Source organism: Arvicanthis niloticus, chromosome 2, assembly GCF_011762505.2.
Source record: "Arvicanthis niloticus isolate mArvNil1 chromosome 2, mArvNil1.pat.X, whole genome shotgun sequence".
In the NCBI taxonomy this organism is placed as follows: domain Eukaryota; kingdom Metazoa; phylum Chordata; class Mammalia; order Rodentia; family Muridae; genus Arvicanthis; species Arvicanthis niloticus.
Window position 1 is genome coordinate 84,733,255 of NC_047659.1, and position 72,089 is coordinate 84,805,343.

At 40.8% G+C, this 72,089-nt stretch overlaps 1 pseudogene; it reads left to right on the top strand.

Moving 5' to 3' along the window:
• The first annotated feature begins 19,325 nt into the window (after positions 1-19,325).
• Positions 19,326-19,461, top strand: LOC117704754 (small nucleolar RNA SNORA48; annotated as a pseudogene).
• The last annotated feature ends 52,628 nt before the right edge of the window (positions 19,462-72,089 follow it).

Consider the following 72,089-nt stretch of genomic DNA (forward strand, 5'->3'; position numbering starts at 1 on the left):
AAGTGAGGTTAGGAGATCCTGTCAAACTTTTCTTAGATTCAGGGAAGCCTGCATTTTAATGATTAATGTGTTCATTGGAAACCTTTCCAATGAGAGAAGCCAATGTCTTTCCACTTCTTGAACTATTTTTGAGGACTAAGGGAGAAATTAAGTCTCTCCCAGCAGTCAGGAACTTTCTTTCACATAGCTGTCATCAGATGGGATATTATTCTTACAAAGGATGATTTTCTCTGAAAGGTCTGCCACAGCTCTACCAGAAAACATGCCAAAATCACCACCATGTCTCCTGTGAGTTGAAGTGAGAACGCTCTTTCATAGGGTCTCCACAATCCTCCCAGTAAAGGAGGAATCTATATGCTTTGTGGCTTCAGGAGTTGATTTTCAAGAAGGTATATTCCCTCAACAGTGTGATCATCCGGCCCTAGGCTAAATTTTTAGAATGTGGGATTTTTGGCCCATTAACTGGGAATGTCTTACGTCAACTGTGATGGTAATTTTGTACAATTTTTTACTTAGGTTTAACCAATAATCAAGTGTAATTAGCTCTATCTCCCCAGATACTTAACACATGTGGCCTTCTCTCCAGCTCCAGTATACCTAGCTGTCTCAATCCAACTAGAATTTTCCCCTCTCTACCATTTCCAAGTATGTTTCCCTGATTCAGCTCTGATTCAATCTTTTTTCCCCCTAAATCCTTTTCTGTATATAATAAAAGATAGTTGCTTCAACAAATAGATCAAATCACATTAATTTCTCCTTAAAACTCTCCAATTATTTTCCTTAGCAAACAAAATACCAAGGTAAAAACAAAAATCAGACCTGACTACATATTACTATTGTCCACACAACAACTGTTCTCATTGAAATTCAAGTTAAGTATTTTTCAAAGGATTTGTATACCTTAGAGAAAAGGAATGATGTTGAGACACTGGGTTTGCTGCTCTAAGCTGTTTTACCTGAGCTAATATATGTCAAAAGACTTTATGGATGTGGTTCCTCATTTGGGAAAGCTCCTTCAAAAGGAAGGTTTGTATTTGGCCCCAATGCAACATCCAGCCCTAACATAAATATAACATATAACACATAGGTCCACAAAATCTAGTGTCAAATGAAGCCTTTGGATTTGTTTAACTCTATTTTCTAGACATGGTCCAGGTGCAATTTTAACATTCAGCATTCATGCTCCTAGTATTTATCCAACTAAGTTTGAACCATAGGTCTACATAAAAATCTGTACATCTCTCTACTGAACTACCAACCAGGCAGCATGCATGAGCTGGTCCGAGGCCCCCAACACATATATAGCAGAGGATTGCTGGGTCTGGCCTCAATTCGAGGAGATTCACCTAATGTCATATAAATAATAAGTCAAAATAATGGCCAAAACTTTTAGGAACAAAATGTCTTTTGATAGGCAAATGGATACATAAAGCATGGTCTGTCAATCTACTCGAGCCTTGTCCAGGAAAAAAGTATTAAAAGATGTAGAAGAACTTTGAACACACATTGCTAAGAAAAATAATTCATCATGAAAAGGCCAGTGGCTAGCCAATTCCAATTGTCTGACTTTTTGAAAAGGTCAAAAACAAAAGCAGTGGACACATCAGTGGTTTCAAAGGGTTCTGGAAGAAGAAGACAAAAGATAATATTTGGGTGGGAGTGATAAAAATATTCAATATATTGTAATGGCAGTTATTTGACATTATACATCTGTCAAAACATGCTGAACAGCACAAACAACAAGCCTCAATATATGCAAATCTGACAAATCTCTCATGTGGTCAGAGATCTTCGAAGAGAATGAAGATAATGACAAGAGAATGCAATTGTACTACAAATGTATGAAATCACCCCCGCTGGTGGAAGAAGGAAAAGATGCTTGTCTAAGTAATGTGAGCACCAAAGTCTGCGAGATTAAAGGCACACAGAATTGCAGGAAGGCTCTGCACTCTAGTTGATTAAATTGCTCCCCATAGGAACATGAGTTAGCAACTCTGATACTGCTTTCTATGGACACTGGAATTAAACAATTAAGTAAATGGATAGTGGATGGTGGGAAGTTTTCTCACTATGTGAGTGGAATTTTCAGATAAGCAAGAGAAGGCTAGAATGAGCCATGTAATGATGTATTACAGTTGAAGATATAGAGACTTACATTTCACTGAATATAAATAAGGCTTTTTACAGATATATATGCTTATAGATATATGTAGATATTAGGGATAACACAAACCCATATCTTTCCTCTTTGACAGTTTAAGAAGGTTTAAAAAAACCAAAATGCCTATAACAACAATCACCTAATGTCTTGGGCTTGGTTTCTAACACCCTTCTCCAATAAAGATATCTAGAAATACCTAGATAAATGGCTGTTTCTGGAGTTGAGGTACTACATAAGTACCTCATGTACACCATGTGACTGGCCAGGAATCCAGGAACCAGAGGCTATGGGTAGAACCAAACACAACTGGCAAAAAAAAAAAAAAAAAAAAAAAAAAAAAAAAAATCGATGCAACGATTCCTAATGATATTCTGCTATACTCATAGATCAGTGCTTTGCCCAGTTGTCATCAGAGAGGCTTCCTCCAGCAGCAAATGGGAGCAGGTGCAGAGACTCCCAGCCAGACATTAAGCACAGATAGAGTGTAAATTGGAGGCCTCCATGGGTTCGCTCCCTGGAGAGCTCAGGGAACCCTTCAGAAGCAGAGGTGCAGGTTGTAAGGGGTTGTGGTGGTGGTGGTGGTGGGGGAGATTGTAGGAGTCAGAGGGTATGGGGCCCACCAGAAGAACATGACCCACTGAATTAAGTAGCAGGACTAATGTGGGCTTATAGAGACTGAAGAGGCAAGAAAAGTCTACATTAGGTCTTCTGCATATATGTTGTGGCTGTTAGCTTGTATGTTTGTGCGATTCCTAACAGTGGGAGTGGTTGTATCTCTGACTTTTATGCCTGTTCTTGGAACTTTCTTCCTCCTATTGGGTTGCTTTGTCCAGCCTGGATATGAGGGCTTTTGTCTTGTTTTATTCTCTTATTTTGTCATGTTTGGTTGTTGTCTCTTGTCCTTTCTTAAAGAAATGTTGGGAGGTGGGTGTCTGGATCTGGGGAAGAGGGGAAATGAGGGAGCTGGGAATAGTGGAGGGAGGGGATACTGTGGTGGTCAGGATGTATTGTATGAGAAAAAAATCTATTTTCAATATAATTAATTAATTAATTAAACTAAATATGATGTGATACCTTAGATGCATCATAGGACAGAAAATGGACTTTCATTTAAAATCTAAGCAAATCTGGATAACTTTGATCAGTAGTTAATAATGGTGTTTGGATATTGATTATTGGAACGAATTCATAATACTAATGTAAGGTATTAATAATTGGGAACTGTGGGGTGGGGGAATTAACACAGGAACTCTGTATTATCCACTCATTCTCCTTTTGTAAATATTATATTGTTCTACAGAGTAAAGCCTATCAACAGAAAAAAAATCAGCATTTATTTGTGTTATCCTGTGTTTTTAGCAACATCACAGATCAAACAGAAGGATGCTGGCTACCCCTTTTCTCATGCTCTTACAAGAAAAGGGGGGGTGCAACCCTGCCTGCCATTTTTCTAATACCAGCAAAATTTCTAATTGCAATATGTGCCCCCAAATGGAAAGTGGATGTGAAGCATTAGTAAAAGCATACTGCTCCCCTGCCCCTCTGCTCAAATGGTTCATCTCACAGTATCATGGGTTACTGCCATACTTGTAGAAACCTGAGGAGTCAAGGAAATCATTGGAGAACAAAGATTCCCCCATCAATTTCAGTGGTGTTCCTTTAAAGCACTGAAGTCAGCATGTGGGAGCCAGCTGTCACAATGTACTCTGTGGAGAAATCACAGTCTCCTTTTGTGAGATAGTTTCTCATTACAAACTCCCTCTCAGCTAGATTCTTCTCACCCCAAAACACACACACATTCAGAGGACACAGGCACACACACGCAGAGGTACACAGGCGCACGCGCGCGCGCACACACACACACACAGAGGCACACAGGCACACACACACACAGGCACAGAGAGAGAAAGAGGAAGAGAGAGAGAGAGAGAGAGAGAGAGAGAGAGAGAGAGAGAGAGAGAGGCACACACACACACATAGACACAAACATGTCAAACATCTAGCTTTGCTTTGTGTGTCTCTCATATCTAAACATCATGTCATCTCCAACTTATAAACACAAAGGCTGAAATCCTTTAAAAGTTGGTTTGGTGTTGTTTTAAAAATAGGACAAAATATAAATGTTTGTTTAAAATTAAATACATGCACTTAACAGAATGCTACATATCATTTTAAAATAACTATCAGCTCAGATGAGACTGTAGCAACCTTCTGTTTGATCTGTGATGGTAGAGCTCCAGCCTAACGTGAAGCCCTGGGTTCAATCCCTAGTAAGGAAAAACAGATGCATACAGTTGTGTGAAAATAAAGCTGGGTCTTACCACAAAATTAGCCATGCTAGTGTCATAGAATAAATAAAAACTATACATATACCTTTTGATTTCTACCCCTAGTATAAGTAATTACCAACTGCTGTTGGCCAGAGGCCTTATTAATAGTATAAACAACTGATTAACATATATTCTGTGTTATGTATTCCATATGGTGAGAACCAGAGGAAAACCATGACAGATCACCTCTTACTGTCATTTGACCCTTACTGCAGTGAGGAAATGCAGACTTGATGCTCAGCATCGCAACATTTTAAAGACGCTAACAGTCCCAGCAAGGACCTCTATGGCGACAGGAGGTGGCCAGGACAGGTCACAGCAACACGGTGTCACTGCAATGAATTCACACTGCACTGTTATAGTTCTTCACATTTGTTTCAGCTGTAAGTGGATGCCACATGAATATAATATCTTCAATGTTTTTAACTTGGCAGGCATTTATCTATAAATATTCTATGGATTCATGACACACCTAAATTGTTTATTTCTCTCCAATATTTCTAGGCTACATATTTCTTCTTTATATTTTTTTTCAAATTTTTGAAATTTCTAAAATAAGGATACACAAATAGTTAGATCCACATATTTCAAACCTTTGTTATCTAAGAGTATGTTTATGGTAATTATATTTAAAAAACAAAAACAGAATTGCTAAGTATAACCTAATTATACTTTTATTAAAAAATGCCATATGCTGATACAATCAGGGGGAAATGTCAGTAGAATGCTCACCACACTGCTTCATAGGAAGGCCGAAAGAATAGACTTTCACATAGGAATGTCTATAATATTTGAACTTTTATAAATGGAAATAAATGTTTATACTTTAATCCAGATTCAAAATTTAAAACTGTGTCTTCTTGCATTTTGATTGGCCTGGGATAATGAGCAGCAAGTCATAGGTAGCAAGGTCCCTTCCCCGAACAAAAACTTCGAAACCCAGCAGGCCTCATGCATGATACACCCCAATATCCCAGAACCTCTCTGAGGCCCTGTGGTTGATTCTGGATACATGCAACCTCTGGAAACTGTCATACAAATATTCAAAAGGGCTTTTCCAGGGGATGAAAGAGGCCAATGCACACAATCCTCCATCCATTATAGCTCTATATTGAAGTCCATCCTGATCATTGCAAAGTAGCTGCCAAGACTTAGAAACTAACTACACTACCTCAGAAGACAGGCCTCACCTTCTCAGGAAAGTTTACGTATATTAAAAGAAAAGGAAAAACTTAGTTGTGATTCCAGAACTTGTATGGCTGAGGTAGGACATAGTTCCAGTTTGAAGCTAGTCTGGGCTATACAGGAAGACTCTTTCTCAACCAACTTCCCCTCAAACTCAGTGGTTGCTTAAAAATCATAAAATAATAGTCTAATGGCATCCTATAGAGACATTTTAATGCTGTGTCATACTCTGTGCTTGGCACATAGACTGGCCAGTCTACGTTTATTGAATGCATAAGTTGATTGCTTACACTTGGCTCTGTTTTTCTTTTACCTTAGTTTGCAATATAAAATTTGGCAACTACATCACCAGCTATTTCATATTAAACGCATAGGGAAAAGAAAAGAGCAGAGTGGCTATCAGGTAGCCTGACTTCTTGTTCTAAATTTGCTACCCAAGCAGCTGTGTGAACTTGCCAAATCTAGTTCACATCCTCTTTTCCACCTTTACAATGCAGCCGTACTAAGAGATCAGGCTTTAATAATGAACATCTGAAGCCAAGCTATAGTATCAGACTCTGCCACCCTACATCAGCAATGACGCTTAAGCCCAGGTCTTCTCAGTTATACCTATTAGACATGAGTTTGCTGGTCTTCGATCTCCCAGTTATCTATGCTAAATCACCTCCCTTGGCCCAGTTTAAGTGAAATGGTTAGAAAAGCAATAACCCAAGCTTTTATAAATAAAAGCAGATCTTACTTAACTAGATAAATCACCTTCAAATCGTTCAAATCATTCGTATCTCTGTGATCAAGTCTTAAACACAAATAAGTCTTTGACATTACAGTCAAGAGGAAACATTTGGGAAAACGTGTGAGCCCCGTAGTCAGAAATCAAACATTCTGCTCAAAAAAGTAAACACATTTTTTCTATAAGAACTAAGATTGCTTTATAACTTCTTCTGGAAAAAAATCTTTTTTTGTTAATAATTAGTATATCAAATAAGTAGAGAGAACACCGAAAGCTGACGGGAAATGTTCACTCATGTGGCTACAATCAAGTTGGACTCAATTTCCCTAATTTTAGTCTTGAATTGGAAAGTGATCAAAATTGGGAAAATTTAAAGAAGAAATTATTTTTTATTTCTTCAATCTCTATTATCAAAATACCACAGTTCAACTTTTCAACAGAATCTCATGTGGGCGTGGACTCCTTAATGACATTAGCAGACCAGTCTCCATTTTCAGTGTAGCCTCATGCTGATGAGTGGAATCCTCACCTTCACTAAGGACACTGAGCTTTCGTGCCTTTTGGGTGTACAGATAGGACATCACTTATCACTCTGCAATTCTGTCTGCTTTGTAAAATACAACAATAAAAACTCCAGCAACTGTATGTATGTTTTTTTTTATTTATTTAAGCCCATGATACACCAGACTTCTCTGGCAGAGAATTTTCCCAATCTTAAAAGAAGATTGCTTGAAGCTGCCATCTTTCAAAATCTTCCTAACCTCTCTCCATTCCACTAATCGCTTCCCTAAAGCCAGAGACACCAAGAATTATCACTGTAAAGGCAAAATGCAAATACATGAGGTCTTTCTGAATTGCTAAAGCAGCAGAGTTGTTTGTAATGGGCCAAGCAATCAGACACAGTAGTGAATCTGCTTCTGTTCTAGCCATGGGATATCCCCCACTCTATTTTATGCTGTTTTTTAAAAAAAATATTATTCTTTGACAATATCATTTATGTATATAGTGTATTTTCCTCATTTCACCCTCTCCCCAAACCTTCTCATACCCTCACTCCCTCTGAACCCCTAACCTAAAGTCTCCCTGACTTTCCTGCCCATTTTTAGAGTTTGGTTCTTTCTGAGATCCACTGAATCTAATTAGGGCTTTTATGTGCATACAGGTATGGGTTGTTTACTAGACTTTTGGTACACCACTGAGAAGAACATCATTCTCACTCTGCTCTTAATACTTCTGAAAAAAACAAATCAAAACAATGTGAGCTAAGTAGAATGATAAATGGCCAGCAATGTTAAAAATTCCAAGACATGAGGCAAGAAATGACTCTGAAAGAGAAGACGTGTTTCCCCCCGACATACACACTGATAACGAAAGTCTGCTGTTCTGAGATGGTGAAAAATAAGGGAGGAGCTTCACAAGTCACACTGAAGATGGAAAGGGTAGAAAAATTTAAAAGGTAGGGAGGTGAGAGAATTAGAACATTCAAACTGTGGATGGAGGAGGCATAAAATAGTGACAAAATGGCCCAAAATAAAGCCTCCTGTGTGATTCAGCAGGAGGTGTGGCAAAGAGATGGTCCAGATAGAAACACAAAGGGAGGAGCTGTTAGACTGGGGAGGAAAGAGAAGATGAGGTGGGTTAGGCTTTTTTTTTAACTTTGCATCTGATAATAAAGGGCAAGTTGGGGGGGTGGGGGGAGTGAGGAGCTTGTGGAGGAAGCTTATGCCTTAACAGAGACTCAGATCTCTGAGAAAACCATTCTTCAGAGAAGACAGATTGTCTATACACATGCACAACCATACAGTAATTTTATATATGTATATTCAGAGTTCTGTGCATCAGCCTAATGGTGAGCTATTTTTAATTATGGGGAGGTACAAAAATAGAGATCCAGGATTCAAATTCTCGTTTTCATGATCAAAAAATAGTATGGGTGTGGATGTTTGTTCTGAACTGAGATAAGATAGACCATTATAAGTAATCAACTCTGTAATTTTGTTTTAAAGCCTAATATTTCTACCCAGAGAGAATCCATTGGCCCCTCAGTACATGATGTAGTTTTCCCTTCAACACCAAGACAGATCAAAGAGACCAAGTGTAGACAAAGCTGAGTGGTGGATTTATACAAATAAGGAATGGTATTGACCTTCGGGGGTGGTTCAGAGGCTGCCTCTCAACAATCTGAGCTAGAAATCTGAAGCACCCATTCATGTAGCTGGAACACATTTTTTTTTTTTTAATTAAAATCGTGACATTTTAAACAGAAGCATCTTTCTTCTGTGTTTGAATTTGAAGAAGAAATTCCAAAAGAGGAAATTGACAGGAACAAACAACACTTTTTAATCACTTCATAATGCTAAGTAAGATCCCCAGGTATCACCATGCACACAAAAAACTGGAAGTCTACTTTCTCTGAGAATAATATTTTTAAAGTACGGTGAGTTATAGAAATTACCTAGTAATATAATCCTGATATTCAGTAAATGGATACTCATCTATCAAGCAATATGTAACAGGAAATGACATCAAGCAATGTCACCCCGTACAAGACACTAACAAACCTTTATTCATTTGGAAGCAAATACATCTCACCTTCCTCAGGTGTAAGGTTATTTTCTTTTTTAATGAGTATATTTTATATAATCTAATATTCTCTTCTTGATTTATAAACACTGATTTTTAAACCAATGCGATAAATTGCAGTTTCTCTAAACACTCTATAGCAACTTGCAGATGGTGGGGAACAGAAGTCAGTGCAGACTCCCAGCAGGCACTCTTAACGTGGCATATGTTGCCATCCTAAATGCTGAAGTGTGCACCCCACCACAGCTGCTGGCCATGGCCTGCTGCTTCTGCTTGAATGTGGGGCTCCTGACCACCTCTTCACACATGGCTCTCTTACTCCCTTGCTGAACTATTCATTTATCACACTAAGTGGGCATGCAGCACCTGCACTGGTCAGGTGAACACTGAGCTTAAATCAGCTTGCCATTAACTTACCGTGTGGCTTCTGAGTAGGTCATACTTGAAGCTAAGTTGCCTTTGCTGAAAAATAATACCTGGTTTAGAAATGACTTACAGCTGCTTTGTGGTCTAACCTTTTCCACAGTTTTAGACAGAAGGCAATGAACTAGGATAGGATTTCTGCTCTGCTACAGACTTTGAAAACTGAAGGGCAATAAACGTCATGCCGGAGCCCTGTCAGCACAAATGGGACTTTGACATCAATCCTTTGCAATAGTGGCCCCAAAAGAGCTATCAGGCTTCCGTGTCTATTGTGTCCTTGGTGCATCCAGATAGTATTCTTGGAAGAATTAAGAAGACAGATTCTTGAATCATCTTTGAATTCATGGTTCAGATGAGAAACCCTACATGAGAAAATGTACGTTGATAACATACATTATTCGGCATAGAATAATATGCTGAAGAACCTCCATTTTATCCCAAAAGTTCTTAAAAGTGTGCCACCACCATCTAGAACAGTGGCTCTCAACCTGTGGGGTGTGGCCCCTTTGAGGTTGAAATGACCTTTCCACAGAGGTGGCTTAAGACCATCTTAAGGCCTAGACACTTCTCAAGGGCAGTCTAGCCGAGCCCAGTCCACTGGAGCAGACCCTCTGGAAGCAAGCTCAGGAATGCACAGTGTATAAACACAGTGGGTGGTCCTGAGAGACACTGAGATTAGATGGCCATCACTCTAATTCTTTGACCTTCGCATTCAGATAAAAGAATACAAAATAACAGAATGAGTCAGTTGCCTGGGATCATTCTCCTGGTGTGTAGTGGAGCCATGTTTAGTATTTCTATGTTATGGACTGAATTCTCTAACTCCCCATCACCGCTAAGATTGATGAAACATTAAATGACAACACAATTAATTTGGAAACGGCCTGTAAAAATGTAATAAGGTTAAATATAGTCCTAAGGGTATAGGTCTAATCCAATGAGATAGGATTAAGGAGAGAAGGAGAGAGAGAGAGAGAGAGAGAGAGAGAGAGAGAGAGAGAGAGAGAGAGAGAGAGAGAGAGAGAGAGAGAGCGCCAAGGGGTTGAGTGAATAGGAGACAGGCTGCATGAAGTCACAATGACAAGATGGTCACACAAACATAGGGATACATTCTGTTTCAAAATGTTCTTCAAATCTTCTCCTCAGATCTTGTCTGCCACTGTCTCTGAAGACACTGTGATCTAGAACCTGGACTGTTCCTGAGGTTATACTTGGTCCCCTGTCACTGCCTCTGTTCTTTCAATGTCCCTCCAAAATAGAGGCAGAAAGTTTCCCTCTAAACTATACATGAGACAAAGCTAATTAATTTCATTGTTCTCTCCATAAATATATTTAAACTAATTTGTAATATGTACACTTTCTCTGTTGTGTCATTAACAGGCATGCGGGCTATTCCCAGGTAACACTGAGAACATGCCCAAATGCATACCTAATGCTCTGCCTAGACTGAGGAATTGGGGGCCATTAGAATATAAAAATATTCAGTTTTATCATCTTACCAAATACTGTGATTTTTAGCCACATTGTCCATCATAATTAAGATTCATGATGTAGTCACTCCTCAGCTAAAATTTATAATTTTTGCTCATGTGTTCAAAAGTGAACCTGAGCTCTACCTTCTCTTTTGTAAATAAATTGATTAATATTAGTTTTGATGCTCTACTGGCTTAGGGATGTTTCTTATTTTTATGTTCCATTAAAGAGCTATGTGTGGAGTTTTGGTTTTATTTTTCAGGAGTGAAATTATCAATCACTTGATTTGTTGTTAATGGCGAAGAATTTGTTTATAAGGTTACTTAATTTTTCTGGGCATTTTTGCTGTTGCTATTGATTTGAGGAAAACTTTTTCCTCAAGAAGATTACAATATACTTTTATTTTGTTTAATAATTTACATGAACCTTCTAATTTTGTTTTCAAATTGATAATTTATATTTTAATAGAAATTTGACCTGACAGCTTAGTTCTCAAAATTATTGGCATAATGTGTTTATAATATTTGCTTGCCTTTTAATCTCTGTTATATCAAGTATTCATGTTTAATTCCCCATATCATTTAATCATACTTCTTGCTGTTTTTGAATCCATTTTTAGAGTTCTAGAAGCTTAATTATTCTTTTGGATTGGAACACAGGTCTTATGGGTATTCTTATGTTTCACTGAACTCTACTGCAAGTGCTTACTCAAATGCTCTCCCTCCCTCCCCCTCCTTCTTTCCCACTCTCTTCTGTGTGTGTGTGTGTGTGTGTGTGTGTGTGTGTGTCTACAACACATCCTCAGATACACAACTGAAATGAATCACCTTTTGCTTTCAGATTTGAACAAAAGCTCACAATGTTTTGAACCTGCCTGTTCTCTGTGCCCTTGGCAGTTCTCAGTGCAGTTAGCTGCCCACTTTTAGCCCATTGTAATGAACTTAATATTTGGTAACTCTCAAATAAAGGTATCTGACACTTTAATCTTCGCCTAAACTTACGGATTTAAGAGGTTCAGGCAAAACTATCTTCAAATTATACAATTTTAGCTTTATTTGTAGAATTTTTCTTTTGTATTGTTGATCTTAACTCTTTATTTCTTTATGTTCTCTTATTTATATGGATTCCACATTTCCTTTTGTTACTGTTTTTGGATTTTGTGATGGTTTGTATATGCTTGGCCCAGGGATTGGCATAATTAGAAGGTGTGGCCCTGTTGGAGTAGGTGTGGCCCTGTTGGAGTAGGTGTGGCCTTGTTGGAGTATGTGTGTCACTGTGAGTGTGGGCTTTAAGACCCTTATCCTAGCGGCCTTGAAGTGAGTATTCTGCTAGCAGCCTTCAGATGAAGATGTAGAACTCTCAGCTCCACACTGAACCACACCTGCCTGGATGCCACCATGTTCCTTCCTTGATGATTATAACTAAACCTCTGAACCTGTAAGCCAGCCCCAAATTAAATGTTGTCCTTATAAGAGTTGCCTTGATCACGGTGTCTGTTCACAGCAGTAAAACCCTAACTAAGACAGGGTTTTTGGTTTTTGAGTTTTGTTTTCTTAGTTGGGGGCAAGTACTCAAATTTCATAAATGTAAATGTTGACAGTTATTCACTTAATGAAATTGTCGTCTCCGAAGCTTACTGCTTCAGTCTGCTAACCTGAGTTTATATCTGAAAGCTTCCTAGCCTCTATACAATCTAATCTAGGCCTAGAATGTTTTTAGCCTGTGAGACTTACTGCTGATTAAGCTCACCATTTTTAGCTCTTTCTAAACTTTGGATGGCTGGTCAGCTCAGCTGTGCTGGTCAGAACTCCTCTCTACACTAACTGATTCAATCTGGCTTCTCTTAGCTTCTGAATTGTTCAGCTTGGCCTCATACTAACTTTGGCAATATGTTCTATTCTTCTGGCTCCTTCTAATCCTCTGGCTCCTGCCATCTTCACCTGTGTCTCTGTCTCTGTCTCTGTCTCTGTCTCTGTCTCTGTCTCTCTCTCTCTCTCTCTCTCTCTCTCTCTCTCTCTCACCTGTCTCTTTATAACTGTCTCAGTAAAACTGTCTTTTTTTTCCTTCTCTCTCTGTGCTGCTCTCTTTTTCCTTTCTGTTCTCATGAGAGCTGGGCATATCTGATTCCATCAAATCTTTCTCTGATTCATCACTTTGTCTGTCAGTCAATTAGACTTCACTTTCAAACATGAATGCTTCCTCTACAAACTAATTTTACCTTCATTGCTTAGGATTAAAGGTGTATGATAAGTGTGTGTCTGTATTACAGCCAGAGGGATTAAAGATGTGTGCAAAGGGCTGAGCCATGCTGCAACTAGAAACAGTTTTTGTTTTTTGTCAGTGGTCAGTATGATCTCAGGGTTCACAGTGTGATCAACACATGAGTAGCCTGTTCTACTGTTCTCATTTGTATCTGTTCTAACTCTTCTCATTTGTATCATAATGTCAATCTTTAGGACAGTGGTTGGCAAAGCAAGAGTAGAAACTAAATTGGTTAACTGACTCTTTTTTTGTCAACAAAACATTATGGGAACATGGTTGCACTCATTCATTTTTCAAAGCTTACAGTTGGGACAGAGTTGTGATAATGGTGGTGTTTACCTCCTCTCCTTTGTAAAGCGTTCTACCCCTTGTAGCAGGAATTGTTTTGGTCCTCTGTCCTCCAGTACATGGTGATTATACCTTTCAGAACTTTTTGGTGAACTCAACCACTTGGGCAAATAAGCAGCATTCCCATTCAGCATGCTTTAAAGATTTATCTCATTTGTTTACAAATCCATTTTAAGAATCTTGGCTTTAACTGAGAAATAAGTCCATTAAGCTTGTTATTAGTAGTCTGGGTATTTTACAGTTTTGATTCTCTCTTCTTTTTTTTTTTTTTTTTTTAAAAATAATGATTAAAATTCACATTGCTGGGGTGTTTTTTTTCTCCTTTATTTGCTTTGAAGCTCTACAATGTGTTTCTTCTGGCTCTTCCTTTTCTTGCCTCCCTTCTTCCCCTCCCTCTCATCTTTCTTTCTGGAATACTCCAGATGTTTAAATTTCCATGTTTAATTTAAACTCTCAGTGTAACACCTTTGCCTTCCTTCAATAATATACAGGCTTATGAATTCTTTATCTTCAAATGCCTCCTGCTCCTACTATTTATATGTGGCTATTATCTACAACTGTGCACATTAATTTTGTGTCTTCAATCTGTACTTCTTTATGTTGTTTCATATGCTCTTGACTTACCATTGTGTTATAATTTAATTTACTGGCTCCTCTTGTTTCTTTTTGTTTATCTGTAGATTCTTGGTTTTGTTTATTAATTTGCTTTTTTTGCTTTTTTTTTTTTTTTTGACAGGGTCTCACTGTGTAGCTATGTGTGACTAGCCTGAAACTTGCTTTATAGACTAAACTGGCCTCAAACTCACAAATATCTACCTACTGATCCCATGTGCTAGAATGGGGTGTGCCACCACACACAGCTCTGTTTTGCTCTTCTCAACTCTTTCTTTCTGAGATAACTTTTGTTCCTTCTGAAAGATATTCTGTAGTTGAGAACTATGGCTTGCAACTTGCTTGGGGTTTTTTGACTTTTTTTTTTTTTTTAATCTGAAAATTTCCTTGTGGAAGCTTCATACTTAAAAAACAGTTTCACAATTTTCTCTTGTGCATTTTGTGTTCTTTTGTTTTCTTCTACATATATACATAAACACCCATACATATATATCCACAGCAAATGACTCTGGGTTTTGTCATTACCAAATGAAACACAGAACTTAAGAATCTATATCTAGTTAAACAACTAATTTGCTGCCCAAAATTACTTAATTAAAGGAAACTACGCTTCAGTACATCTCCCTAAAAAAGCAGAATTAGCTAGTGATCTACCTTGTAGGAACATCAGCAAATTAAGTAGCTATAAGATAATAGGTGGAAGCACAGGCTATTTTGCTTTCTTGACTGTGTGAGTACATTCTAAAGTGCTGAGGCATCAAGAATATTTTTAAGTTGGTATATGAAAGAGAATTGGTCAGTTTCAAAAGAATTCTCTCCCCAAAGCTCCAGAGCATATTAGTCTAAAAAGACTAATTAACTCTAATTATTGAAAAAATACACAAGAGGACAGAGAGCTTCATTCTGAAAGCTAGCCTTTAAATAGATTCTCTCAAAAGATACACTCATAAAAATCACATGAAAAAAATGGGACGGTCACTTGAGGACTACACTCCCTGAAAACAAAGCCCACGTCACTACAATAGAAGAGCATTCACTGTGCATTGAAACTAACTATTGGCCAAATTTGCAGGACTAATGGCAGAGCAAGACTACAGTCCACAAGCAAAGTCAGTGCTTTTAAATAGAATGTTCTTTGAAAAACAATATTTCAGTGTTTTTAAATTTGAAATGTAATACTGTACAACTATACCCACAACACTGATGAAAAGGTCTGATAACATTAGGACTAAGGTGGTCCCCAGTATGTAATCTTACTGCTGCTACAATCTACATTGCTCATGGAACGCTCTGCTCTGCCTATACGTCTAGTTAAAATGGGGTCACATGAGTAAATGCACTGGAGACTGATTTTTAAGACGAAGTCCACTCAGCACATTGTATCTGCTAGTCTCCATTGTCCTGTTCAAATTCAGTCTTAAAACTACTGATGAAACCCAAACAGAATCTCAATGAATGCACGGCTGCATGAGTTACCGTTATAAGAGAGAAAGGGCACAGCACAGGGAGTGTTCTGCTGATGAAGTCCATCGTGCGCATATCAGTGTGCACACTTAAGAAGGTGCAGATGGAAGGGGGGAAAGGGGAATGTAAAAATAGGCATTGTAGTGACTACCATGAAGAGACTTCTTCAAAAAAGGGGACACAGGAAAGAAACAAACAGAAAGAAGTGCTTCTTTAGTCATCTTATTTAGTTCTGGGAATAAACAGAGGCTTTAAAGAAACACACGGGAGCTTTAGTTGATAAATGGAAGACAATGAAACCACAAATGGTATACTCTAGTTATCGTAGGACAACGGAAATGTACCCTCACAAGCATGGTGGGGCTATTTATTATGATAGTTAATTTTAAATTTTATTTAATTCTTATTTCTGTGTATAGGTACATGCCTACAGACTTTTGTAGAACACCAAAGAGGCCCATAGTAGGGATCAAATGCCCTGAAGCTAGAGTTACTGGTGATTGTTAGCAACCTGGTATTAGAGCAGGGAACTGAATTCTATTCCTATGCAAGAGCAACAAGCACTCTTAACCAGTGAGCTATCTCCTCAGCTACAGTAATTGTCATCTTTAGAAGAGAATGTGCCCTGAGAGTGAAGCCAACAAGAATCACTGCGGAGCTAAGTGACTTGCGAGCCATTTCCTTCGGGCATGGACATGGTGGGACATGTGTAGACTCTAATGGAAGGACACAATGGCCAGCTTTACTTGAAACTGCTCCAGGCCTAGAGGACACAGGCTTTCATAATAAGACTGTCTTGTGGGACATTAGAGTTGATCTTTTTATCCTAGATCACCCCCTTGTGCTTACTTACTGCCCTGTGATTCACCAGCTATTCCCTTCCTACTCCCAGCTTTTGTCTCCATTTCCATGAAGACATGGATTCTGATGTACCTCTTTCTGCCACTCCCTGACCAAAGACAGATACAGTGAAGCCATCTCTTTATGCACAGTCTGGCATCTCCTACAATCTGGCACTATATTATGGGCTGTTTATATCTATCATAAGCCAGTCCTGTGAGATCACCATGACATTTTATATAGTATCATTTGTCAGAGTGTGAGAAGAGGTATGATATGTATATATGATATACATATAAGGTATATATGATAGCAAAAGAGTTTGATGTTAAGGGGCTATGAAGATGCTGAATGTTCTTGCAGAGGACCTGGGTTCAGTTCTCAGTGTGAACATGACGACTCACAATCATCTATACTTCTAATTTCAGAGGATCCATTGCCCTCTTTTGGCCTACACAGGTACTACACACACACAGTACACAGGCAGACAGGCAGACAAGACGCCCATACACATATATTTAAAAAGGAATAAATCTCTTTAAAATTTGTTTTATCTTGTCTTGATGTTAAGAAATAGCCCAGATACCTAGAACAGAATTCAAACACAACTGGCAAAAAAGTAAAAGTCAATGAAACGATTCCTAATTTTATAGACTAGCACTCAGAGATCGAGGCCTAGCTCAATCATCAGCAGAGAGGCTTCATCAGCAACTGATGGGGACAGATGAGGGACCCAGAACCAATCATTAGGCAAAGCTCAGGGAGCCCCACAGAAGAGGGGAAGGAAGAATTGTAGGAAACAGAGGGGTCAAGAACACCACAAGAATACAGCCCACAGAATCAACTAAGCAGGGCTCATTGGAGCTCACAGAGACTGAAGTGACAATCAAGAAGCCTGCATGGATCAACACTAGATCCTCTGCACATGTGTTATGGTTGTGTAGCTTGGTGTTCTTGGAGTACTCCTAGCAGTGGAAGTCTCTGACTCTCTTGCCTGCTATCTGGACCCTTATCCTCCTACCTGGTTGTTCCATCCAGCCTTGATGTGAGGGTTTGTGCCTAATCTTGTTGTATCTTGTTATGTCATGTTCAGTTGATTAACCCTGGGAGGCCTTTTCTTTTCTGAAGGGAAACAGAAGAGGGGTGAATCTTGGGGAGGAGAAGTTGGGGAGACTGGGAGGAATGGAGGGAGGGGAAACCATGGTTGGAGTATAAGTATAAAAGAATAATAAATTTTAGAAAAGAAATATTGAGAATTGAAGAGAAGGATTTACTTGTATAGCTCAGACTCCTAACATGTATTATTATATGCTTGTCTTTCTTATGAATATGCATCAAAATATCTCACGCCAAAATTAGTGAATGTGACATGAATATCCTTAAAGGAACACTAATTTCCTTTGTCCCCATCAACTCTTCACCTACTGAAAGCATAGTAAACTTTAAAAGATGAAATTATCAGTTAAGACAAACCTAAATTATCAGTTAAGACAAACCTAAATTATCAGTTAAGACAAGGTTGGTCACCTAGTAATCTGTAGCCTAGCTTTCTGGTCTTTATATGCATCTTTCATAAATGTTTTCAGTAACACACAAGTTTGCTGGGGATATAAAAAGTTTTGGGTTTTAGGAGAAAACCATAAATATTTGATACCTACTGATTTATTAAAACTCAGCTTACAACTGCACACTAATTCTTGATATATATATATATATATATATGATAGAAAAGTGTGACAGATCGTGTGTCTGGGCTTCCTGAAGAAGTCTGCTCTTAACCAGGATCTTGAAAAGAGAAAGAAAGGGAGGCACACATGGTCTCAATCACTGCAGGCCAGACTTGATACACAGCTATAGACATTCCATAAGTAGCAGCAACTACTTCTTGACCTCCCGTTTCCTGAAGTTGGAGCCCTCCTGGTGCATGCCCATACCCCACAACTAAACATACTGGCACTTCCAGAAGTAAACTGGAAAGAGAAATACATAATAAGTAAAGGAAGAAAAGCTGAAAGTGGGGTGTTAAAAGGAGGGAAGAGATAGAAACAAGGCAGAAGAAGGGGGACAAGGAACAAAAGGAAAGAAAATGAATAAACCTCAGAAGGGCTTCAACTAGAGAAGCAATGTGGGACCTTAAATCTGGGGAAACTGAGAAAGACAACTGGGATTTACATGACAGCAAGAAGCCATGATAGCTGGCCCTTTCAGTTAAGCACATCTGTAAGGTGACAGTAGCAAGCTTGAGAAAGAATAAGCAGTCACTCCTTAAGGACAAGAGTGCCTTGGGCAAGGCTGCAGCATCTGCTTATACACAGAACTCCATGAATAAAATCAGAATCCAAATCAATTTCTGTTCCTCTCATTTTCTCCACTTATTTTTATTAGGTTGTTCAAAACATGGTTAGATAGGACATGCTAGGGAAAAATCATCAAATAGTTAACAGTAAAAATACAAAGTCCTTGACTTAATTCTAGACACATATGTGTGTGTGCGCCTACAAACATGAACACACATACTTACAAATTTTTAGATGAAATTATAAAGTGTGTTGTCTCATTCAGAGTGAAGCCTATAATTTCTGAAGTGGGATCCAATATATATATATATAATTAGACAGAAATGTACCACTGCAGGAGGCACTCTGAAGTGGTATTTGCTGAGTGCCTCACAAAAACAAGAGACTCTAACAAAAGGGGTGAATAAAAACTAATTTAAGTGAGGCTAGAGAGACAGCTCAGAGGACCCAGGTTTGGTTCCCAGCACCCATAGACAGCTCACCATTTCCAGTGCATCTATGGATCTAATGCCCTCTTCTGGCCTTCATGGGCATTGTACAGATATGGTACACAGAAATACATGCAGGCAAAACACTCATACATGCAAAATAAACATAAATATATCTTTAAAAAGCACACCCCCTGGCAATGGGCAAAGACACCTTGTTGGTGGTGGTGTTTTTATGTCAGTCAGGGGCCAATGGAAGTCCTTTTTCATCCCAGCTTGATGCCTGACATGGTGGCCATAGTTGTCTTATGCCTAGGACTCATAAAAATCAAAACAAATCAAATCCAAGCAGTGCAGTACAGGAGAAGGAAGACAGAGACCTACAGACTGCCATGCCACCAAAAGACCTCTTCTCCAGCACACTGCACAGACAGGCTATTACCACCTGCTTATCACCATGCCACACAGCATAGATGGATAATGTCACCTGGGAGCCTGCCAGCCACATGGTCAGCCTGCAGTGAAACCCACCATAATGTGCAATTATGAGATTTGAGTCAGATGGGCGAGAAAGAGAAGTGGAGCAGCTTGAGTATTATGAAGAGAGATGGAACGGGAGACTCCATGATGGAGAAGGGGAGTCTGCTGGGAGTGGCCAGCCCTGCCACCTGGGACTATGGCAAGGTCCCAATCCAAGCTGACACTGAGGGCCATGTCTGAGTCCAGCAGTAGGGGTTGGTATCAATGTCCCTGGCTGTAAATATTCCTAGAAAACATGGGGATGCCCCTGGTCAAGGAAGCTGCTGGGAACCATGGTAGATGACCAGGGAGTGTGCATAATCGGCCCTATCCCTCATTGGGTGGAGCACTCTAGAGATCTGGCTCCATCTCTCATGGATGGCAACACTCAGGAGAGCTGGCCCTGCACCTTGCCCAGGCAGCACAGTGGAGCTGGCTCTGAAAGCATAGGTGTGACTGTGCCAGCCCCAAGGGAATGAAAACAGGAGAGCTGAACCTGCCTCCTGCTGATGGCAGCTTTAGGTGGCCTAGCCAGAGCAGGGCTGGAGAGCTGACCCTGGTGGTGTAGATAGAGAGCCAGAGGGCTGACCAGCTCAGCTACCACGTAGGCCCAGTTCAGGACTCCTGAATTGATCCATCCCAGATACTATATAATCTGTGAGTCGTTGAGACAACTGAAAGAGCCAGTCCTGCTATTCCAAAGTTGCAGGATCTCCATGACACAGAACAACAACAGGATAATCTGGAAGGGTCCTGATGAGGATCCAATACTGAGGGTGTCACAGAAGCCAGAGATCTTGAACCAGACAATGACTCACTGCAATGAACATCTGTAAGTAAAGATGTGCAGTCAGAGGAATATTACTGTGGGACACACTGTGACCTGCTACAGTTTCCACAGTGAGATGTCTTCTATGCTTTTTTCTGTTGTTGTTTGTTTGTTTCTGTGTATGTGTGTTTTATTTTTGAGGGGGGGGGCAGAGATTGCAAGGGCAAAGGGTAAATATGAGGGGATGGGAAGATGAGCAGGACTGGGGTGGATGATGTGAACCTCACAAAGAATCAATAAAAAAGTTTTTTGAAAAGTACAACACTTCAAGTAATTAAAGTTTCTGTATGTAAATATGACCACTGACAGAGAGTGGAGTTAAAGTGAAGAACGAAGGGCTAGTCTGTAGAGACTATTCTCTACAGTCGGGTAGAAGAAAGTTTTAAGCACTGAACCAAAAACTACAAGATTACTTAGATCAGAAAAAAAAATGATTAACAATCTTTTCCAGTCATAATCTTTAGTAAATTTTGAGAAAATTTTAAAACAAACTTAATGTGATTTAAATTTCTAATCCAGTTTACCTAGTATGAGATCTGAGGAGTGGTGGGTAGATTCAGCCAGGATAGTAGGTTTATAATGCTTTTGAAAAAGCAATTATGCCACACTATGCCTGACTACTATATGAGTCGATGTGGCCCATTGACTTCTGTCCATTTAGCAGGAACATAGTAGCAAAACATATTTAACATACAAGTGTAAGACAAGTAGCTGATACTCGGCTTTCTTGTCAGGATACTTATTCAGGATATCCTTTTCAGGATACTTATTTCCTGTCACCTTGAGCATTTTGGTGTGACTGTTAATGTTGTCAATTTGACAGGCTCTCGAATCACCTTAAAGAAAAATATCTGTGCCAGGTGGTCTAGTTATCTGTTACTAGTTAATAATTATTTGGTGTGGAAAGACTCCTACTAAATGTCCATGGGTCTGCATCCCAGATTGAAAAAAAAAAAGGGGGGGGAGAAAATAGCTGAAAACCAGCCTGTATTCCACTCTGCTCCCTGACTGTGACCTGTACCTCAAGCTCCTGCCACCATGATTTCCCCACCATTGTGGACTGTATCCTTGAACTGTTTATCAAGTTCCTTAAACTACTTTTGGTTAGGGATTTTATCGTAGCAAGGAGAAAAGGAGCTAACCACAGGGATAATCGTCATTCAGTTTAAGCAAACTCTATGCCATGCAGAAAATGTTAGGTGCAACTGAGACTTCTTTTATTTTTATCCACAAAGTCAGGCATGATCGATAAGATTCAGTTTTAGTTGTTCATATAATTTTGCCTTAAAGAACCACCTAGATTCTTAAGGCGTCAGATATATGATTATGAGTTGGTGGAATCAATACAAAAAAGCAATCTTATGTACTTGATATCTATACAATTTGCTTTATTAAAACTATGCAATAAAATACATTAGCATAAACATGTTTAGAGTTTCAGGACAGAACTGGATTTATGCTAGCTGCTTCTTCATTGTTTAAAGAAACGAGATCAGATGTTTCCAAAACAGTTTTCCAGCCCATCTTTTCTCTCACTGAAGTCTCTGTGTGTCCCCTACACCCTTGTCTTCTTAGCTCCTTACCATATGCTTTCTGTTCTCTAAGGCTTGTTTTACAGTGATCCTTTTGTCTTAAGGTCTTTTCCACCCCATTTGCTCTCCTCCAAGACCTTACAGAATTCAGAAAGATCTCACATTCCTAGGCATTTCAAAGCTTTTCTGATTTTCATTCATTAAAATTACCTATTCTTCTTAGGGAATATAACAAGTTTATTTAATACATTTTGACCTGCTTCAGAGTTCATTGTTTAGTTACATGCCTCTCTTACTACTTTAAAGTCTTTGAGAATAAAGTTACATACTTTGTTCACTTCCAATTTCTCTAGTCCATAGCATATGCCTTTCATACAAGTATTTAAAGTACTGATTGAAAGTATCAGTGGCTTCTGCTTCCAAACATACGAATAATGTCTGGGGTTTTACCAAGCTTTAGATGCCTTCATGCATGGCACATGAGGTAAATGTGCTTGGTTGCCAAGCCTCACAACCTTCGTTCACTCTCGAATAAACCCACACGGTGGAAGAAAAGAACTCACTCCGGCAACCTGTCCTCTCACTCCTCTCGCAATAAATAAATAAATGTAATTTTTTTTTTCAAAAGAAAACTATTAGCTTTGATCTACCTCAGTAGGCACTGGGAAAAAAAAAAAAAAAAAAAAAAAAAAAAAAAAAAAAACCACCTCAACATCCTCAGAGGTATACTACACCTAACCTCTGGGTTAGAAAAGGATTATCACTAAATCCTCCGTTACACTAAACCCTCAACAAATCTGTCTTTAATTTCTATTTAATATAGTTTGCACTACATCCAGGAGCCGCTTCAGCTCTGTGAGTTATTTGTCATCTTACATGTATCTAGAGGCTTCGATGAGACAGGAACATGAGTGACATTCTCTTGGCATAGCCTAGGGATCAACTGAAATATCACATACCAGAGAGCTGAGAGTCAGGCGCAGGCTAATGTCGATCATTAAAGCATGAGCTGGGGCTGTAGCTTCCAAGGAGTCAGAAAATCAAACCCAAACACACTCATAGCCACAGGTTTCCCTAGGCTGTGGCTTCCGGGGTACAGGTGGGAGAGCTATTTAGATTCCCTCTTCAATTAATTAAGCTAGAAATTGTAGTAAATAAAGAGTTTAAGTATTTTTATACCCCGCAAACAGTTCTCATATCACTGAAAAGCAGCTGCTTCAGGATCACAGATGGCCTCACAGAAGCACCGGCTCACTGTGCGTACTGGGACTTGGCAAGGGAGATCTAGGCACCAGAAAGTAGGTAGGGCATACCAAAGAAATGTGTACTGCATCTCAATACATCGTAACTGTCTGTAGTTGTTTACTCTTAATTGAAACACTCCATTCTAGAGGGAGGGTTGTGAAAACTCAGAAAATAAATGAAACTTTGAAGGCTTAAGGTACAAGCAACTTGGAAGTCTCTAGGAAGTCCTGAAACTCACAAGATTCACAAGACCTTCCCACACCCACCCCACTGCCACCTGATAGGAGATTACATAAGCAGTGATGACTCCTGGGCAAAAGGGACTTTCCCACCAGCTAAGCTGCTTACAGGTTGTGCAGGACCAGGCACCCAACTGATGGGAGTCCTCACCGAGGCTGGAGTGGGCTTCCTGATTCAGGAGCAGCCCTTGAGCCAATCATGTGCCCACAAGTTAACTCCTCAGCTACTCTCTGCAATTAAGCCCAACAAACTTGCTGGGTTTTCAAGTTTGACTTGTGTGAATTGTTACTTTGGCCTTTTGTTGACGAGCTATCTGGGGTAACTAGATTTTTGTTCATGTTTCCTCAGGAAGTCATAAATCAATAACACAGGAGAAAATATATTCATAAGTTGACCCATGTTCTGTGCTCATTGTGGTTCTATAAGCATGAGAACTTTCTTAGTACCCTTTTATCCAGAAGATGAAGAAGCTGTCAAATGTCATAATTAGCAACTGACGATCCAGAATACCTACACAGGTCTCTACCACCTTAAACACTTGACTAGTATTTTTAGAGAGGCAGAGGCATAGATACTGACCACAAGGACATTGGAGAACCATCAACTATAGTGACCGATAACAGAAGAGAACTAAGATGTTTAGTGAAAGAAACAAATGTCCTGACTAGGCAACACCTACTAGTTACAGACATTTATAGGAAGTGTGTGCGACCATGTCTAATGATAAATCAGTATGATAACACTTACATACATAAATCAATGTACACAAACTCATTTATTTTGTATTATTATATACATAATGTGTATGTGTTATGTACATAATTCATTTGACTGAAAATGTATTTATTTAGGCTACTAAGCTCAATGCATATATAATCAAATCTCCTAATTGCCCAAACTTTAATGAGCACATTGTAGCCTGTTTTATGATACTATAATAAGCCTCTACTATCACAGGCTTCCTAACCTATGGCCAACAGAAGAGTCTGGCTCACTATCTGAAGGCTGGAAGTGCAGGAGCACGGGCATTAGCGTCCAGCCTTTGTAGTTCCTTAAATATTTGAATAGGAAAAATTAGCACAGACTATGTAGGGAGCAGGTGAGTTCAGATCTCTGCTCCTTTCATGACCTCACCTAATCCCAAGCACTGCCCAAGGGTCTTACCATCAACACATGAATTCTGGATTAAGGATTCAATACATGAACTTTTGGCAGGACACATAACATGTAGCAATGCTTATATGTCTGTTACCTTTGAAGCAGTTAGTACTTTATAAAGCATGTGGCTGAAAATATCCTTAATTGTTAGCATTGGATGTTGAGAAGAAGGGAGACAAACTAACAAAATAGAGTCTTGCTTGGCAGAATCTCAGAATGTCTTCATTTCATTTTGACCCCTCTCTGTAAGTGTAATGGTTAATCTCAACTGTCTGTGTGATTGGATCAAGAATGACCAGGGAGATGGGCTGCTGGGTAAGCCTGTGGAGGATAATCTTATTCAGGTTAATTGAAGTAAGAAGATGTGCCCACTGTGGATGGCACCATCCTCTAGGCTGGGATTCTGGGCTGTATAAAAAAGAAGAGTGAGCTGCACACAAACATTCACTGTTTTCTGCTTCTTGGCTCTGGCTGCAACACAAGCTCCCTCAAGTTTCTGCTACTTTGACTGTCCCACCATGATAGACTGTAACTTTGAACTGTGAATCAGAACAAAACCTTTCTTCCTATAGTTACTTTTGTCAAGAAAACAGCAAATTCACTAATAGGCAAACCCATTATCATTTTCAAAATTCTGTGAATTGGGAGACTGAGGTTGAAGCTAGAATAGATAAAATAGATCATCCATGTAAGTTTTTTTTTTTAACTTGTTTCTGACATGGTGGAGATCATGTTCACCTTACACATTTTTCACTCACAATGTAAGAAATGAAAGGTATTGGTAATTAGTAAAATACTAAGATTAAGTACCCCCCAAAAGAAATCTACTTTCATTAAGGAAATCAAAAGCCAGTCTATTATATTTTAATTTTTTAAATTATGTTTTCCATGTACTTCTCTGATTCAGTTTACAGTTATGGGAAACAGAATTATGAGTGAAGTAAGAAGCCAATGAGGGTTTTTTAACACAATTAAAAAATCAAAAGCATACCACCATCCTACCCATTGCCCAGGCCTTCCTATACACTTGTCATTCTTTCTACATTGGATCGTTTTAACAAAGTAAATATCTACACATTTCTGTAGTCACTGGTATCTAATTTAGTTATATGGAAAGCAGAGGGGTTAAGAATAAATTTCTTAAAATAAGATAGAAAGGAGAATAATGAATCCGAGGTTTGAACCATTACCCTCAGCACAAGTGTATAGGAAAGATATCATTACAGCATAGAAGAGTCAAACTTGGCTTTAGGTTCATTCATTGGATTGTTAGATCAGAGGGGATCCGAACTGAAATAATGAATAGCCAGGTCTTTGCAATGACTTCATGCTGTTGGTCACTGTGAGACTTAAAACCATGCCAGGAAGTTTGATAAGGTAGAGCAGGTAAAGACCTGGAGACTTGGTGGGCACACACCTGAGGCTTAGGTGACTGCCAGCTCCCTCAAACTCCTGACTTGGAACATGTGCCATGCTTCTCATATAAAAGAGACATGACCTGTGGTCACATAGGCTCAAGACAGAGTTCTCCATGCTAATGAGGTACCTAGAGGCTTGGAGGGCTTAGCCAATAAGCTTCTCTTCCCAGACATTCCTCTCTGCCAAAGGTATTTGATCTCAAGCCCACCATGAGAAAGGGGGTATGGTTTTATGCATCCATTTTCCACCATGACAATAAACTATTTAGAACCATGGGCTGCCTCTTTTCATCAAGATCCACTGTGGGAAGCCATGAAGAAAGCCTTTTCCTACAGAGCCATACCCTAATCTCCAACAGAAGGCCTCTCTGTGCTCCCAGCCACAACCACCACCAAACCTGCTGCTGTCAAGCCAACGACTATCCCCACTGGGACCAGCCAGAGCTCCCTTTCCCCCCAGACCCAGGCTAGATGCAGCCTGTGGGTTCTCTTCTCTGTTCTTCTGTGACTCCCAGTGGTGCCTGGATGTCCAAGAGTCTGAGAACCCCACCACCCCAGCACAGGTCATGTCTCTTTTATGTAAGAAGCATGGCACATGTTCCAAGTCAGGAGTCTGAGGGAGCTGGGAGTCACCTAAGCCTCAGGTGTGTGCCCACCAAGTCTCGGGTCTCGACCTGCTCTGCTTTACCAAACTTCCTGGTGTGGTTTTATGTCCCACAGGTAACAAACTGAATTCCCAGAGAGACAATATTCTTCATTAAAGTATGGTTGAACAAAAGACAAAATATCTCCTCCATCAAGACAATGAGGTTTTCATGGTTGAGAAGTCTCCAAAATTTGTTGCCTATCCTTTGGCGTGAGTAAAAATTGCCAGTGGGAGGAATCACTGGCTTTTGCATCAAGAAGCTTTGCTGAGTAGACCCTCAAGTACTAACCAGACAAGCTATACTCCTGAGGGCACAACGACTGCATCTCATTTCCATTTTTTCAGGTCTGCTTGTATTTATAGTTAAAAGAAGGTTGGGAATCAAGACCATGAAATAACCATAAGGGATTGTCTCTTTGTACTTTCCAACTATAAAATGAATATGTAGTGACATTTGAATAGCTAATGTGACCAATGTCAATGTTTGCACTGTTTGTTGAGACAATATTAATAGCTAATATTTACAGAGGACTTACTATATGTTGGGTGATGCTCTAAGTAAGGATTAGCTCATTTAATCCTTACAACAACCCTTTGAGACAGGCACTGTTAGCAACCTTATTTAACACATGAGGAGACAGGTATAAAATTAAGTGCCCCCAAGGTCATACACATTAACCAGAATTTGACATATAAACATGCAAAAAGTTACACCCAAAATAACTGATATCTATGCTAATTCAAGACACAGCTGAGAATCCTCCTAACATGATGCTCTCAGTCATTCACCATTACAAGACATTCCTCACCTATGTAGCTCCAAGGACTTATTCAGAATGAGGGGGAAGAGTAGTTGCTCAATAAATGGTGACTAGATAGCTTGCTTACTTAAAATTTTATTACATCTATCTCTAGAACAATTTTAAGGGGTTTTCAAAGGCTAGGAAACTCTGCCTTCATTCTGATGATAATATCTATCACTTCTTAAACCTATTAATCTATCTGCCTGCCAACTCTCTCTCTCTCTCTTATACTGTGATAAATGATACATCATCTTTTATGTTAACATTTTATCCAAGGACCTTAATATGTGTTGTGAGCCCAGTCCTATTCATATAAAAATATTCATGCATCCTGGAGCATGCGTTCATCCCAACAGATTCTGAGGCTTCATCCGCAGCTGCAAACTGGCAGGCAGCTCTGAAGCCTGCTGCAGATGTGTTTTGCTTGACTGGTAGTGTTAAGAATTTTGTTTGTTTATTGAAATGTGTGCAGCAGGCCAGCCCTTCTTTGCAAATAAAGCTGATCTACACATTTAGGTATTTGTTTGATTCCCCAGAAATGTTTAAACTTGCGGTTTCTTTAGTCTATAGGTGTAAAGGAACAGATTAGACTGAATTAAAATTCCTGTGTTTCTGGACTTCACAATGTATATAGTTAATACTTTATAAAGGTAAATGTATTCCAGGCAACCAAATAACTGTTATGTTATTCATTCTCTCTCTCTCTCTCTCTCTCTCTCTCTCTCTCTCTCTCTCTCTCTGTGTGTGTGTGTGTGTGTGTGTGTGTGTGTGTGTGTGTGTGTGTGTGTGTAACTGGTTGACGAGGCAGCATGGGGGGAGGGAACCTCTGGAGAAGACAGATGTTCTGAAGCATCTCAGAAATGCAATAATCTCTAGTGTGCCTTTAAAATGGGTGAACTAAAATCCTTAGAAAGGACAGACAAGGATACCCTTCAGGTACCCAGCAAAAGAAACACTTTAGAACAATTGCTCTCAACCTCGCTAATGCTGCAACCCTTTACTACAGTTCCTCATGTTGTGGTGACACCTAGCCATAAAATTATTTTCATTGCTACTTTATAACTGTAATTTTTCTACTTTTACGAACATACTGTAAATATTTTTAGAGATAGAGGTTTGACAAAAGGGTCGTGGCCCACAGGTTGAGAACCACCTTAAGATTTAGCCAGCACTATGGTTCTAACTTGACTCATTTGACCCATGTGTTCTCTCTTGTGTTTTTCATCCTTCATCTCTTGCAAAGAAATGATTTCTTCAAAGCCTTAGTGTTGTTTATTCTTAGAGTGTTCCCCAGCCTAGACAGAAGAGGATCTGAAGAAGAACCACAGTCGCATGTTCTGAGTGCCTGTAAAGAGAGACTCAAACTTTTCTAGGACAGCTGTCTTATTTCCATCTGATCTTTTGGAATCTGCTTCCAGGTCAATGTGCCAGCCAGATCCCTCTTACTGTCCTACTGTTATGTACAGCCTGAATCTGATCTATACTACAGTGTGGGAGTTCAAATCAATATACTTTATGGTATGGACATATATGTGGCATTGAGAATTTCCATTGCTTCCTGTGGTCCCACTGACGGAGCTCTCCTACTTAAGCTCATTAGAGAGTCTACTGTGACACTGTTAAGAGAAGTATTGCCAGGCCTCGTCACTGGTGGGGTAACATCTCCCCACCTTACAGGAAATTTGGGTTTTATTTTCCCTGTGTCCCCTTAGCATTCTCCTTATTTTCTATAAGACTGTTCTGGGTTGCTTTGAGGGAGTCCGGAGCATTTGGTTACAATGAGTTAGACATCAATGACTGTAGTGACTGACAATGGAATTCATCTCTCGGCCACTCCTCTACCTCAGGGAAGACACATGCTTAGTTCTCACTATGATGTAGAACCACATGATCTTAGAAAAAGCTGAGACTTCCTTTTTCAGTGTTGTCTTTAATCCAGAGTCATTTTAGATTTTACACACACACACACACACACACTAGCTTCAATCCCGACTCTAAAGGCTGCTCTTCCTAATGCCTGAGTTAGACTGGACAGTTCTGACCCTGTTCTCTGCAGCTTCCTTTACTCTGCACAAAAGCTGAAATAAACATGGAGACTGTCTACTCCCCACTCATCCAAACATATGTAGCCCAGATTCCTGTATCTTGACTCTTCTGATCATACTCAGGGCTCTCCAAGATCCAGTGCTGTTCCCACACCCTTGCCACTCTGAGCTCCGTTCTCACGCGCTCTCTTTGTCCAGTGCAACCGCTGCTCCTTTGGGCACTTGCTCTGTTCGGCAGTTAACGATGCTCAGCGGTAGTGGTACCCACTGAACTAACAATTTCACAGTTCAGTCTTCTTGATAGAGGAAGTGTCCTGACACAATATTTTACCCCAAAGGCAGACAAAGGAGAGAGATATCTTGTACACAGGTCATGTTGACACTGAGATCAGTGCAGTTTTCATTACAGCTGCCTCTGCCTTGCCTACCACACTGGCTACTTCCTATAGCAGAAACCATCCATAAACTGACCTCGGCAGAAAGTGTTGATGGATAGTAAGATGCTGCACTGCCAGCTGTAACTCTGCCTCCAGAGTTCCTTCTTGCCTCCCTCATACTTTAAAGCAAACAGCTATCATCCCAGAGGAAAGGGTAGTTTCTGAATATCATTGTAATCTGATTTTTAGGATGAAATGTTTTATTTTTCTTGGGCATTGAATGAAATAATTGCTACCCCCTAGGGAAACATGCCAACAAAGATCACCCTAAGTTACTGGTGGATAGTGGGGATGCAGTGAAGGGAAAGCGGGAGGGGCAGGTGAGTCAGTGCCTAGAGGTAATGCTGTGTCAGTCTCAGAGGGCAATAGCCCAGTCAGGACAATAGAGTCATAACACACTCTGAGCTACAAAAAGGAGTTGGGGGAAGGGGTGTAGCTCTCTTGTGTTAGAGTACTGTATCATCTCCCTCAGGCCAATCTGAACTTTGTTTTCGAACAACCGGGAATCAGGGATGACATAAGGAAGAAAGGAAAAAAAAAAAAAAAAAAAAAACTTGGCACCTCAGCTGGCTCATCCCTGTAGCAGGATTCGGGGTAAGGTGCCAGCACTTTTTCTTCCCTCTCTCTGAACTGAAAAGGTGCTGTGAGGGCAAGACTCACTGAACCAAGGTAAACTGCAGTGGCTGGAAGTGTGTCCCTAAAATACCCCAAACAAGGGAATGTTTGTGAGAACAGCAACCTAAGACCAGCAAGACCAACATGGCATCCTAGGGAGCATGGTTGCCCTACAGTCTTAGCCCTGGCTGGACTCCCCACCACAATGGCATCGGTGTCCTGCTACCCTAAAATGTTTTGAAAAGGACCCTCTTCTCCCCAAGCAGATAACAAATAAAACAGTGAAATCCCTGGGTGGGAAAGCTACATTGGCTTTAAAGGAAAGCAAGTCCCTGAGAGAAAGGAAAAATGAGCTTGGGGGAGGGGGGGGAGTTGGGACGGGAAGCTTCACAAATAAGAGCTGTGGGATTAAATAGCAAGAAGTCCCCTTGTGACACCAGCAGCTTTGGTGATGTTCTGAGATGACAATAAGCCTCTGAGAGTTCTGTTACACAGCTGGGCTCCCAGAAATCCTGTCTGGCTATATGTGCCACAACTTGCTTTTTGTATCCTCTAAAGAGACAGCTTGAGAGAAGTCGGGGGCGGGGGTCATTCTAGTCACATGAAGTACTAGGGTGGCATCCTCCCTGGGTGGGTTGAAGGCACAGAGCATGGTAGAGAAATGGGAATCACTCTGGTACTTTTCCATCAAGAGCCAATCACAAGCAGGATTGATTTCCTGTTGTAGGACAGACACAATGACAGAGCCCTATTAAATGCACCTGCTTTTGTCATTGGGAGTATTTTTGGAATTACTGTTGCTTTTCGTGACTCTCCTAGTAGTAAGGCAGCTTCAGAGATACAGATGATATCTCTCTATGTAAGATATCTCTATATGTAAGATCTCTGTATGTAAGATATCACCACATGTAAGATCTCTAACTGTATGTAAACTACAAAGGGTAAAACAAACAAACAAAAACTGTTTTCTTAAATGGCTCATTCAAGGTCACAAATGAGCTAATATAAGACACAAGAATTCCTCTAAGTTCAATTTTTTATTACAGCCTTCTACTCCTACTGAATAAATCTTATATTAAGGGTATTCTTATGAAAATAGCTAATTTATCCTTATATTTAATTTATCCTGGTATGAAATTGAGGAGAAGGAGCCACAGTAGTGTCTTCTGAAGGTAGGGTGCTCCTTGCCATACATGGAGAGAGAAAGGCCACTGAAAAGGATGCCAGGTCAGTAAAAATCACATGTTCAGTAGCTTTAACTGGAACATTCTTTAAGGAGCAATAATACAAAGGGGAAACCAGGGGATAAAGTAAAATAAATGATCATAAAATAATCAGAGACAAGTTTGGATATAAACCTATTCAAACACAAACTTTTCAAAAATAAGCATTAGAATATTTTGCTCTCCAGATATATTTCTCCCACTCATTTTTGTTTCAACATTTCCCCCCTTCAGTTCAGCCCAAAAGAACTGAATAAATATACTTACTGTACATTTTATGAATGTTAGAAAATAAACTTAAAATTGTGTTAGAAAAAGCCCTTTTCCCTTAAGTGTCTTCATCCTTCCTTACTATTTGTATAAGAATAAATAAACAAAAAAGCATTAGTCATGCATCCACCAACTGCAGGTTGGTTTCTTGGTCTCACTCTTCGTTGTGGGCCACATCTTACGGCAAACATCTCCAAGCTTGCAACCAAACATCAGGTTTTTTTCCTAAAGTTTAGCAACTAAAACCTCTGGTCAACCCTGGTCCACAGCAGATAAAAGCCACAACACCCCAAAGCAAAAGCAGTTTTCCCAGCTCAACTTGATCACTAGGAAGAAAGAACCTTGCTTCCTGTTCACACCCACCAGGGGCATTTCACTGGGAAGAAGAGACTATTAAGTACATGACTCCACTGGTAAAGAATCAAACCGACTCTGAGGGATTGTTGAGGAAGGGACTGTGTAGTTGAGAAGCCTTGTAAGAGACACCTTGGGCAGCTGGTTGGTCCTGCAGCAGTCCACACCTGGGTATTTGGGGTCTGCCTTCTAGCTATGCCTCCATTATGCTCTCTAGCTCCAGGAGGACGTTTTCCACATCTTTCTCACTTGGCATCCTGAGCAAAAGTATCTTACTCCAAGAGCTGGGCAGTAAATCCACAATGCCTACAAGAGAAGCAAACTAGCATTCACACGCCACCAGGTAAAAGTTTGCCAGCCCTGCAGCCAGGAGCTGAGTTCCAGAAAGCAAAAGCTCACATCAATGGTAGAATTCAAATACACAGCTCTGCCTAAATCACCATGGAAGAACGGGAGCGGCCCTTGACTTTCAATCCAAATACCTTTCCTTGTTTAAGAGCAGCTCAGGAACAAAGTCAAACAACTTTCCACAGAGAGGGCTCAGCTAGACAGCCTGTGACCTATCTTTAATAGAAATGGATGCCCACCTCACCCCAAGTTGCTTTAAGTCCCTGATATAGAATGAAGTTAACAAGGACAAGTCTGTGGTATCATGAAAACAGCGAATGAAGGCTCAGAGCTTTGTTGTCATTTTAAATGGCTACTGTAGTCAATGGGAAAACTGCATCTCCCTGGCACCCCTGATGCCAGCCACTGTGCCAACGGTCTGAAGACGGGGTAATTGTCACTCTTCTCGCCGTAACTTCTTGTTTTCGGATCAGTGGCTGGCAGGTTCATCTGCTTCTGAGCAGCCTCAGAGCCACGTCAGTGACACTGGCTACGTCAGCAGGAACAATTGGAAAGGAAGAAGATGCTACTGCCAACAGCAGTGAGAGAAAATTCCAGCCGTACAGATCAGGTGATTCTTCTGTCTGTCTCTCTGCATAACAGACACAGCTTCTAGTGGCTTCAGAATCTATGAGGTTCCATCACCTTCTTGAGGTTTGGAGTATAAGAGTATTGAGTTTCATCTCCAAAGCCCTTGCTGTCCACCCACTCTTACTTAGGAAACAGTGGGTTTCAAATGTGCCAGAGTATAGAGCATCAATTCATAAGTGTCTAAAGCTACACCAAACACACCTCGGCTGGCTGCCTCCTAGCTCGTTCTATACCATGCATAATTCTAGCTGCTTTCACTGTTGTCACTTGTGTGATCCACATGACATCGTGATCACCCTCAATTTGATTAGTATCCATGGAAGGATGCTACTCCGTCATTTATTTTTAAGGTAGATTTAAAAGCCTCTGCTCTCTAAGACAGCAATCCTTTAAAGTTCACAGCTGAAAACGAATGATTCTGTTCCACTGTGAAACAGTCACCTTTGGTCCAAAGCACCGTTAAGGTGATTGGCATGTGGCAGATATGCTTTAGCAGATTCCGTTTATAGGGAAGAAAAATATGCTAAGGTAGCAGTGAGTGAGTTCAAAGTGTACAACGAAGCAGGTATATTCACATGTGAAAGCATGACCTGCTAGTAGGAGCACATTGACTCTAACTTCCTGAAAAACTGAAAGATAATGTCCATTTTTTGTGCAGATATCAAGTTTATGCTTCCACAGTTCCAATAAATCGTTTCATCTAATCATGGCTGATGAGGAATGGAGTCAAATTCATCTGCATGGACTCCTAATATTCTAACCTCTGGAGCAGCCCTCACAGCTCCATCGGGAGTTAAACTTAACATTACATAATGACAATTACCAGTAACTTGCTGGGCAGCCACAGCCAAGTCATTAGATTTCCTGTACCTCTCCCTGTTCCAAGCAAGAATAAGATAAAGATGATACTTAAGCTACCTCACGTAAGCTACCTCACAGTCCTTAAAAAAAAAAAAATTCCAGGTAATTATGATGAAGAAAGAATTGATTTTGTCAAACCTGGGAGTCACCCCCTGGTGACCTCAGCTCTCTCCCTCTAAGCTGTGCAGATACTCAGCCCTCTGCAACAGGACTATTTATCAGGGTGCTTGAACTTCACAGAGTCTCTAGATTGGCTTTAAAAAGGAGTTTCATTTACTCTGATCTCCAGAAAACTGGTGAGACAAAGTTAAAGAACCACTGGCTACAGGTGTTCTCAAATACAACAACACTGTCCAGCACAGAGAAGGCTGGGAAGATGGCTACCGAAGCCAAACAAGCAAGTTAGAGCAAGACTGGAAGTCAGGCTCCAGATTCCTATCCTTAACTCCTTGAGTCTCATCTTCAAGCTGCCTCAATCTGTCCAAAGAAAATTTCCTCAATTACCTGTGCCTAGATTTTTAATAATAAACAACAAACAAACAAATAAACAACGTGGCTGAAGAGGGCACAAATCAGAAGGTCATGTGCTATCAGCCCTTTAGTACTGAGGACACCTGTTGGAGGAAAAGCAAAAGGGTCCTACAGGACTCTGGGAAGAACGGGTAGCTCACGGGACCCTGTCCACCTACCCAACCGGGGGTGGGTTGAATACAGTTTAAAGATGAACCAGGAGACAGTAAAGAGCTTCTGACCTCTCAGATGTATTAGGAGAGTAGTTGGTCTTCTCGGTCCACCAAACAAGACCCCAAGACTGAGCCTTGACCAAGGAACCATGTTTGAAGAAGAGACAATGGAAGTAGGGGTGGGCCTGAAAAGAATTAGAAGAAAACTCTGCAAAGCGGGAGGGAACGTTTCAAAAGATGAACAGAGCGAAGTTGTCGTCCTCTGTGACCAGGACAGAAAGAATCAGGGTGCTCTTAAAGAGGACAGTGCAAGGTAAGAATCTCATTCTATTTCTCCAGACCTACCTACCTCGTATAAAGTCACCTAGTACTTATAAAGCATTTGGCTGTTTCAAAATATTATGGAATTCCCTGTTTCATTTAATTATCTTCCAAGAAATGCTAGTTACGTTTGCCTCCGTTTTACACGAGAAGAAACTGAGGCTACGTAGAGAGGATTATATGAATTGTTCAAGGTCAGGTGGCTGAAATCATCGCTAGGAAGCAACCCACTGCCCCCGTCCTTCAAGGTGGTCGTCCACCTTGAATTGTTAACTCCCCAAGGAGAAGGTGGGTATAGCTGCGCTGGACTTTGCCCCGCTCCCAAAATCTAGGATGGAGCATTGCCCTCCATCCAGTGCCAAGAAGGGGACCTGATGACGCGGAGCCACAGACTGGGATTTCCCCATTCTGCAGGGTTCTTGGGAGTCTGGAGCACAAACAGTAGCTCTCACACACCCGCGGGTGAGTCAAGTAAGGCTTAGCAGCAGTTGCTGAATGGAGATTTAAAGAGAAGGGAGACGGACCGCACTGGGTGAATTCCCTTCTGATCGCTCCCTGTGTTGCCACCTAAAGCAGACGCCCGGTTTCCAGACCCGGGCTCCCCACTCTTGCCCCTGCCCCATTGGTTCCTTTCTTAGCTGTCCCCTGGAGCCCGACGAAGGTAGCTCGAATGAGGGACCCGGCAAGGTGTGGAGGTGACAGGAGGCCGGTCCTGGAACACCTCTGATCTTCTGGGTCTGAGGACTCACGAGCCAAGCTCAGCTTGAAGTTTGGACATCAAAGGTTTCAGACCAAGTAGCGAGTTGCCTGAAGAGCGAGCGGTCCCGGGTGGGAGACCTGAGAGTGTGAGGTAGCAGCACGGAATGAGGGGGAAAGGCTGGAGAAGGGGCCGCTTCCCACTCAGCCCCTCACCGCCCGGCGGAGAGGTGGCTGGTCTGCCTCTGCAGCCTGCAAGTGCGGAGAACGCGCCCCGCACCGCGGCGCAGCGCAGCCCCTCCTCGCCGCGCCGCGCTCCTCCCCACCTGCCCGCCGCCTCGCCCGGCCGCGGAGACTCACAGTCCGCAGGAACTGGATCTCATCCTCGCCTCCTTCTCCCGCTTCAGCCATGGCTCCCGGGGCGTGCGCGGCGCCCCAGCCTCGGGCGCCTCTGTTTCCCCTAAGCAGCGGCGTGCGCTGACTGCCGCTCTGCCGCTGCTCTTTCTCCTCCTCCTCCTCCTCCTCGTCCTCCTCCCGCTCCTCGCTCAGCCTCAGCAGCGCCGAGCTAATCCCCGACCATATAGGGAGCTGGGCTAACACTTGACTGCACTGCAGAGCGCCAATGCCAGGCGAGCAGCCCGCCCACTCCTCTCTCCTCTCGCCCCAGCCAAGTGCGCGGCAGCCACGGACTCCGCGGACAGCGCAGCGCGGCGCGCGCCAGGCGGGTGTGGGGCAGAGCAAGGGACCCGGGCCGGAGCCGTGGAACCTCCCCCGCACCGCACGGCACCGCACATTCGGTGGAGACGCGCGCCCCGCGGCGACGGGAAGATGGCTCTTACACAAAGGCCAGTTGCTTACATTCAGTGCCCCCAAATTGGGTACCAAGGCTCTAGATTTGTCCAGTTTGCACGGTGTGTGTGTGTGTGTGTGTGTGTGAGAGAGAGAGAGAGAGAGAGAGAGAGAGAGAGAGAGAGAGAGAGAGAGAGAGAGAGAGAGAGAGAGAGAGAGAGAGAGAGAGAGAGGGTTTTATATTTGGGTGGGAGTGCCTATCTGGAGCATGGCGCTGACCCCTCACCACCCATAGTGGGTGGTCCTTTTTCAGCGGTCCTTTTTCATGCAGCAAGAAGAGACAGGTGCTATGAGGATGACTGTTCATCCATAACAAAGTTTGTAACCTCGTAGCTAGCTCTTCTTTAGAGAACCCATTCACTCTTTAAAATTTGGAGAAAAAAAAAAAGATAAAATAATCAGAATGCACATTACACGTGTATGAAATCGTCAAAAACAAACTCAATAAACATTTTTTTAAATCTGATAAAGACACTACACCCCCATTGAATAAACTTCAGTAGCCCCTGGGAGTTTCAAGATGTTGGCCTCAATTTGGAAGTCAGATGGTGTCAGAATCTTTTCTTTGTTCCCCTGCTTACCCTTACTCTGCTCTTTAGAGCCAGCCCTCTGGACTGAAGAGAGCAGGGGCGAGTATGTGCATACAACAGGTCCTAGGAGGCTACTAATTCCTACCTAGCCTTGGGTGGATTTTTTAGGATTCGGAAGCCGATTAGTCCTCTGAAAGTTCAGGGTGCAGGGTGTCCCTTATGTATGCTGGCCAAGAAGTTTCGGTGTGTGTGGGGGGGGGGGGGGGGCGTTTAAAAGAAGGTGCCTCAAGATGTAAGCGAGCAGCAGCTCTGTGTTTGAACCTACCAGCTCCTCTAAAGGCTGCCTGGAACAAAACATGCCATCTATACATTGTGGCATCTTACATTTTGGGAGCCACCTGGCCATGCTTGCCTCTATGTCCTGTCTTTGGATAAAGATTCTTGTCTCCATCGTTGGCAAAAGAGTACATTTTGAAAGGTGAAAAGCCTCTTGGATTTCTAAATCCCTGAGGAAAACAGTCAGCCAGGGTTAGAAGTTCAGCAGAACCTAGGGAACAATGAAATACTCTCTGGGTGCTTGAACCATTCTAAGTCGTCAAGGAAGGCAACAGCGTTTGAATGGAGGGGGGCTGCTCGGCCGACATGACAGCTGACGGACAGCCTATGGGGCCAGAGAAAATCTTGCCTTTTAGTTCGTTCAGCACTTTATACCTTTTACAATACAGCATTGCTAAGTGCTGACAACATCTGAAACCTGACTAATGAAATAAAATAGTGTTATACTTAATCAATACTGCTTACTTGTCCCACAACAGGGACTCCTGGGGGTGTTTTATCAATGAGAGTAACAAAGCTTTAGAATAAGAGTGAAAATGGCCACCATCATATAAATAAGCATCTCATTCACTATGCATTATTATTCATGGTGGTAATGAGGCCGAGGTTGTGTACTCAATTCCAGGAAGGCTGGTTAGTTTCACTCAATCTTCGAGTTAAGGACCTAGCCCCTTCACTTTGACCCAAAACCTCATAAATCTTTGTTCATGTAGCCAAAAGAAAGAAAGCATTGAATATAGAAACAAAATTATTCATGGAGACATACAAACTAAGAGGCCTCATTTGATTTAAATAACATCTGCCCAGGTGAACCTATGGTAAACTGTATGTATATACCACTGGAATTAACTTCAACGCCATTTTAGCACCACCTCCCATGATAACTAATCTTGGTTGACACACCTGGGAAGAGGGAAACTGAGCTGAGGAACTGCCTCCATCAGATTCACTTATGGCCAAGTCTGTCGGGATATTTTCTTGATTGCCAGTTAATGGAAAAGGGCCCAGCCCACTGGGGGAGGTGTCGCCTTTGAAGACGTGATCCTTGTATAAGAAAGGTAGGTGAGCAAGTCAGTCAGCACCATTTCTCCATGGTGTCTGCTTCAAGTTCCTACCTTAGTGTCTACTTAGGGTGACTACTGCTGTGATAAAACACCATAACCCAAACCAACTTGGTGAAGAAAGAGTTTGTCGTAAGTTTCCACATCACTGTTCATCATTGAAAGAAGTCACCACAGAAACATAGGCAGGGTAGGAACTCATAGGCAAGAGCTGATGCGGAGGCCATGAAAGGGAACTGCTCAGCCGGCTTTCTTGCAGAATCTAGGACCACCAGCCTAGGGGTGGTCACATTCACAACAGGCTCCCCTACCAATCACTAATTAAAAAAAAAAATGCCCTACAGGTTTGCCTGCAGCCCAATCTTATAGAAGCATTTTCTCAACTGAGGCTCCCTCCTCTCCTGTGACTCTAGCTTGTGTCAAGTTGACATAAAACTAGCCCGCACAGTTGGCTCCTTTCAATCATAGACTGTAACCTACAACTAAAATAAATCCTTTCAAACCACACTAGAACACCCCTAACTATAGACATCCATTTGCTGAAATGCATTTCTTAAGCTAATTACGCTTATGCTTTGATCTGTACTGAGTCAGGCTCCACTTAGGGAAATGATAAAGGCAATAACTTTAAGAACAGTAGAGTGAGTTCAGGAAGCTGAGTCTGCTAGCACTATTACTTTTAATACATCATCATATATGTGAAGCCTATCTATATATTGACTGAATATTTATTTTTCCACCAGCAAAGGAAAAAAATCTTTCTGTGATTTTCATTTGGGTAATTAACTCATGAATCTCTTCTACATGTGATAGGACAAAAGGTATCACTAGTGTGATGGTTAATTTTCATTGTCAATTTAGCTGGATTTAGAGCCACCAGGAGAACGTTCTTCTAGGTCTATGAGGGAGTTTCCAGAAAGGTTTAACTGAGGAGGAAAGACCTTCCCTGGGCAGCACAACAGCGTGGTCTGGGGCAGACTAAATAAAAAGGAAAGAGGGAGCTTAGTACCAGTATTCCACCCACCCCTCCACCCCCGTGCCTGTGCCTGTGCCTGTGCCTGTGCCTGTGCCTGTGCCTGTGCCTGTGCCTGTGCCTGTGCCTGTGCCTGTGCCTGTGCCTGTGCCTGTGCCTGTGCCTGTCTGTCTGTCTGTCTGTCTGTCTGTCTGTCTGACTTCTCTGTGGAGATGAAGTACCAGTATTCCACCCACCCATCCCCTCTGTGTCTGTATCTGTGTCTGACCATCTGTCTGACTGAACTCTTTGTGGACACAAAGTGACCAGGAACCTCCTGTTTCTGTCATTCCTTCCCCACCGTGATAGACAGTGCCCTCAAACTGTGGGATAAAATGGATTCTGTCTTCTTTAAGCTGCTGTGGCCAGGCGTTTTGTCACAGCAATGAGGCAAGTAACTACTTCAGCCACCCGTAAGCTCACGAACAAATATAGCATGAAAGTACACCTGCTTTTGATACAGTAAACAGAATGGAAAACACATTTTACAAAAAAAAAATTAATGTTTAGGAGTGATTATTTTTTATACTTAAGACATCTACAATAAACAACTAAGTAGGTATCTGCCTTTGCTTTACTGACTTAAAGCAGTACCAAAAGCCTCCTCTTCATTAGAGAGGGGATAGGTGTGTGGAAAATGCATTTCTTTTTCTGATGATATCTGTATCTCTCTCTCAGAAAGGCTATAGTCATCAAAATGCTTAACGGAGGCAAGGATCCACAATTATACATAACTCCCTGAAGCTGAACACAAGGATTTGCCTCCTCCTCTTTCTCTGTCTGTCTTCTTTCCCTCCTCTTACCCCTGCCTAGTCTTTTGTAATATCTTAAGACTGAAGGACTACATATAAGGTCAAATGTAATAATCCTCTCTGGTGCAAGACTCCTAAGGCAATCAAAGGAAGGACTCTGTCCCAGGGGAGTGGGCAACCTCTGTGGGACAGCAGAGATGGGAGTGAGTTGATCATGCCTGCAAAGGCTTTCTCTGCTTGCCATCCATTGAACTTCTTCCTCAAGAAGCTCCAGCTGTGACAAGTTGTTAAAGCAATATGTGAAGCCAATGGCAGCATCGAAGCTTGTATTTGCTTCTGCGTCAGCCTGTGTTTAACAAGAACGCTTAACTGTTATACATCACATCCATATTGACATCATTGTTAAGATGAAGGTTTGAGGGCCAAGTTAGACTGTATCATTTAAGGATTGAATGACTCTGAGTCAAGAGATTTGAATTCTTAGAGTCCACTTCATTCTCTGGAAAATAGGGGTGAATATATCTACTTTTTGGGCTTCTTTAAAGCAGAATTAAATGACTTCATTATTACAAAATGTTTTTGCAATATCACATGAAAGAGCTCAGTATGGAGGCTGCTGAGAAGAAGAATGAGGAACACTACTGTAGAGGACCTGACTTTGGTTCCCAACATTCACATTGGGTGCCTCACAACTGCCTAAAACTCCAGCTCCAGAGGGTCCAGTGCCTCTGACCTCTGCAGGCACCTGTACTCAGTTGCACATAAACCCACCCCCCCAAAAAAAAACCACACACACACACACACACAAAAACACTAAAGTTAACTTAAAAATCTTTTGTAAAGCGTTCCAGATAAAAACCCTGAGATCTGGCTTTCAGTTTTGTCTCTACCTTTCTCTGAGGCTGCTGTTTCCACCGCCTGCCTTCCAGGTATGTTTTCGTTCCTGCCTCTCTTTAAGTTCTCTTGGCATTTGATCTTAATGAGATTTTACTCATAGAGAAGGAAATTCTAGCTTCTGAAAATAATTTCCAGTCACAATAAGCAAAGTATCCTGAGCAGAGCTCATATGCCACAATAGGGGACATCAGTACCGTTTTTCCATGTTTGTTTCTAGGGGAGTTTTTCTGAGCTGCATTATGCTTTAACCTTTAATGAAAAACATGCACTGTTGCTTTGGCATATTGAAGTGTATGGCTTCCTCCAAGAGGTGGAATTGTAGTACCCATCTCCCCTATTCAGGTTCCCCCTTGGGCTTGATAAGATTGAGATCCAGTGTCTCATGAAACTGTCTTCAGCTAAGTCTCACTTACACTAACCTGGATACCTTTGAATTTTAATTTCTGCCTTTTAATTCTTCCTGCAGCTCTGTAGCACAGATATATTAAAGCTGCTGCCGTCAACAATCCACCCTGACTCACTGCAGCTTGAATAGTTACACTGAAATAGAGGAATACACAGTGGGAAAGGAGACCAGTATAGTTTTATGTCATCTATTTCAGGTGTCAGGGCAAGACCCACATTTCAGTAGACAAAAATGTAGGTAAATGACTTTGATTCTGATCTTAGGGTAGGTTTTTTTCCCCCCATGCCAGCCTCTGGGCTCTCCAGCCTGTTCTCAACAGATCTCATTCCCAACTTATTTGAGCCAGCAGAATTTCCTTTAAAATAACTCACAGAATTTAACAAAGCAGATCTTCCTTCTCTCTGCACGACAAGGATGCATAATTTTCTGTTGGTATTCAAAGTGCCAGTGTCTTGGGATACATGCTATGCTTTGAAATTTCCTTCTCAATATGTTACCAATGCTGCCAGCAGGCATGGCAAACTGCTGCTGGACTCTGTGCAAGAACCTTGCAGGGCTGCTGAGTGGCTCCTGTTGCTCTCCTCTGAGTTCAAAGTAAGAGTCAGATATCTTGACCTCTTAACCACTGCAGGCCATGCGTAACAGCCTAGAATTTAGGAGGACAAAACTATTCTGGTCCAGTACATCCACAGACCAGCCAAAGAAAAAGAAGGAGGAGGAGAAAGAGGAAGAAGAGGAGCAAAAAGAGGAGGAAAAAGAGGAGGAGAAAGAGGAGGAAGAAGAGGAGGAGGAGGAGGGGAGGAGAGAAATTGGCTTATCATGAGGTTGTCAGTTTCTATTGCCATTAAGCACACTGAAATCGCACTGATGATGGTTATTATCACTGTGCAAATAAAGTAGATTGTTTTAACCTAAAACAGGAGAAAAACAAATATGACCTACAATAACTTATTTTATTCTTTTCTCCCTCTTTTTCTTTCCTACACACACACACACACACACACACACACACACACACACACACACCCTAAGATCATCAGAGATCAGGACTCATTTTGGAAAGCCTGGTAAAAAGTCAACTCCCTGGCTATAGTGATGGCTAGGTGGATGAAGGTACTTGCTCCCAAGCAGGACTGCCTGATTTTAATCCCTAGAGTTGGTGTCATAAGAAGGAAGAACCGATTCCTACAAGTTGTCCTCTGACCATCCTGCCCAACACACAGGCCAAGGCATGGGTGTGCCCACACAAAGTAAATTAGATAATTATAAGCTAAAAGAAAAGTCAATTCCAGCATTGCTAGGTAAACTGCCCTGATAAAAGAATAGAGTGCATTGGTAAAAGTTGGAACTGGGGCACCAGTCTCTAAGCTCTCTGTTTAGTATTTATTTTCCCTGACTTCTTTGTAACTGAATTTAGGGTAATATCACAAATGTGCATAAGATTGTTGAGTGCATACTTAATTGCAAATAAAAATCATTTTATCCTAAGTAAAGTTGTAGTGTTAAGTGAATTTACTAAGCTCAACTTCTTTAGAAGTGCTGAGTTTCTCTCTGTGGTTGGCTAGAGTCTGTCACCTAAGAAGGTATTACTACTCTTTAAAACTAATACAAATGACAAAAGGAAAGAAAGAAACAAATTTAATCTCAAGAACTCTTAACATGAATAGTTGCTACATACATTACAGCATGCTCACAAATTTTGGGGACTGGTGGGACTACATTTTGACGTGGTACTGTGTAGTCCTCACAGAAACAAAGCACAGATTTATTAGATTATATGACATACCCACCTCTTTTCACATTTTCTGGGCCCTTCTTTTTGGTTTACAGCTCAGCACTACAGTCTATGGTTTCATATTAGATGTTAGAAGCACAGTGTATCCTGTCCTTCTCCAGCTTACCCGTGCTCCGTCTGTGCTTGTTAATCTGTATTTTCTGAAAGGACTCCCTGTCTTGGAGCCTTTCTCTGGCACCCTCATAGTTCCTCTCTTTCCACGGCTGTTCCTTCTCTGTCCCTTTTGATGACCTCATTTCCTCAAGTGAGAAATGAGCAGCTCAGGATTCCCTCCTGTATCCTCTCCATCCTCTGAACACTGGAAATTTGTCCCTTCCATTAGCTGGTACTGCCTCTGTGCTCACGTTTATTGTCAAATAGATTTTCAAATGTATTTTTCTAGTCACACACTAGATACCCTCCAGCCATATGCATCATTGGTTCTTCTAATACAGAATGTTTAAGACAGAATTTAAACCATCCTTTTCTGTATACAACCAGCCTTTTTCCAACTCCCAACATCTCTATGGCCATTGCCAACCTTGGAGAACAATGATGGGAACCAAGGTTGTAGCTCCCAAGTGATGTTTGCACAGGAAGCAAAAGCAATAACATTATCCAGGCAAAACAGCAAGATCCAGCACTTCCCCTTGTTTTGTGGTTCCTGCCTTGGAGTGACAGAAAGAAAACCACTGCCTCTAATAGAGAGTCACCTTCCAAATGCAAACCAAGATCCTCTGGATTTGAAACATTGACAACAAAAGCAAGAATCGGGAGTTAATGAGGGAAAGAGGGCTTTGTTAAGGAATTTGGAAGACATTGTGATTTTTTTTTTTCCACAAAGGGCATGACTCTCTAGATTGGGCAAATTTCAAAATTCCTCTATTTTAGAACATTATACTTATATTTTGGGTCTTAGCACCAACAGTTATTAGTTTTTTGTACTCTGCTTAGATGCATAACTTTTCCTTTCTTCAGTTTTCTTATTTGCAAGGGGAAATGAAATTTTCAAAAATGTTAAGATGACACTTTAAGAACTGAAAGAGTCGGTGTGAGTAAAGCCCTCAGAAGAGATTAGGGATGAGCAGATGTCTTGGGTTGCTGTCTGGTTTTGCCAAAAGCAGACCCGAGGAAAGGATTTGCAAGATGATCCCAAGACTTTTGAAAGGAAGGAAAGGAAGGAAGTGACTAAGCTATTAAACCAGCTACAGGTGTGAGAAACAGAACCTGATCTTTTGCAACTAGTGACAAACATGCTTCTCAAAAATCAACCATGGGAAGAACAAGGAAGCTGGACTATTTATAAAGGATCTCTGGTCAGTCAGTGGGTGAACGCTCCCCCACGGGTGTTAATTCTCTAGCACATCTAGGCTGCTTCAGTTGACAGAGAAAGCCATTGGGCAATTGGAAACCGGGCTGGAAAGTACCTTATGATGGTGAGGTCCTCAGAAACTGTGTGAATAAAAATGGCATGGTCCTCATCACCACTGACATGCAAAGACAAGACATGAGGGCAGGATGCTCTGGGTGAAAGTAGGGGAGAAATGGGGGCAATAAACCAGGATTTTTCTTGGGAAGCCTAGTCCTCTTTTTCCAGATGTCTTTTAGGAGCTTTGCCTGCTGCTCCTGGGCACCAGGCCCCTGTCACTAGCCACAGTCCCTCATAGATTTGTGGCCATCAGTCACATAAGGGCAATGCCCCAAGCCACTCCATATGTAGAGGACATGACCTGTGGTCATGTAGTCTCAAGGCAGAGATCTCCATTTTAATGAGGTACCTAGAGGCCTGGAGGGCTTAGCCAATTAAGCATTCCTTCCCAGACATTCCTCCCTGCAAAAGGTATTTAACCTCAGGCCCACCCTGAGAAGTGGGGTAAGGTTTTACTCATCCACTTTCTACTATGACAATAAATGTCTTAAAACCATGGACTGCCTCTTTTCACTGGGATCTACTGTGGGAGCCATGGAGAAGGCCTTCGCCTATAGAGCCGCCATCTAGTCTCTGGTCTCTAGCCTTCTGACCGCTCTGCACTCCCAGCCAGGGCCGCTACCAAGCTCAAGCCCACTGCCATTAAACCTGAAGGACCAGGTGGAGCTCCCCTCTTTCCCCCTTCTACCCCTGGCCCCGGGCCACATCCAGTCCTCATGAACCCAAATTCTGTTCTCAGCTTTTCCACAACTTCCAGAGGTACCTGGGTGTCCAAGAGCCTGGGAACCCCATGACCCCAGCCTCTTCACAGACCCGGGGACCCACAAACCAGCTCCGGCTGTCCTGCACCTCAGATTGTGCTTTCTCACTCCCTGAGCGGTTTCCAGGGGGCTTTTGTATGGCCCAATGCCCACCCGGCGACTTAGCAGCCGGGCCCTATGGCAGAGCAGATAATGGGACCCAATAACCCTACACTTGGCATTGTTTTTGAAAATCAAAATACTTATTATCTGAAGAATTATTTTACTATTACAGATGTGTTGGAGAAATCATCACGCAGGTATTCATTCCTTCCAAATAGGGTGGCTTAGAAAAGAGAGATGTGAGATAATGACCCTGTGAGATAATGTGAGATAATTGTGAGATAATGTGAGATAATGGCTTGCTCTTTGCATGTAACATGCTTCTCACACACCCCTCACCTCCAGGCCAACAACAACAAATATCATAGAAGTAGTGGTTCTGTATAACTAACTACAGGGTGGGCAGAAGCAGCTCCTGCTCAGTGTTCCAAGACAATCCTTTCCACATTTTTAGCAAATAATTCTATAACCAAGAACTAAATAGCCTCGGGGAGAATCATTTCATGAGGAGAAAAAACCAAATGGAAGATGTCTGTGGAATTTATTTCTCATATAGTTGAGAATTCGTTTTTATTGTTCCAAGGTCAAAAGAGCATTGGGCTCTCAAGGACATGGCATTTCTTGATCAGGGCTATTTAAAGCTTGGGTAGTTGAGAGGGAAAATTTGAAGTTTTCAATGTAAGATGCAACATTGTTACTAGCAATCCATCACTAATGTGCTTTCTCTAAAAAGCCTCTGTGATCTTTCTCTGAACCTTCAGTGCTGTGATAAGATGCCAGTAAGCGGTGGTATGGATTGGATATGTGTTTACTGTGTGTTAGGTACTGTCCTGGTTTTGAACAACCATCAGCTATTTAATAATACAGAAGCCCAGTGTTGTCATCATTATTGTGGCCACAAATGAGCTATCTGAGACATAGCATTAAATTCCCTTGTTACCTTCAATTCTGTGCCAGGTGGGCCTCCCCATAGAGCAACTTACAGCCTAGCAGTTTGTTACACTAACAATTGAGAATGTTCAGATAGGTCAAGAGTGCTAACAAGACAGAGTCACAGCCTTACATTAAAAATGAACGCTCATCGTCTTCCCTGTTCTATTCATTAGGAGTTCATCATAAGGCACAGCCCACATTAAAGGAAGGGATACACAAAGGGTGTGAAGAATATCAGGAGGCAGCAATCACTGGAGACCATCACAAAGGTCACCTTCCACTCTGTAACTTTGAGGATGAGGACTTGGTCCAGAGATGGAAGGGATCATACATCTCTGTAACAATTCTGAAAGAATCAAAGCTACCCGACAAAGAACATCAGTATAGGAAGTTCTGGTCCAGAGACCAGCTTCTTGGAATTAATAATGTAGGTCAATTAAACCTGCCTGACAAAGTCAGATAATTTCTCCTTCCCACACTAAAGATAAGGAAAAGAAAGAGTTGTAAATAATGTTCATTTCTCTAATTCCTACTATAAAGCCAATGTTAAGGGTGATTTACCCCAGAGACTATCATCTTTTCTCTACCTCTCTTTCTAACTCCCTTTTCATTTTGCTTGTCTCCCTGTGGCAATTTCTCTGATTGCATCCTGCGTTTTCTCTATTTCCTTTGCAAATGGCCAGGGGTTTCTTTTTATCTTCTCCTTGCTCTGTGGTTTTCTTGTTAGTCCCTAGATTTGAAGATAATTTTATTTACACAAGTTCTTAGAAAAGAATGTATTCAAGTCAAATGGTGGGTAAAGGTCAGTTTTATACTAATTTAAGGGTCTTGGAAACATTTTGTACTTTTCATTAAAATGTGCAGTTACATTTATAGAAAGGAGATTATCCAGGTATTCTGTGGTGGCCTGGAACAATCAATTGAAGCTAAGTGAGGGAGGAATCATTTACACTGTGATAACATTTGCTGCCTTAGTTTCCCGGTTGTCCTTCCTGACAGCTTACCCAGCAGGAATAAGAATTTGGCTTCTCCACAACTGTTAAGTTAGCTCCTTGCAGTAGCCTTCTGTAACATATATATGTATGCACGCCCCGAGAACTCACTGCTTCTTGTCTGTGAGAATCCCCAAGGACAAGAAGGTCCAGTCATTTTGTCACTGGTCCTCTCATGTTTCAAGGATGGGTGTTTTCATTTAAAGATAAGTATTAAGTAACACAGAGGAAAATGTTTCCCACCCCACCCCCTGAAATGAGAAGTCCAGGTATTTCTCAAGTTTATGCCCCGTGGTCTACCTCTACTTCACTGGGAATTGGTCATTGATAATCTCCTCTACAGATATCTCTGCCTGTTTGAGACATCAACTATTGCCTCTGTTGTTTGTCATCTTCATAGAGAACCACTGGTTAATACATAATTTTATTTTGTTTTATTCACAATTACTTCCATGTCTCTGAGTCTTGTGAATTTATGTCTCTTAATACAGGTTTATTTAAAGGATGGTTAATAGAAACTGCCAATTTCCTTTTAAAAATTTATTTATTTATTCAATTTGTACAAGACAATATCAGCCCTCCCTCTCCTCCCAGTACCCCTAAGTCCTCCCCACTTCCACCTTCGTTTTCTCTTTCAAGAAGGGGAAGCCCCTCTCTGGGTGTCACTGCCCCATGGTAACCCCACCCTACCCCCTGCCCCCTCCCTCCGCATATCAAGTCCCTGCAGGACTAAACACACTTTCTCCCACTGAGGCCAGATAAGGTAGCCCATTTAGGTGCACAAAATCCATAGGCACGCACACAGGCAACAGGCTCATGGACAGCCCCTGCTCCAGTTGTTGGGAGACCTGCATGAAGACCAAGCTGCTCATCTGCTACATACGTGCGGGGAGCTTAGAGCTCTGCTCTATCTCTATCCCTACACATCTCATAGGCAGAACACATTTTGGGCTGACGGTTTTGTGGGTGGGTTGCTGTCCTTATCCCTCTGCTGGGACTCCTGAGATTACATCAGTGATGCAGTCCACAGGGAACATCAGGTATATTTCAACTTCTTGAAGCCCGTTGCTCAGGGAACTGCTTGATTGAACAGAGTATTTCTAAACAAGTATTTCTAAACAAGTATTTCTAAACAAGCCTTAGGCAGGTGTTAATCCATATCCGCTGCTGATACCTGAACTCCAAGAAGGTTTGGATGAGAGTCATCAGCAACCAAAGTTTTGCTTTAAAACTACCATGAAGAAACCTGTATTGTGTATGCTAAATCAAACGGTTTTTTTTTTTTTAAATTAAGTCTCCAAGTATATGAGAATATTGAGGTGCTCCCACAACACTTCAGGTCCCCCTTTACAAAAGGGGTATCTGTGCAAAGCCTGTGTTCTTCTCCAACTTCAATCAAAGACATAGCACAGCATTATTCATGAAGCAGCAGATATGAGATAATGCTGTATCTTATTAAGTCATTTATTAAAAAAAAACATTTGAGACTTGGAAAGATGGTTCACCAAACCTGAAGTCCTGACTTTAATTCCTGGAACCCACAGAGCAGAAGGTGAAAGTCAAATCCTATGAGTTGGCCTGTGACTTAAACATGTAACTTGTTTACACACACACACACACACCAAATAAATAAATGTAAAAGACATCTGGAAATGTGAAACAATGCTATTTCTCACTAGCAGGTGGAATAATACAGTCAAGTTTAAATAAAATGCTGTATGCAACGAGTCTATTACTATTACTTGAAAGTTGGTAAGCATTTTTAAGTTATTCTTTTTAACTTCTAATATCATAAATATTATCAAGTACAGTTTTAACAAAAACATATTTTAAGACCTAAGGGACCCCAGGATCAAAACTGGTGAAAAACCAATTCCAGATACTACTCTCTCTTTTTAACTGCTGCAGGAAGCAAGTGGGGGTGACCTCAGGGATGACCAGCTGGCTTCAGGGACTGGTCATAAAACATTGAGTCCAATTGCAAAGATCAAAAATCATCTTTTCTATTTCTTCTGTGCCATCAACAGAGCCCACGAGGGCCTCGAGCCTATATGCACTGTAAAAGTATGTGTGGAGATTGCTTCACTCACCTTCAATTTCCAAAGTATATTCACTTAGAGCCTAACACATAGATGGAGCTGTTCATGAGGACACTACAACTTCTGGAAAAGTCTAGAAAGTGGGACAAGGAGCTGAACCTGGTCTGTGGAGCCTGCAGGGTTTCCAGGGACTGTGAAGTTTCTAAGTTCATAGATGGTACAGTGTCTGAATATCACACTTTTTTGTACAGCATAGATGCTTAAACAAAGTACACATTTGTGACTGGTGACATTGAGTCAATCCTGAAGTAAGCTGCACATGCCTTAGTTCAGTGTACTATGTAAGCCTAGTTTAGAATATCATTTTCATTGAACTGGGCTCATGGCTTTGCCAGCTGTGAGAAGTCAAGTAAACTTTTTAATCTTCTCCCAGCCTCAGTTTCTCCATCTGTAAAATGGAAATAATTATGATGATGACGTGGATACGTGCAAATGCTGGGGCGAAAATTAAACAATAACAACAAATATCTCAAACAATATCAGCACAAGCATGTGGCTCAGTAAGCAGCCTGAGAGCATGCTCATGTCAGCCGCTAGTGAATGCCTAGCACTTATCCATGTCAGAAAAGTAGAGAAGCCAGAAAATGAGCTTTCTGTTCTTATTTCATGGTTAATATTTAATATGCTAAGCACTAGAGAGACCAATTATTGGTCACAGTCCCTGCTGTGAATGAGAGCAGATAAAACATAAAGCACTTTTCTTGCTTCTGTGTCATTCTTCTCCAACTGTTGAGGAAAGAGAAAGAACAGGGGGGGGGGTGGAGGAGCCAACCTTCATTTACTAAAGAAAACTCTCTTCCACTGTGACCTTCTGCTGTATGCATGAGCAGCTAGGTCCTTCAGCCAAAGAATGTCATGTCATTGGCTAAGAGCTCGTTCCCTTTAGCTCAGAAAGGACACAGCATTGACTGGCAGCTTGTTTGTTTGCTTGCATTCCTGAGGTTGTTGGAAAAGCCTAAGGGTGAAGCTGGCTCAGGTTTGCATCCCAGAGAACCCAGGCCCTAATGCCCGCATGTTTGCAATGTGACACATACATAGCTTAGAAGTTTGTCACACACACTGAAGAAGCCACATGATTTGTGCCCCAGGAAAGATTGTATTCATGTGGTATTATTAGAGATGAATTCCAAGTGATGTGTCCATCACTGAAGTCACAGTACCCAACTTCACAGAGTCCTCCTCTCAGGAGTCCCTGAATACTGTGTTTTCAGTGATGCTTGCCCTGGGAAGTTGCCTTCAGTACCAGTGGACCAGTGGCTTAGCCAGTAGCTAGACTTGAGCCTGAAAGGGTGGTTTAAGTAGCTACCATCCTATTTGGCAGAGAGTTGGGAATTACATTCATGTTTTCCTGCAGAAGGGATTAGAAGCAGCACACAATCACACTGACTGTGTGCTCTGGTATACATTTGAGCTAAAGTCAAAGTGAGCAAGCAAAGGGCATCTCACTAGTGACAAATGGGTGAATCCCAACTTGGCGCTGAAAGGGGCAAGTTAATCCAAGGATTTGGAACAAAAGGCTACAAAGAACATGTTAACTAAAATAAATGATTTACGCTATTCTTCTCGTTTATAAAGGCTACAGCAGTGCTGTGTGAGGTCAGAAAGAAGCTAACTGAAAAGCACACCATGTCCCCAGAAGAGTAGAGGGCCAAAAGGGATATCACAAAGCCCTCTGCATAGGTAATAAGCTGTTTCCATTGGTACCCAAAATAAAACAGGAGTGGATTTCTGTGTAGAGTTAGAGTTTGGGTTAGACCACGAGAACTCTGTGGTCATGGTAACAGCCAGGAAGGGACCAAGAATGGATGGGATGGATGGGAGGGTCCCTTGTGCTTACAGTCACTCAGGATACCGATCAATTGTAGGTAGCAAATTGGAAATATGGTGACTCGCACGCACTATGTAATAGTCTCTCAACCTGAATTCAAAGTTGACTTATGACCTCAGATGGCAATAGGCAATAGCTAGGATTTAACCAGAATTTAAAAATAACCAAGACAGACGGAATCAAGCAGGGAGGAGTAATTATACCTTCAATGATCAAACCAGGACCAGAAGATTGTATGTGTCCATATTTTAACAACCTATATGGATTTTCTTGTTTGGATATATTTTTCTCCAGAAACATTTCAAGTTTACCCCAGATTCTCAGGCATGTGTACTCACACACCGTCATAGTTACATTAGTCTGCCCTCTAGTGGCAAAATGTGAATTCTAGTTTCTGATAAACCATTTGAATTTGCTTTGATCTATCAGGTTTGTGTTAAAATTTTTCTGACAGTTTTTCTATGAATCAAATGTAAGTTCAGGACTTTCAAAATATAAGCAAACAACATAAAACTATAATTCCTTTTTTATTCTTTGTGAAGAATTTAGAAACTAGGGTTGGGGAGAATGCCCATGATAATTCATTGTACTATGAAAGAAAGAAAGACAGAGACAGAGAAATTTCACTAATAAGTGTTCTATGTCAGTGAGACTGATTGTGTGTTTAATAAAAGGAAACAATAGGAAGAAATTATTCCCACTCCACATAAACTTGAACATTAACAAGGTCAACAACCATCGAAAATATCCAGGAAGCAGAAGTAATTGAACACTTGACTTTGAGAGACTGAGCAACAGTGATAGGTTTCTAGGTGTAATCCTGCCACTATAGAGCTCTGTGTTTGGGGATTCACTGTGTGTATCAACAGCCCTAAAATAAATTTCTTATGTTTCCCTTAAGTTATCTCCAATGTTATTTGTCACTCAGTGGAAAACACTCTCCAGGACCCTGAAAACAACATAGGCCAAAAGATACATACATATACACATTGTAATTGACAATAGTGAATGCACATAACACCTTCTTGTTGTTATTAAATACTTTGGTCTCTTTGTAAGAGAAGCAGACCGAGTTGACATTTATAGACACAGTTCCAGAAAGAGAATTTGACATTCATTTTTAAACTTGGATTTAGTAGGAAGGGTATTAGATATTTGATGTATATAGCTTTGGTTAGGAGCTTCCCAGAGTTATATAACTGAAGGTTGAATAAGGTGAATGGGGTGAAATTTGTAACTGGGGCAGACAACACCGTAAATGTGGACTGAAAGGGTCAATTTCTACCTAAAACAGAGAAATTACTTGTTTAAGCCTCGATAACTATTTTGTATGCTGCTCCTGCTTTTGCTGTTGATAATTAATGGGGAAGTATATATTTTTATTCAACACATTGGATTTAGGTAGTATAACCAAAGCCATATTATTTAGTTAATGTATTCTAACCCATGCCACAAAAAGATTTTATGGCTCTGTAAAGATTTCTTACAAAGAATATGACATAGTAAAAAAATTAATCTTATGAATAAAAATGCATGTAAACCTCAAACGACTGCTATAAAACTCCATAATATGGAAAAGTCAAAGTTTTAATGCAGGAATTTAAAACACAAGAAAGGTCAAAGAAAAAGTATTCTCAAAATATGTTTTTTTTCTAATATATTTATGTTTCCAGTGCATTTAAATGAATGCATTAACTATTTTCTCGAGTATTTCATTTTATTAATCAGGAAATAGTTGAAGGATTCCTCAAAATCGCAGAACAACTCCCAAAGTAGTAGTAGGCCACATGTTTGTTTGATCCATCTGTCTATCCATCCTCTCAACCATCATTCATTCATGTACAGATACTTACTGAGAAGTCTGCATGCCATATTTGTCCTCTATAATGTTCACTGGGCTAGGTTTCTTTGTGTCAACTACACATAAACTTATACATACCTAGGTAAAGAGAATTCAGTTAAGATATCTCCTCCATCAGATTGTCCTATGTGTCTGTGGGTTCATTTCTTGACTTCTGATTGATGTGGGAGGACCCAGACCACTGTAGGTGGTGCCTCCTTGGGGTAGGTAGTCCTAGGTTGTATAAAAAAAAAAAACAAAAAAAGCAAGCCAATATTTGGTGTTCCTCCATAGCTTCTGCTTCAATTCCTGCCTTCAGGCTCCTGTTTTTAGCTTCTGCCTTGGCTTTCCTCAATGATGGACTTTGATGTTCAAGTATAAGCTAATAAACTATTTCTCTATAGCTGAGGTTGGTCTAGAATTCGAAGTTTTCCTGCCTCCACTTACCAGGAGTTGGGATTACAAGTATATGCTACCAAACTATTTAGAAAAGTGTTTTTCTTTTTCTCCATGATGACTTTTTTGTTGTTAAATCCATATACCCCCTATCTGCTTTCCAAGTAAAGCTTAGGACTCCTGGATGCTTGTTTGCCTCCTCTGAAAGAAGTAAATTTGTATTGTCATTAAATGTGACACCTTGATTGGTTTGTCTAGTCAGAACGTAATAAGGCATTCTGTTCAGGGTATCTGTTGCCTTTCTGCTAATGAATTATACAAAAGCATGTGCTTTAATAGATACTCTGTCATGTTGACAGCTTGTCTTACAGATGAAGTCAACTAAAGCCCAGAGCTTGCTACTCCAGCTTCCACCCAGGACCAGTAAAAGACAAGGTGAGACAAAAGGGGACAGCAGAACAGTGGTTAAGGAAATGTCTCTTACATATGCTAGGTCTCAGGGCAGATGCTGGACTTGTAGACAGAGACATGAACAAGGCTGGGCCTCATTACAGGTTTAGGAACCCAGACTAAGCAGAAAATGAAACAGTGATTCAAGGGTGAATGGAGACCCACCCCCAAGGCAAAGTTAGAAATTTAACAGTAAGATAAGTAATTATGGGTAATAAGTCACAGTACGAATTACCTTCTAAAGAAAGTGTCAACAGTGGAGAGACAGGGTGTCAAAAGCAAGCCTCCACGAATCCAGAAAGATAACTTGAAGTAACTTAAGTCTTCTAAAAGAAAGTTCACAGAGGAAGAAGCCTTTAGAGAAACAAGTTGTTTTAGTGTTTTCAGACATTTAATCACCAATTATTGTATGTCATGACCTGCTAAAGTGTTATAGAGTTCAAAAGCAAAAGCAAAAAACAATACCAAAACAACTCCCCACCCAAAAACAACCCAAAATACCACCAACAAAAACCAAACAAATGTAAAGAACAACAAAAATAAATAAATAAAAAGGGCCTTGTCTTTTTTTTTCCCCCCATGAGACTCTGGAAAAGGGCCTTGTCTTAAAGCTCTCCCAGACTCCCTTGGGAGTTGGAAGCAAGCCACCTATGTAATGTGTTTGGTACAACAAACAGGAGCATACCAGGGTCAGAGATGAGAACCAAACAGCACATCTAGGCTGTTGAGTGAGGCTCTGGGGAGGCAGCCATCTGAATCATGACAGAGAGAGATGAAAGGAACAGAGAAGAGTTTTCTAGATGGCAAAGTAGCCAAAGTCAAAGCCAGCCAGCACAGCATACAGAAGAGCTGTTTACAGCTTGGTGTTGCTGGATAGCCAAATAATAATGGATGTGATACGTTAATTTTTTCTTTCTTCCTCTATGATTGGTAATTAAGTTCTGAAACTAAAGAGAGATCTTTATATGTATTGCCTTCAGACACATTGTTTTCCCAATTTACAGTGGTTTTAGCTTAGAATATATTCTAAGTACTGAAAGACTATATTTATGATTTCTCTGAGTACAGGTATTTTGAAAAGTTAACAAACATTCCTTTTCTAGCTTTCTTCTAGTCCTTGGTTTAAAAAATAAAATAAAAGGACTGAAGTGTGCAGCTCCAAGCCAGAAGCCCTTCGGTTTACTAAGGGTCTCTGACAATTTGATTGAGCAGCCTGCAGCTCACACATATGGTCGTTTAATTAACTAACACTTTGCAGTAATGAGAGGTAGTTTGGCTACTTATGGCCAGAAGTGACATGTTAGGACAACTTGGGAAAGGTCCAGCTAGGAAAGCCTACATGCTAAATGCAGAAGCCATGTCACCAGAAAACAGATCCACACATCAAGTCTGGGAGAATCCAGTCCAACAGGCAGCAGCCAGGATTGAGGAATTATGAATTCAGACAAAAAGAAAGTAGTCATCTGGAGAAATCATAAAATAAAGCCCATGTAATTCATGTTTGTTTGCTTGTTTGCTCGTTTGTTTGCTTGCTTGCTTGCTTGCTTGCTTGCTTGCTTGCTGCTTTCTTGCTTTTGGAAACCAAGGAGACTTTCTGTATTCCTAGCAGTGGGGCATATGGATCCTGATGTGACCACTCCCTGTAGCCAGGCAGGACTCCCAGTGGAAGGATAAGGACAGCAACCCACCCACAAAGCCTTTGACCCAAAATGTGTCCTGCCTACAAAATGTGCAGGGACAAAGATAGAGAGAGCAGAAACCAAGTGAATGGCCAACCAATGACTGCCCCAAATTGAGACCCATCCCATGAGCAAGAATCTCTGACACTACTAATGATACTCTGTTATGCTTGCAGACAGGAACCTAGCATAACTGTCCTCTGACAATGGAAAGAGATGCAGAAACTCACACCCAAACATTAGATGAAACTCAAGGAGTCTTATAGAAGAGTTGGGAGAAGGATCGAAAAACTCAAAGAGCAAAGACTCCACAGGAAGACCAATAAGAATCAACTAACCTGGACCCTTGGAGGCTCCCAGAGACTGAATCACCAATCAAAGAACAAGCATCAGCTGGACCTAGGCCCTCTGCACATGTGTAGCAAATGAGCAGCTTTATCTTCATGCAGGTTCCCAGCAACTGTCGGAGACGGGAGGAGGGGTGGTCCCTGAGCCTGTTGCCTGCCTGCCTGCCTGCCTATGGATTCTTCACCCCTAAATTGACTGCCTTATCTGGGTTCAGTGGGGGAGGATGTCCCTAGTCCTGCAGCAACTTGGTGTGTGTCCCCTTAAAAGAGAAGCAGAAGGTGGAATAGGTAGAGCACTTGCATGAGGAGGTACTGGGAGGAGAGGGAGGGCTGATATTGGGTTGTAAAGTAAGTAAATAAATAAATTTTATAATAAAAAAATGTGCCCTATAAAGGAGAGAGAGAGAGAGAGAGAGAGAGAGAGAGAGAGAGAGAGAGAGAGAGAGAGAGGAGCAGAGAGGGAAGGAGGAAGAGAGGGAGAGAGGAGGGGTAAACACAGAAACAAAGAAAACAGTCTGTATCTTGCAGAACCCCAGTGACTAGTCAGACTCATTCTGAAGGCTAAATATATTAAAATCAACATATCATCCTGGAGATAAAAGAGCAGGAAGCTAACAAATAAGTGTGGAGGAATAAAAGACTAAGAACTGAGGGCAGCTTCCAGAACTTGGGCACCAAGTAGAGACTGGGTTTCAAGAACACCAAAACAGACTGGAAATGCCCGAGTCCTCATAAGGCTGACCACAAGTGGGACCTAAGTATAGATTTTACAGCCTCTTAACTAAGACATCAACCATGAGCCTACAAATGCAGATGTGTAGAGAGTGACAACTGTGACAACCAGCTTGCATCTCTCTATTGAAACCACACTACACACTTAGTCACCAATCTTGTTCCGTTGAAGATGTCTTCTATTTCCACCGTCCTTGAGCCTCACAATCGGATCACAAAAGGAATGACATTGTTTTATGTCTGACTATGGGAATCTGGCTACAAAAGATTACTGCTTCTTTTAAAGTATTCATGGTATTCATGGGTCTGAGTTTTATAATTCATTTTAATTTTGGCACTGATCAAACATGAACTTTAAACAAAGCTAAGAAGTCTTCAGAAAAAGGAGAGGATGATTCCATGTATGGAGAATAAACACAGGGAGTTTTAGGTTGACATGGAAAGTGAACTAAACATACATGAAGACTCAAAGTAGCATGTGATCTAGGGTGTTAGCCAGGAGGATATTATCAGGATAACTGAAGGACACTGGATAGCTTCTATAGAGTAGATGTATGTATTGTTAATATAATTTCTGATTTTAATACATTTTAATAGTTACTGTTGGTTACTACGTGGGGTAAAGTTCTTATTCATAGGGAATGTATACCGAAGCATTTAGGAATAAGAAACATTGTATCTGCAACTGTCTTATTTAGAAATATAGGAGTCTATATAGATGTATGTGTGTGTGTACTTAGAGACACACATGTACATATGTGTTTATATATGAGATAGATACCAGGCACAAATGTATGTGGTATACATGTGAAAGACAAGGAAAAGTGAAAATATATGAATATTGAGGAGTCTGTGGTAAGTGGTTCTGGAGTTATTTTACTCCCAGAATTCTTTGGTACATCTAAAATGATATCAAAATAAAAGTTAGACAATAAAACATACAGTGTAGGGATGAAGGGTGGAATTATGGCTAACAATGAAGCTTCCTAAGAGGCTAATGGAACTATATGGGTGGACAGTACTGGGGAGAAAGCAAGAAACAGTCACAGGCAAAGCCGTTTGTGCTTGACAGCTCAGGAGACAGAACACAGGGACCCAGGTCCTCTGGGGTCTCCAGGAGAAGATCCTCAAGAAATGGGATCGACTTCACAGCTGGTCCCACTGATTTTATGATCATGGGAAAGACTTACTGGTGACATCTCAAAATATAAATTCTAATTTCAGAGGGTGGGTAACGGAGTAATGTGAGCTGAGACCGAAATCACTGCGCACTTAATAGGTAAGTCGAACAAGTCCTGTTGTTCAAGTATCCAATTAAATTTAATTGTAGCACAGCTGTTAAAATTTTATTTGTGCACCCAGCCAGAAAAAGAATTACATCAATCCCCAATTAACAGGAAAAGGGTGCTGGATGCCATCGAGTAAAGCAGCCAGCCCCATTGCTGCAAATAAATATTCTTAGGACTATGGGTGCTGTAGGGGTTCGATTGAGGTGCCCACCATTCTCCCATAGAAAGGACAGCCTGCTCTCCAGGTAACACGGTGTCTTTATCAAGGAATCCATGGGATGAGGATGAAAGGTCTCACTCAAAATAGACATGTTTTATTCAACATGCATCATCATCGAGAAGCTCTTATTATGTATCAGGCTGCCCTGAAACTTGCCATCTAATCCAGGCTGGCCTTGAACCTATGTTTCTCCTACCTTAGTCTTCTCTGTGTTGGGATTACAGGCATTCACAACCATGCTGGGCTTACATACATTTTCTTCAGTTTTTCACATGCTTGTGTGTGTGTATGTGTATGGTATGCAGGTGTGCATAAATACTGTTGTATGTGTATGGGTGCATCTGTGTATCTGAAGGCCCAAGGCTGATATCAGGAATCATCCTACATTGTACCCTTCCACCCTATTCACTTCATCTGTATCTCATCAAACCCAGGGCTTGAGGAGATGTCTATGTTCACTACCCACTTAGCTCTGAGGATCCCGTCCCTCTGCTTTCCCAAGCTGTAATGTCAATGGCCAACTGGCATTTACATGGGTTTTTCAAGATCCGAAGTCTGCTTCTCAAGCTTTAATTGCTGAGTTATCTCCTCAGTCCCTACACATACTTAAGAAATGGACTTATATCATTTCTAAGGCTCCATTCAATTGAGAGAAAAGTCACAGTACTACAGTTAGAAAAAAAATCTCTTGCGTTGATGGCATTTAAATGTAGATAGTAGACTCAGCTTACAAAAAAAACTAACTGTGCATTAGGATTGAAGTGATGTTTAGCTGCACGTTTACTAAGTGATAAACACTGTTTTATTGGGGGCTTTAAGTGGGCTGGTCTAGAAGCAGCTTGGCATATATGTGTGAACACAAAAGCAGTTTGTTTACAGCTTGGTTTTATTAAGTAATAGAAACTGGACATGAAAAACTTAGGGCTGTGTGTGAACTTCTTTCTATTGTAATTCTCTCTCTTTCTCTCTCTTTCTCTCTCTCTCTCACACTCACTCACACACACACATACACACATACATGCATGCACACGTGGACACACACACATGCACGCACATACACACAATGTCTCCAATGTTCATTGGCTTCTAAAAGCAACCCCTCCTCATCCTTTCCTTTTCATCCTCCAGAAAGCCTCTCTAGATGGTAGTCTTCATTCATTTGGAGTTTAAGCACTCCTTCCTGCCTGGTACTGCGGCTGTGTCCTCTTCCCACTCCTGTCATGGCCTCCCACTTACTACTGTATTGCCTTAGTCAGACAAATTGTTACTGCACTGTAACTCCTACAAACAAGTACCAAGTCAATCTGAGGCATCCCTGGTTCCCTCATGCTGACCACTGACCAATTTTGAGTATGCACTTTTGGATGGATTATGCTCCCGCCCATTCCTCAGCCATGCTGAGGAATCTGCAGTGAAACACTGATAGTAATACAAAAATACTCTGACAAAAAGAGCACTGGGCTACATTACACCAGGTAATGGCAGCTAGTGATGGTGAAGTATGAATTTTGGGACAAATCTTAGAAGTCTATGCTGCACAACCATGCACTTCACCAAGGGGTCCATTATTAGTTTGTTTCTTATTCATGAAACTGTGCAGAGGTAGAGTCTTTTTACTAATTGTGGTGCTTCTTGTCTGCTATTGAGGCAGCTGAATGGTTCAGAGCTAGGAAGGGGATGAAAATAATATAGTATCTGGCAGAAAGAGGCTATGTATGCACAGAATTTACAATTAGCTTGGAGATTAGGAAAATATTAATATGTTTGGGGCAAAATGGTCCCTTGAAGACAGATGCATAAAGAATTTTCTTTCATATTCTGATCAAGGAGAATTTGGGGGTCCGGGGGAGTCCATCCAGATTATTAGAACAGTGGTAGGTCTAACCCATGGCTGTGGCAATGCATTATGATAAAAGTATCTTTTGCATTCTAAGAGACTGAATATTTGCTGAACTTGACAACCAGAGTTAATAATATACCTTGGGGTCACTTAAGATTTAAAACTGATATCCTGTTGTATCCTCAGCCTGTTTCTTTAACATCTCTGAAGAGAACAATTTAACATCCAATTTTACTTGCCTTAGATTTTCCATACGATCAACTTTTACAAGTCAGGTTAATGCATAACTGTAATCTTAAGATATGTACCCTTCTGTGCCCCTGGTCCATGAGTAATTCATATTTTTATCTGTGTTATGATAATTATTTTCTGAGAACAGCAAATATAGTTTGGAAGCAATCTTATAAAATGAATAACCATAAATGTTGAAAACAACATATGAATACTGCTTGATGAACAAAGATGTTTACAGTACTGTTTGTTGTGTCAGGGTCAATTGGAGTCAGTGATTTCATCCCTTCTAAAATTCTGTCCGACCTTCAAAAAGTAGCCCTGCATCCCTTGCCTTTCGGTATTTTTCTATGCTGTTCAATAAAGGAGAGAGCAAAGCCTTTGTTGGAGATACTCAGACACAAACATAAGGACAGACTTATTTGTATGACAGCATTCATATAGGCAAAGGTTCAACTCATATTACACATGGAGAACTAAAGAGACTGGGATAGCTAAGTTGTGAATTCAAATCCAGGCTCACATGTCATGAAATGACACCACGGGGAAGTGCTTTGATATTTTTTTCTTAATGTGATACTGATGCATTATTGGTAACTCTGAGTTTATTATTAATGTGCTCAAACTGATGTTTTGTAGCCTCATGTGAGGAATCTCTAATAAGTTAAATCTACTCAGTTCCATGTTTTATAAAAATTAGAGCATGTGAGAAGAGGAGACAAGGGTTATATGTGTTATATGGGAAACTCACAGCCTAGAGGAGATCCTGACTTGTCTAACATTGGCTTTTCATTAATTTCTATGTTCATTTAACACAGTCATAAAATTTTCATGGCTCATGTTTTTCTCATCTACAAACAAGAGAGGCAAGAAAGGAGATTGCAGGTAATATTTTTGCCATCATGATTAAGGCTAATTAAGAGTGCATTAAAGAAAAAGTTGACGTTAAAGACAAATAATCACATAGGAGAATATTCTTTTCTGTGCTTTAAGTGACAAAAGTGATTTACAAATTGGTTGGTGTTTTGTTAGTCATTATGTACAAACACACACATATTGTAAACTGTAGGAAACTTCTGTGCATGTTAGCCTAAGAAAAATCATCACTCACGGTGGTGGCATTAAACACGCTGCTATTTTACTCTTGGAGTGGTTTTACAATTCACAATCTTGTAGTAAAAATACAAAGCTCACATTTTTAAGAGTAAAAATATGCTTCAACATCATTTTCATATGGACATTAAAGTAGTGTATGTACAATTGTCCGTCAGCATCTGTGGAAAATTGGCTCTTGCCTCCTATGCAATACAAGGATGCTCAAGTCTTAGCCATATAATAATGTTGTATTTGCATATATCCTATGTGTACCTCATGTTTACATAAATCATCTCCATATTATTGCTAATATCTATGGCTATGTGAATACTATAGAAAAAGTTTATTGCTCAGAGAATAAGGATAACAAAAAGCCCATGCAAATTCAGTACAGATGTGCTTTGCAGGCAGTGAAAACTTGATTTGATTCTTTGACTATTTCAGACAGGGACACAATGAAATTTGGTCATTCTCCTCCATTATCCTGTTTCATCCCCCTCCCTCTCCCACCAAATAACTTCTTCCCAACATGTCTTTCTTCTACTTTCTAGGGCAGCGTCAATCTATAGGTACAATATGGGAGTTTTGAAGGCATTTTGACAACATTTCCATTTGGCAAACAACACTAGGAGGTTCTGGGGACATACTTTGTACTTTTGGTGAATTGAATCCATTGTGAATGCAGAACCTGAAGGGATATGATGTAACATCATAGCAGACTACCAGCTACAATCTTCCCTTCCTCTCTGTTACCATATCTAATGGACCACAGTAATTAGACCCTCTCTTCCAACTTCCCTCTGCTCTGTGGTGCTTTGACTAAGAATGGCCTCCACAGGATCATATATTTGCATACTTAGTCATAGGGAGTGGACTAATTAAGTCTTGTTGGAGTAAGTTTGGCCTTGTTGGAGGAATTGTATCAGTGGGGGTAGGCTTTGAGATTTTTAAAAGCCAAAGCTAGGCACAGTATCTCTCTTCCTGATCCAGATGTAGAACTCTTAGCTACTTCTTCAGCTGTCTCCCTACCATGATAATAATGAACTAAATATCTGAAACTGCAAATAAGCCCCAATGAAATGTTTTTTGACTTGCCAGGTCATGGTGTTTCTGCACAGCAAAAGAACAGTAACCAAGAAACCCTTATTCATGTCTTTGTTCCAGCACTTGACTCTAATAAATATTCCCTGGGAACCCACAAGCCACTCTGGCTAGAGAAGTAGGTAGGATAACTGTGGATATTCACCTCTCCTCCTCCAAATCCAGTCCCCTAGTCTTATGCCCAGCTCTGTAGGAGACTATCTGTTGTGGCCTCTCCTCACTCTCAGGACCCATTTCCAGGAGACTAAGCAGATCCTGGTAGAACACCTGCTTTCCTTTCTTCTGTGCACTGCCTTAGCCCCTGCTTTCCAGCTCATCCCATTCCTGAGTGTCAGCTTCCAATACTTAGAAACACGTTTTACTTGGAAACCCTAGTAACCATACCTTTCAGGATCCTAGAAGAATTTTCTGCCACATACATACTTCCCTAAGGTGGCAGACTTTCCTAAGAACCAAGTAGGGAACAGAAAAAAAAAACAAACAAAAAAAATCAAATCAACCACTCAACAAAGACTAGATAAGACTAGATATCTGCACCTGGAATTACAATCTTTCTGCCCAGATGCCTAGATGGCAGCATGACTACACAATAACAGCCAAGATAATATGTGTTCTCCAGAGTCTAGCAAACCTATCACAGTAAACCCTGAGTATGACAACATAGTTCAGGCATAAGACAAAGACCTTAAAATAGCCTTTATGACTAAGGTAGAGGTCCTTAAAGAGGAAATTAATAAATCTCTTAAAGAAATCAAGGAAGCCAAACAATTGAAGGAAATTAATAAAGCTGTTTAAGACCTGAAAATGGAAATAGAATCAATAAAGAAAATAAAAACCAAAGAACATCTGGGAATGAGAAGTTTAGAATCTTGAGCAGGAGCCGCAGGAGCAAGCTTCACCAATAGAATACATAAGACGGAAGAGAGAACATGATAAAAGAAAAATGAATATAGCAGTCAACAAATGTTAAATCTAACAAACTCGTGGCACAAAATATTCAGAAAATGTAGGCCTCTATGAAAAAATTAAATCTAAGAATATTAGGAATAGAAGTAGGAGAGAAAGTGCATGTCAAAGGCACAAAAATACTTTTTTAATTTAATTTAATTTTTTACTTATTCAATTTACATCCCACTCACTGCCTACCTCCTGATCACCCCTCCTACAATCCTTCCCCTATCCCTCATCCCCTTCTCTTCTAAGGGGCTCTCCTGGGTATCCCCTACCACTTCAAGTTCATACAAAGCTAAGTGATTCATCTCCCACTGAGGCCAGACAAGGCAGCCCAGCCAGAACATATCCCATGTACAGGCAACAGCTTTTGAGACAACCCCTATTCCAGTTGTTCAGGACCCACATGAAAACCAAGGTGCACATCTGCTAATGTGCAGAGAGGCCTAGGCCCAGCCTGTGTATGTTCTTTGGTTAGTGGTTCAGACTCTGAGAGCCCCAAGGGTCAAGGTTAGTTGACTCTGTTGGTCTTCCGAGGCATTTCTATCTCCTTTGGGGCCCACAATCCTCTTCTTCCATAAGAGTTCCCAACTCCATCAACTGTTTGGCTGAGGGTGTCTGTATCTGACTGAGTCAGCTCCTGGGTGGAGCCACTCAGAGGACTACATGCTCCTGTCTGCAAGCATAACAGAGTATCCGAGAAAATATTTTTAACAAAGACATAAAAGAAAACTTCTCTATGCTAAAGAAGGAGATGCCTATCAAGGTAGAAGAAGCATACAGAATACCAAATAGATTGGACCAGAAAAGAAAGTCCCTTCAGCACATAATAATCAAAACACTAAATATGTACAGAACAAAGAGAGAATTTGAAAAGCAGCAAGGGAAAAAGAATAAGCAATATGTGAAAGCTTCCTTTAAAATTATACTTGACTTCTCAATGGAGACTCCAAAAGCCAGAGGATCTGAACAGCCTGCAAATTCTAAGAGACCAAAGATGCCAGCCCAGACTATTAAATCTATCAAAAGTTTCAATCACTGTATATAGATAAAATAAGAAAATCCATGATAAAGCCAAATTTAAGCAATATCTACAAATCCAGTCCTACAGAGGTGCTAGAAGAAAAACTCTAGAAAAAGGTTAACCACACCCAAGAAAACACAAGAAATAAGTAATCTCAGACCAGAAAATGAAAAAGGTGAAATGCATACCTATGTGCGTGTGTACATAGACACACACACACACACATGCCACCCAGGATCTATAAAAGTAACTTTTATTCACCTGGAATAATTGCCATCTTTGAGGCTTACTGTCCCAGTCTGCTAACCTAGGTCTAGTCCTGGAAGCTTCTAGCCTCCATACAATGTAAACTAGGCCTAGAATGTTTTCAGACTCTGAGACTTTCTGTTGAATAAGTTTACCCTTTCTTGTTCTTACTGAATTCTGGCTGGCTGGTTCAACTCAGCAATTCTGTGTCAAACTCCTCCCCAAGCTGACTGATTCAATCTATCTTCACTCAGCTTCTCCTGAATTGCTCTGCTTGACCTCAAACTAACTCTACCAATCTGTTCTAATCTTCTGGCTTCTTCTCATTTTCTGGCTCATTCTTCCTTCGCCAGTGTCTAGCTTGTCCTCTAGATTTGTAAAACTCTCCAGATAAAACTACATCCTCCTTCTCTCTGCATGACCCCTCAAGTAGTTTCCCTTTCTTGTCTCATCTTGTGAGAATTGGGCATATCACACCTCAACTAGGAACAAATTTCTTTTTTTTTTTCAGTAAACACTACAATCCAGGGTTTACAATGTGACCAAATATCTTGTAACAAGTATCCTTTTTTTTTCTGCATCCAATAAACACATCTTCTCATCAAGCATATACTCCCTCTACTCAGGGGGAAAGGATAAAATGTTATTCCAAGCAAATGGACTTTAGAATCAAGATAGTATAGCCATTTTAATATCTGACAAAGTAGACTTCAAACCAAAACCAAGTGAGAGGGGGAAGGATACTACATATTCATCAAAGGAAAACTCCACCTTTAGTGAGGTGTAATTCTTTGCGAAACAGACACAAGGGAACCCAAGTTCATAAAAGAAATTCTACCACAGCCTCTGAAACCTCACACACTGATAGTGAGTGATTTCAATACCTGACTCTTGGCAATAGACAGGTCATTCAGACAAAAACTAAACAGAGAAATGATGGAGCTAACTGACATTATAAAACATATGGACCTAAGAGATATTTATATAATATCTCACTTAAATGCAAAATAATATACCTTCTTCTCAGCACCTTTTGGAACTGCTTTGAAAACTGACCAAATACTTCTACATAAAGCAAATACATAAAGCAGATACAAGAAAATTGAATTAACTCCCTGCAAACTTATCAGACCATCATAGATTAAAGCTGCATTAACATCAGAAGCAAAAGAAAACTTACAGGTTTATGAAAATGGAATAACTTACTACTGGATAAAAAAATGAATCAAGAAATAAAATTAAAGATGTCCTAGAATTGAATTAAAATGAGCACACAACATGCCCAGGTATATGAAATACAATGAAGGTGGCTCTAGGAGGTGAGTTCATAGCACTAGGTGCCTACATTAAACAATTAGAAAGTTGTCATCCTACTGACTTAAAAGCACACCTGAAAGCTCTAGAACAAAAATAAGAATTCACACCCCAAAGAAGTAGATGTAAGAAATAACCAGACTTAGGACTGAAATCAATGAAATAAAAACAAACGAACAAAAAATACAAAGAATTATTGAAACAAAATTTGTTCTTAGATCAGGTGATCCAGCCTCCCTACCACCACACATACCCAGAGACAGCTTGATTCCTAGGAGGTCTATCATAACCGGGCTCACAGGTGAGCCCCTCCCTCCTAATACCTGACCTAACTGAGACCCCCATGGGGCCAGCAGAGGCAGGATCTATCCATTATGCCAGAGACATATCATCCTTTTGGTCCTGCCTGGGGGCAGATCAGGTGCACTAGCTTCCCATCCTTGCCCACACCCAGAGACAACTTGACTGCCAAGAGGTTCATCATAACAAGGTTCACAAGTGAACCTACCCACCACCACCCCAATATCTGGCTTAACTGAGACTCAGGGAATGAAGGACATATCAGCCCTGCTGGAGACACATCATCATCCTTCTGGACCACAATGGTACCCAGGGGTAGATCAGGTCCTGCAGCTCCCCTCTCCTCCATACCCACACTCAGAGACAGCTTGACTCCCAAGCTCACATATCAGTAGCTCCAGACCCCTCAAATACCCAGAGTCAGCCTGCCTTTAGGAGGTCCATCATAACCAGGATCACAGGAGGGACAGGTTCCAGTCAGAGACAGCAAGGGCAGTTAACACCAGAGATAACCAGATAGCAAGAGGCAAGCACAAGATCATAAGCAACAGAAACCACTCGGCACCATCAGAACCTAGTTCTCCCACCACAGCAAGCACTGGATACCCTAACACACCTGAAAAGCAAGATTTTTAACCTAAAATCCCATCTCATGAAGATGACAGAAGAACTTAAGGAGGATATACATAACTCCCTTAAAGAAATACAGGATAACACAGGTAAACAGTGAGAAGCCCTTAGAGAGGAAACATATAAATCCCATAAAAGATACAGGAAAACACAATTAAACAAGTGAAGGAATTGAAGAAAAATGTCCAGGATCTAAAAATGAAAATAGAAACAATAAAGTAATCACAAAGGGAGGTAACTCATGAGATGGAAAACCTAGGAAAGAGATCGGGAGTTATAGATGCAAGTATCACCACAGAATACAAGAGACAGAAGAGGGAATATCAGGTATAGAAGAAAGCATAGAAGATATTGACATAACAGTTAAAGAAAATACAAAGTGGAAAAAGCTCCTAAATCAAAACATGCAGGGAAATCAGGACAGGACACAATGAAAAGACCAAACCTAAAAAATAATAGGAATAGAAGGTAGTGGATTTCCCAATTCAAAGGGCCAGAAAACATCTTCAACAAAATCATAGAAAAAGATTCCCTAATCTAAAGAAAAAGATGGCTATAAATGTAAAAGAAGCCTATAGAACACCAAATACATTGGACCGGAAAAGAAACTCTTCCTGTCACATAATAATCAAAACACTAAATACACAAAACAAAGAAAGACTACTAAAAGAGGTAAGGGGAAAAGGCCAAGTAACATATACAGGCATACCTATACGAATTACACCACACTTCTCAAGAGAGACTCTAAAATCGAGAAGATCTCAGATGAATGTCATCAGACCCTAAGAGAACACAAAAGCCAGCCCAGGATACTATATCCAGCAAAACTCTCAATCACCATAGATGGAAAATCCAAGATATTCCATGACAAAACCAAATTTAAGCAATATCTTTTCTCTAATCCAGCCCTACAGAGGATAATAGAAGAAAACCTCTAACACAAAGAAGGAAACTATACCCAAGGGAAACCAAAATATTGATCATCTCACAACAAACCCAAAAGAAGAGAACCACACAAACATAAATACCACCTCTAACAACAAAAATAACAGGAACCAATAATCACTGATCTTTAATATCTCTCAACATCAATGAACTCAACTCCCCAATAAAAAGACATAGGCTAACAGACTGGATACTTAAACAAGACCCAGCATTTTGATGCATAAAGGAAACACACCTCAGTGACAAAGACAGACACTAAGACACTGCCTCAAAGTAAAACGTTGCAAAAAATTTTCCAAGCAAAAGGTCACAAAAAACAAGCTGGAGTAGCCATTCTAATATCCAATAAAATAGAATTTCAACCAAAATCTATCAAAAGAGATGGGAAGGTACACTTCATACTCATCCAAGGAAAAATCCAAGATGAACACTCAATTCTGATACTGAAAAAGTCTTTGAAAAAATACAACACTCCTTCATGTTAAAAGTCTTGGAAAGATCAGGAATTCAAGGCACATAACTAGACATAATAAGAACAATATACAACAAACCAATAGCCAACCTTAAATTAAGTGAGGAAAAACTTGAATCAATCCCACTAAAATCAAGGACAAGACAAGGATGCCCACTCTCTTCGTATTTATTCAATATAGTACTTGAAGTTCTAGCTAGAACAATTATACAACAAAAGGAGATCAAAGGGATACAAAGGAAGAATTCAAGTTATCACTATTTGCAAATGATATGATAGTATATATAAGTGAACCCAAAAATTCTACCAGAGAATTCCTACAGCTAATAAACAACTTCAGTAAAGTGGCTGGATATAACATCAACTCAAACAAATCAGTAGCCTTCCTTTATACAAAGGATAAATGGACTGAGAAAAAATTGCGGAAACAACACCCTTAATAATAGTCACATATAATATAAAATATCTTGGTGTAGTTCAAACCAAGCAAGTGAAATATCTGTATGACAAGAACTTCAAGTCTCTCAAGAAAGAAATCGAAGAAGATCTTAGAAGATGGAAAGATCTCCTATGCTTATGGATCAGTAGGATTAACATAGTAAAAATGGCCCCTTACCAAAGCAATCTACAGATTCAGTACAATCCCCATCAAATTACAACTCAATTCTTCACAGAGATAGAAAGAGCAATTCTCAACTTCATCTGGAATAACAAAAACTCGGAATAGCAAAAACAATTCTCAACAATAAAAGAACTTCTGGGGAAATCATCACCCCTGGCCTCAAGCTGTACTACAGAGCAATAGTGATAAAAACTGCATGGTATTGGTACAGAGACAGGCAGGAAGATCAATGGAATAGAATTGAAGATCCAGAAAGGAACTCACACACCTATGTTCACTTCATCTTTGACAAAGAAGCCAAAATCATATACTGGGAAAAAGGCAGTATTTTCAAGAAATGGTGCTGGTCTAACTGGAGGTCTGTATGTAGAAGAATGTAAATTGATTTGTAATTGGTCTGTATGTAGAAGAATGTAAATTGATTCATTTTTATCCCCTTGTACAAAATTCAAGTCCAAGCGGATCAAGAACCTCGACATAAAATCAGATAAGCTGAATCTAATAGAAGAGAAAGTGGGAAAGAACCTCGAACACATAGGCACAGGGGAAAATTTCCTGAACAGAACACCAATGGCTAAGGCTCTAAAATAAACAATTGACAAATGGGACCTTATGAAACTTAAAAGCTTCTGTACAGCAAAGAATACTGTCAATAGGACAAAACAGCAACCTAGAGATTGGGAAATGATCTTTACCAACCCTATATTTGATAGAGAGCTAATATCCAAAATATACAAAGAAATTAAGAAGTTAGACTCCAGAAAACTAAATAACCCAACTTAAAATGGGGTACAGAGCTAAACAAAGAATTCTCAACTGAGGAATCTTAAATGGCTGAGAAGAACCTAAAGAAATGTTAAACATCCTTAGTCATCAAGGAAATGCAAATCAAAATGGCCCTGAGATTCCACCTTACACCAATCCAAGTGGTTAATATCAAAACTCAGGGGACAGAAGATGCTGGGGAGAATTGTAGGGAAAGATGAACACATCTGTTGCTGGTGGGATTGCAAGCTGGTACAACCACTTTGGAAATCAATCTGATGGATACTTAGTAAATTGGAAATAGTTCTACCTGAAGACCCACCTATACCACCCAAAAGAAGCTCAAATATATAGCAAGGATATGTGCTCCACTATGTTCTTTGCAACCTTATTTATAATAGCCAAAAGCTATAATCAACCCAGATGTCTCTCAACTGAAGAATGAATACAGAAAATGTGTTACATTTACACATTTACTCAGCTATTAAAAACAAGACTTCACAATTTTTTAGGCAAATGGATGGGATTAGAAAATACCATCCAGAGTGAGGTAATCCAGACCCAAAAGGACATATATGGTATATACTCACTGATAAGTGGGTATTAGCCCCAAAGCTCAGAATACACATGATACAACGCACAGACCATATGAAACTTAACAGGAAAGATGGCCAACATGTGGATGCTTCAATCCCACTTAGAAGGAGGAACAAAATAATCACAGGAGGCAGAGTGAAGGAGACCTGGGTGGGAGAGGAGCTGGGGAGGGAAAAGAAGGAGTGTGGGTACTATACCAATATGGGAAGAGACAGGAGAGAAGTCCAGAGTGCAAGGAGGATGAATAGAAATAAGTAGCAGTGGGGGGAGGGTATGGAATGGGGTGTGGGGGTACCTCTAGAAAGTCCCAGACATCACAATGCAAGAAGCTCCCAGGATCCAATCGGGAAGACATTAGCTAAAATACTCAACAGAGGGGAGCTAGAACCTGAGGAAACCACCTCCAGTAGAAAGACATGACCCCCAGTAGAGGGATGTGGCCATCCACCTATCCCAAAAGTTTTAATCCAGAATTGTTCCTGTCTAAAGGAAACACAGGGAGAAAAAAATGAAGCAGAGACTAAAAGAACGGATATCCAGAGACTGCTCCACTTTAGGATCCACCCCAAACCTGCAGACACCAAACCCGACACTATTGATGATGCCAAGAAATGCTTTCAGACAGGAGCCTGGTATGGTTGTCCTCTGAGAGGTTGTGCCAGCACCTAAGACAAGTACAGATGCTCACCGCCAACCAACAATTGGACTGAGCCCAGGGACCCTAGTGGAAGAGTTAGGGGAAGGACTGAAGGAGCTGAAGGGAATTGCAACCCCATAGGAAGAACAACAATATCAACTAACCAGACTCCACAAAGCTCCCAGGGACTAAACCACCAACCAAAGAATATACAAGGGTGAGTCCATGGCTCCAGCTATATATATTATAGAGAACTGCCTTATCTGACATCAATGGGAGGAGAGGTGCTTGGTCGTATGGAGGCTTGTTGCCTCCATAACAAGGAGGAATGAGGGGGAATGCTGGAGCAGTGAGCTGGAAGTGGATGGGTGGGTGGATGGGTGGGGGAACGCCCTCTTAGAGACAAAGTGGAGGGGGGAAGGCGAGATGGGGAGGAGCCTTTGCAGAGAGGAAACCAGGTAAGGGGAAAACATTTGAAATGTAAATAAATAAAATAATAAAAAAGCAACCTCTTCTCTAAGAAAATTAATAAGACTGACAAACCCTTATCCAAATTAGCTAAAAGCCAAAGAGAAATTCCAAATCAAAAAAGTTAG